This window comes from Lactuca saligna, chromosome 5 (genome assembly GCF_052625555.1).
Source record: "Lactuca saligna cultivar CGN05327 chromosome 5, ASM5262555v1, whole genome shotgun sequence".
Classification (NCBI taxonomy): domain Eukaryota; kingdom Viridiplantae; phylum Streptophyta; class Magnoliopsida; order Asterales; family Asteraceae; genus Lactuca; species Lactuca saligna.
In genome coordinates, this window is record NC_136421.1 from 652,748 (window position 1) to 724,836 (window position 72,089).

Consider the following 72,089-nt stretch of genomic DNA (forward strand, 5'->3'; position numbering starts at 1 on the left):
TTTGTTTATGACTTCTATGTTTTGTGAACACATACATTGTAAACACTTTCTTTCTAAGTGAAATGGTTGTTCATTACTTGCTTACCATATACATATCTCGTGATACTTAACATGATGTCCTCCACCCCCGAACGTTTCTGCCGTTCCGGTTTTGGGGTGTGACAGGCATACCGGGCAAGGAAGATCGAGGTGCGTCATTTAGTACATTGGGCGTACTCAAGTCAGGTTTAAACCCTAATTTAGGGTCTTAGACCCTATTTAAAGGCATTAACTCATTCTCAAACCCTTTTATCTTCAGCCTCCGTCCCATTAAACCCTAAATAAGAAACCTTAGCCTCTCTTGTGTAAATTTCAAGTTTTAGTGTGATTTTTAGTGTGCCATGGAGAAGAATGAGATCTTGTTAAAAGCATTGTTTGGCTTGAAGCTTGCGGATCGAAGCTTTAATCATCTTCATCAACTTCCAGGAGGTATAAAGCTTCTAAGTTGATGACTCTAGGTGTTAGATATAGTCTAAGGCTTGTTTTGGGTTTATTATGTTCTCTTGAGTCATCCTTGTGAGTATGAACTACTCCAGGAGCTTAGAATGTTAGATCTTATCATTTCTAAGGTTGTTAGTGCATAAGAATGTCATCTTGATGGGTTTTGATGAATCATGCTAAAGTTAGTGTTCATATTATGGATTTAGATGGATAAAAACGGGTTTGGGGTCCCATTAAGACATGTAAGGAGTAAAGTTGGCAACTTTATGGATTAAGACCTTATCTAGAGGTTAGATATGAGTTTGGACGTTTTGGTCTTAAGCATTAAGTGCTTAATATGAGTTTTGGCCCTCTAATGAGTGCGTTGGGCGTACATATGTGTACCCTCAGTGTAATGTACGGATTCCCCGTTATTAGGTGTCACACCCTGAAACCGATGGCGGAAACATTCCAGGGCGGAGGACGTCATGTAAAGTATCACAACCAATGTACATAGTAAGCATAGTAAACACAAAACATTACATTACATAGGGATATTACATTTTCTTGAAAGCAAAGTAATACATATTTTATAGATACATTAGTTTGAACAAAATTAAAGACGTGACTTCCATATGCTCCATCTTTTGCAAAAGAACGCGGAATACCTGTCTAATGTGGACCTGAGAATACAAGCAATTTTGAAAATATCAGCATAAAGCTGGTGAGTTCATAAGCGGTTTTTTTTCTGTAAAAGAACAAGTTTTCTTTGGTTTTCTGAAAAAGTTGATATCCAAGAAAATCCCATATTTTCTTATAAGTATAGTTTAGTTATCCATTTGTTACACAGTTTGGTTAAGAATTGTTTGCTATCCGGTTATTACACAATCTGGTTAAGAACAAGTCCAGTTATCCCAGGAAAAACCCTTATTTTCCTTAAAAGTTTGTGGTTGGTTATCGAATCTGAATGAAGTGTACATGAATCTACCATACTTGTAGTGTTTGTGTGAAGTTTCCTGAAAGACTGGTTATCCTTGAAAGGTACGTTAGTTTTAACACGTATATAAAACTATCAATTAAATAGTAAACTAATTTCTAAGGATATTAATTTACTAAGTTCTTTATTACTTAAAAGTAAATCTCTGTGATCTAAGTTTGCGAGTTCTATAACCATACAATAAACTAGATATGGCAAAGGAAGGCCAGTATCATTTATGACTTTTGTCACCCATAGACCTGCCGATCCCACTGTAGCTAGCAGCAAGGTGCGGGGTAGTCAGCCCCGTATAGATCTATACACTCAAGTCACGCTCTCCTACTAAGAGATTCTGGTTAGAGGGGCGGTCCTCCACTCGCGTATCTCTGTGGAGTGTTACAAAGGATGTGTCTCCAACCCTAAGAATAACGAATTTACAAGTAATAATGCGGAAAATCTTGTTTTAAGTTCTAGTTACAAAAAGGGGTCCTCCACTCGCGTATTTCTGTGAAGTGTTACAGAGGACGTCTAAAGTTCTAAGATTAATGATTTTTAACAATAACGAAGTGGAAAATCATTTGTGAAATATACAATATAACACTATATATAAAGATTTGCAATCAGTTTGAAACTAACTCTGCAAGTCAAACGGTTGGTTAATACGGTTTCGATTGTTAAAATCATACGGAATATGAAACAATTAAAATGAAATAATAAGTTTGAGTACAATATATTCTTGTACTTTTGCTTGTATTCCCTCTGAAAACATTGAAAACATGGAAAAAGGTGTAGGGGTATGAACTCACCAGACGAGAAATGTGTCGGCTAGGATGCTAAGTGTCAGTTCGGGGCTTGAACACGTGCGAGGTTCCTATGTAATATGAGGAGATACATAAATGTATCTAATTAGACCTTGAACTACTAATTAAATAAGAATATACACTCCAAGTCACGAAAACACTTCATGTCAAGTGTTAGGAGTGATATGGGTTGCATCTAAGGGTGTGTAAGGCCTAGATATGGAGTTTGCTCTTCAAGAGTAAACTCCTAAAGGAGATTACGGCCAATAGACCATATCCCCATGAGTTTATGGCCGTAAACTCATGGGTGGTGTGTTCTTGGTTGCTTAATGGTCGTATAACACTTGTGGAATTAGGCTAGGTTCATTTCTAAGGCAAGGGAAGTGAATTGATCAACATATGGACCATTTTAAGGAGTTTACGGCTGTAAACTAGGAGTTTATAGCCGTAAACTCACACATGTATCTTCCTTTAGTGTTTTAGTGATCCTAGGTTAAGCATAAGTGGTTCTAGTCCAAAGTACAAGCCATGGAAGGAAGTTAGGGCACCATTTGACCACTAAAGAGGAGTTTACGGCCCAGGAACCATTCCTTGGGGGTTTTACGACTGTAATCTCCTAAGGGGGTGGTTTCTTTCATGTTTAAGGTCCCTAACACAATGGTGGATGGTTCTAAACATTATTCCAAGGCTTAGGAGGTGTTTAAGGGGCATCTTAACACCTTAAAAGGTGTTTACGGCCTTACAAGGGGTGTTTACGGTCCAAGCATGTTCTTGGGCCGTAAACTCATGTTTACTCCCCAAATGTTGAGATTTTGGTGTTCTATGTTCATTCATGTAAGCCCCTAAGTCATATCTAAGCTCCAGAAGTGGTTTGGAAGGGTTTTGGGGCTCCAAAACCCCATTTAAGGGTGTTTACGGTTTGGGATAGTTCATGGGCTGTAAACACAAGTCTTTGGTCCTTTTGGATGATTTAGACACGGATTTGAATGTTAAACAAGTTATACTATGATCTAGGATGGATTACATAACGATTTGGAGCTTGAAATGGGTGATTTTGGATCAAGATTTGGGTTTGAAGAGAGAGAGAGAGTAGAGATAGAGTGAAAAAGCTTCAAATGAAGTCCACTCACCCTTATATAGGGTTTGAGTTTGAGGCTCGGTGAAAATATACCCGATACTGACGTTAAACGAGGCTTATGGTCTGTAACACCCGAAGTCTGGAAGGCCAAGAAAGGAAAGAAAACCCTAATTTTAAAGGGAGACTCGGCGAGTCCAAGGAGGGACTCGGCGAGTCCGAGCGGGATCCGGGTCGAGGAGTAAGTGACCGACTCGGTGAGTAAGCCAAAGGGACTCGGCGAGTGTGGTCTGTGCAAAGAAAACCCTAAATTTAGGACTTGAAGCCTATTTAAGCGCCTCATTCTCCTCCTTAGGGTTCCTTTACTTTCTCTCTAACCCATAACACCAAACCCTAGCCGCCATATCCTCTATTTGAGCCATTTGTTGCCTTGAAGGGTGCATTAAAACTTGGAGAAGGAAGAAGGAACTTGGAGGTGCAAGAAAGGCCTGTAGATCTGGGATTTTGAGTATATTTATGAGCATTTGGAGGTAATAATCTAGTTCTTGGACTCCTTTGCACTTAGATCTATGTGTGGTTGTTGGGGATTTTTAGCCATAATGCTATTCATTTGAGTTAGAAGCCAGATCTGAAGTTGCTACTTCAGATCTAAGCATTTTATGGTCTTGAGAAGCATAAAGTATCAGCCCTTGAGTTGTTTATGGAGCCTCTTTGCCTTAAACCCTAGTTTATGGTGTATTTTGCCTAGATCTCCTTCTCTACATGTAAAGTTTGCAAATTTACGTGAGGAATAGGCTTGGGAAGGGTAGATCTACAGTTTGGAGTCCATGCATGACTCAAAAGTCCTCTGCATGTAACGAGATCTGAATGGACTCGGTGAGTCCTTTGAGTGGACTCGGCGAGTAGCATAAAGGTGAGGATGAACTCGACGAGTGGGATGAACAAGTCGTCGAGTCAGATGAAGATTGCCTTATGCTCGACGAGTCTGTTCTTGGACTCGGCGAGTCAGGTTGCGAAACCCCAAACCTTTTGAGTTGAGACTCGAATCAGTGAGTCGGACGGAGACTCGGTGAGTTGGACAAGTCAGGACTCAGAAATCGGTAGACTCGGCGAGTCATGGACTGACTCAGCGAGTCAAGACGCGAAAGGCAGGATTCTGAATATATGAACTCGGTGAGTCAGTAGGTTGACTCGGCGAGTAGGGTTGACCTTGACCAGGACTTTGAATTTGACCAGGGTTGACTTGGTTGTCTTTCGGGGGCCAGTTAGACTCAGTGTTGCATTGATATTGGTAGTTCAGGGAGCAAGGGGAGCAGGAGTTCAGTGAGTTTTCGGGCAGCAGCTAGTGAGATCATCAGCAAGTTCAGCCAGTGCAAGTGAGTTTCCCTTTGTGTGAATGGATCTAAGGCCACAATGCCGGTCCATGTAGTTATGAGTAGAAGACCCTGTGGTTAGACCCAGGCACAATAGGCTAGTATGATATTCAGGACGAGGTCCATTAATAGCGGGCGGGTGCCAAGGATTTGTTGAAACGACCCAAAAATACGACCCAAAATTTTTCGTTTTTCAATATAACCAAAATCATAATCTGAGTGTCATATCATAAAACCATACGTGATGTATCCCAAACATAATAAAAACACTGTGCGGAAAACTGTATCATACTATGTCAAATCAAAACAAACTAAATCAATTCCCAGGATAAAAGCTAAAGCTGTGGTGTGTGCGATGCTATCACCCCGAGCTCTTCCCCCTGCTTGCGGAAGTACCTGAAACCAAAACTGAAACTGTAAGCACGAAGCTTAGTGAGCTCCCCCAAACTACCACATACCATACAATATATAAATAAGCACATACTAGGCCTTGCCCACTGCATCAGACCGAAGTCTGGAACTAGCTGCATCGAACCGAAGTCCGGAACTGACTGGGACCTTGTCCCCTGCATCAGACCAGAGTCCGGAACTAATTTCATCGGATTGAAATCCGGAACTAACTGCATCGGATTAAAATCCGGAACTAACTGCATCGGACCGAAGTCCGGAACTGACTGCATCGGACCGAAGTCCGGAACTGACTGATCATAGCATAAAACATAACACTATCATAATCACATATACTGCATACTGCATCGAAACAGAGTCCGGAACACATAATACAAACATGCTTGTATCACAAAGACATCAAGCCCTCTAACTACAGGAAGGAAACTCACCTCGTAAACTGGCTGCTGAGTGTATGACTCTGGAATCTAACCGTTGCTGCTCCGGTATCTCCCCGGCTACAAGTCCATAAACACACTCAATCAAATACTAAACACTGCACTTGGGTAAAATGACTCTTTTACCCTTGGTCAAAGTCAACTCTCATTTGACCTAACTCGCCGAGTTGGGCCGCCAACTCGCCGAGTCTCTACTCTCACACCTCAACCCTACTCGCTGCTACTCGTCGAGTATGGCATCGACTCGACGAGTACCCTCTCGATCCAAGAACTCAGACAATCTTCATCCGACTCGCCGAGTCATATGAACAACTCGACGAGTTGTTCTTGAGCTTAAGAAGATTGCCTTGGACTCGCCGAGTTGTATGAACAACTCGCCGAGTCCTTCCATTACTGAGTCTACCCTCAACTCGCTGAGTCCACCCCACTACTCACTGGTCCCACTCGACAGACACCGCTCAAAAGGAAGAAATCGGGGACTCGCGACTCGACTCGCCGAGTCATTCTTCCGACTCGCCGAGTCACCGCCATGCAACTATTCTACACTCGATTCTGCTCGAAACCAAAACATACAAATGCTAGATCTGAGTCCAATAAGCTGGTTTACCACGTAAAGTTTCCAACTTTACGTGTACAAACACATGAACAAGGGAATAAAGGCTAAAAGATGCTTAAAAAGGTAGATCTAGGGCTAATATGCAAAATAGTTCCAAAAAGGCAATAGATCTGGGCTCTACAACTCCTAAATAAACAGATCTAAAGATATCTCGGCATAAAAGGGCTTCCATAACAACATAAGGCTTGAGAAAAGCATCAACTAGATCTAAAAAGGGGTGTTGAAAGCATAAAAGGGAAGGAAATCTGAAGAATACCTCAAAGAGCTCTTGTTTTCCCTTGAATCTCTGCTCTACAATCCTTCTCCTTGCTCCTTCCTTCTTCTCCTTCTTCAATCCTTCACAAATGCACACAAAAATCACTTACAAACACTCAAGAACGAATTAGGGTTTTTCTCACAGCTTCTGAGGGTGAAGGAGGTGAGAATGGGGGCCATAAGGTGGCTTAAATAGTGGGCAACCCGGGGATTTAGGGTTTCTCCCAGACGGACAGACTCGCCGAGTCCCCAGCTAACACGTGCTCGAAATCCCGACCCTACTCGGCGAGTCAGGCTATGAACTCGCCGAGTCCCTCTTGCAAAACTTCAAAACAATTACCAAGGAATTAACATACCGGAAACGGGTCGTTACAATTCTCCCCCACTTATCTCAGACTTCGTCCTCGAAGTCTGCTACGGCTGAATCTGCAAATATCTCTGGGTAGTGCGCTCTCATCTCCTCCTCAGCCTCCCACGTCCACTCAGACCCCTTCCGGTGCTGCCACTGCACCTTCACTAACTGAATTACCTTGTTCCTCAAGGTCTTGGTCTTCCGGTCCAGAATCGCGACCGGCCTCTCAATATAATTCATGCTGCTATCAACCTGAATATCCTCTAGGGGAACGACTGTTGACTCATCTACCAAACACTTCCTCAACTGAGACACATGGAAAGTGTTGTGGATCTGACTAAGCTCCTCAGGAAGATCTAACCGATAAGCAACCCGACCCACCCGGGCCAAAACCATGAAAGGACCAATAAATCTGGGGCCCAACTTGCCCCTCTTCCGGAACCTGATGACACCCTTCCAAGGTGAGACCTTCAGAAGGACCATATCTCCCACTTGGAACTCCAAGTCCGAACGCCTCCTGTCGGCGTAGCTCTTCTGCCGACTCTGCGCAGTCTACAGCCTACTACGGACCTGCTGGATCAACTCAGTCGTCTTGAGCACCACTTCTGTGATCCCGATGACTCGCTGACCGACGTCGCCCCAACAAATCGGGGTCCTACACTTCCTCCCATATAGCATCTCAAAAGGAGGTCGATCAATGGTCGCATGATAACTGTTGTTATACGAGAATTCCGCTAACGGAAGATACGTATCCCAACTGCCACCGAAATCTAGAACACATGCCCTAAGCATGTCCTCAAGAGTCTGAATCGTCCTCTCGCTCTGCCCGTCAGTCTGAGGGTGGAAAGCGGTGCTGAAATGGAGACGAGTACCCATCTCGTCGTCGAACCGCTTCCAGAATCTGGATGTGAAACGGACATCTCGGTCTGACACCACCGATATCGGCACTCCATGACGTGCCACAATCTCTCGCACATAGATATCGGCTAACTTTTCCGCCGATATACTCTCCTGGATCGGAATAAAATGGGTACTCTTCATCAACCGATCCACTACTACCCATATCGAATCCACTCCACGTGCGGTCCTGGGGAGCTTGGTGACAAAATCCATGGTGATGTCCTCCCACTTCCACACGGGAATGTCTAACGGCTGCATCTTGCCGTGAGGTCTCTGGTGCTCCGCCTTGACCTTCCGGCAGGTCAGGCATCTCTCAACATACCAGGCGACGTCTCGCTTCATGCAGGGCCACCAATAATCAGGTCAAAGATCTCGATACATCTTCGTCGCCCCTGGGTGGATAGAAAATCGAGACTTATGAGCCTCGTCCATCAATACCTGCCGTACTCCACCCCAGTACGGTACCCACACCCTCCCGTGAAGCGTCAGCAATCCCCGACTGTCATAATCAAACGAGGCTACTCGGCCCACTATCCTCTCACACTTCTGCCTCTCCTCCTTGAGGCCCTCCATCTGAGCCTCCTTGATCCGCTCCAACAACGGAATGATCACTGTCATCCTCAAACACAGATCTCTGATAGAGGCTGCCGACACTTTGCGGCTTAGAGCATCGGCCACCATGTTGGCCTTCCCTGGATGATAAAGGATCTCACAATCATAATCCTTTAGCATGTCCAACCACCTCCTCTGCCTCATGTTCAGACTCGGCTGGTCCATAAGATACCTCAAACTCTTGTGATCCGTGTAAATAGTACAACGGACCCCATAAAGGTAATGCCTCCAAATCTTGAGGGCAAACACAACTGCCCCCAGCTCCAAATTGTGGGTAGGATAATTAGCCTCGTGAGGCTTCAACTGTCTCGAGGCATATGCTATCACATGGCCTCGCTGCATCAATACTGCTCCCATACCTGTGATCGAAGCATCACAGTAGGCTACGAAGTCCTCTACTCCCTCTGGCAAGGTAAGGATCGGAGCCTCGCACAATCTCTGCCTGAGGGTCTCGAACGCTGCCTGCTGCTCAGGCCCCCAATGAAATACCACCGACTTCTTGGTCAGTCGGGTGAGCGGCACTGCTATCTTGGAGAAGTCCTGAATAAATCTCTGATAATACCTTGCCAACCCTAGGAAGCTCCGAATCTCAGATGGAGACTTCGGGACCTCTTACTGCATCACGGCCTCTATCTTGGCCGGATCTACCAAAATACCCTTCTGGTTGACGAGATGACCAAGAAACTGCACCTCGTGCAACCAGAACTCACATTTGGAGAACTTTGTGAAAAGTCTCTCCCTCCTCAAAGCCTCCAGCACCTCCCGCAGGTGCTCCTCGTGCTGCTCCTGCGTCTTGGAATATACCAAGATATCATCTATGAATACTATCACTGACCGATCCAGCATCGGCTTGCACACGCGGTTCATGAGATCCATGAACGCGGCTGGGGCATTGGTGAGCCCAAATGGCATCACCACAAACTCATAATGACCATACTGGGTCCTGAAAGCAGTCTTCTGTACATCCTCATCTCTAACCCGCATCTGATGATAACCGGAGCGTAGATCGATCTTGGAGAACCAAGACGCTCCCTGAAGCTGATCAAACAAATCATCTATCCTCGGAAGTGGGTAACGGTTCTTCACCGTTACCTTATTCAACTCCCGATAATCAGTACACATACGATGCGACCCATCCTTCTTCCTCACAAACAGGATCGGCGCTCCCTAAGGCGAACTGCTCAGCCGAATGAAACCCTTGTCTAACAGCTCCTGCAGCTGTGTAGACAACTCCTGCATCTCAGGGGGAGCTAGTCGATACGGTGCTTTGGTTATCGGAGCCGCACCAGGAATTAGGTCGATCCTGAACTCAACCTGTCTCTCAGGAGGTATCCCCGGCAAATCCTTGGGAAACACCTTCGGGTAGTCTCGAACAATAGGAACATCATCAACTGTCGTCTTGCCCTTCTCCCGGGCATCCAAGATGTAAGCTACAAAACCGGCGCAACCCTTCTGAACATAGCACCTCGCCCTTGCGGCGGAACAAAAGGTCGGTCCTCGCTGTGGCCTCTCGCCCTGAATCACTAACTCTCCCCCACTGGGAGTGCGAACCCTCACTAGCTGAAGCTCACAATCAATCACCGCCCCATTGGGGCTTAGCCAATCCATGCCCACAATAACCCTATTCCCACGCAGGGGAATAGGTACCAGGTCCACTAAAAACTGCTCATCAAATATCTGAAGGGAACACCCTCTATGCACTCTGCTGACCCTCACGGTCCTATCATCTGCTATCTCAACCTCTAATGGACAATCCAGCTCCCCAGGAGCTCTACTAAATCTCTTGCTAAGCGCAAGCGATACGAATGATCGGGTAGCCCCCGAATCGAACAATACCAAAGCAGAAATTCCATTCACAGAGAACGACCCTAAATAAAACATACCATCATAAGTAATATTCAAACGATAATAAATAGTAAATAAGAGATGAAGGGAAGATACATACCCGTCACCACATCAGGAGTCGCTCGCGCCTCCTCTGCTGTCATCTGAAACGCCCTACTCTTCGCCACTGGCGCATCAGCTCGGCCCTACCAGCCATCTGTAATCCTCAAGGTGGCAGGGGCAGGTGCAACCACCTTCCCTGCTGCGGCTAAGCTTGGACACTGGGACTTTTTATGTCCCCTCTGATTGCACTGAAAGCAAATCAGATCTGATGCTGTAACGGTAGGAGCAAGGGCCGTGCAATCCCTACTCAAATGCCCAATCCGACCGCACTTGTAGCAGCCGGAACTCCCTGCCTTGCACGCCCCCTCGTGCAATCTCCCACACTTGCCACATCGACCGTGGCTCTGCTGACTCCTAGACCTGTGATCTGAAACCTTGGGCTTTTTGCCCAAACTGCCTGAACCCGAAACCGCCTCCGGTTTCCTCTTCTTCTCCATCTCGAGATCAATCTCCCTCTCCCGAGCTCTAGCAATCATGTCATCCAGCGTTTTACAGCTGGACCGGCTCACAAACATGCGGATATCACTCCGCAACATCTCATGATAACGGGCCTTCTTCATCTCCTCATCGGCTGCATACTAAGGAACAAGAAGAGCCCTCTCCCTGAACTTGGCGGTGATCTCCGCCACTGTCTCTGTAGTCTGGGTAAGCTCCTGAAACTCCCTAGCTAACTGTTGCACCTCAATGACCGGTGCAAACTCCGCCCTGAACCTGGTAGAGAAATCAGCCCAGGTCATGGCGTCCAATGCTGCATCATCCCCGATGGCATGTCTGACCTCCTCCCACCAATCCCGTGCCCTGTCCTTCAGAAGACAGGATGCCAATCTGACCTTGTCCCCCTCGGGACACCTGCTAGTGCGGAAAGCATTGGCCACATCCGCCAACCATCTGGTACTCACTATGGGGTCCCGTTGTAACGCCCGGGTTTCAGGGCTAAGCATTTTTGTCAATGTAATAGTCTAGGTCAACTATTGTAACTCTTTTTGAAGTAATAAATATGAAATATTTGAGTATTATGTGAGTTATGTGTGTTTATGTGTTTATTATTTAATTATAAATGTATAATTAATAAAGAATAAAAATGAGCGTCAAAATTAAAGTGTGAGATAATCCCAATATCTCTACATAAAGTTGTAGAATATGTCTCAAGGTTTCCGTACATATAAAGAATGCCGCAATCCGAGCTATAACGAAGAAGTTATGACCCGCCGAAGTTTTACGGCAAAACCGGCACGACACCGGAAGACGTAAATAGTGAATTTACGATAGAAGACTTTTTAGCCTTAGAAATCTAAACAAAAGTCGTAGAATATGTTAAACTAAGAACATCGATAAAAAGAACGCCCAAATCTGACTTCGTATGAAGAAGTTATGATTTTTCTAAGATTCGGCTTAGCAGTGCACGGCCCGAAACTCGAATTTTAGTTCGAGCGGTTTTTGGCTTACGCGACCTAAATGAGAGTTGAAGATCTCATTCATAGGAACTCAACGGTAAAAAGACAGACGAAAACGGAGTCCGTATGAAGGAGTTATGAACTCTTCGCGGTCATTTAACAGTCTAAACGCCTCCTACTGTTAAATTTGAGATCGGTCGAGAATTAGCCAACGGAGTCTAAACGAAAGTTGTAGATCTTGATTTTACCTACGCGTGGATATAAAGAACGTCAAAAACGGAGCTCGTATGCGAAAGTTATGATTTTTCTAAGTTTGAGGGCTGATACGCGATAGGGGCGACGTGGCACCACCAGAATTGGACACGTGGCACCACCAGAAGGCCACCACATGGACCAACTCGACGAGTCATGACTCAGACTCGATGAGTCCATCAGATTCCACCCCTATAAATAGAGGTGCCGGGTTCCCTCATTTCCTCACCCCTCACCCCTCTTTTTTCTCTCTCTAAACTCTCTCTCTAAGCTCCCTAACCCCCCTAAAAGCCTAGGTAAACCACCTAGCACCCGAAGGAAGCCCCGAGGCTCTCGGAGTCCCGAGAAAAGAGCCTTTCGGCTCAGAAACGCTGCTCCAGCGAAGCCCGGTTTTGCGAAAAACCCGCTGTAAGTGAGCTATGCCTACGCTATCTTTAGTATAGCTTATGTTTTAATATAGTAACATTATTAGGAACTTATAATGAGTATTTGGGCTGTTATTATGAGTTATATTGAGTGTTATTTAACGCTTATATAATAATAATAATAGTCAGACTATTAATTAGTCACGGTTATCGTTAGACTAAACCCTAGTGGTATCAATACTAGGTTTTATCGAAGGAATATCATTTTGAGAGTATCGAAGCGCTATCCGAGTGCTGAGTCACCACCTAATCAGGTGAGTGCATATTTACTTTCAACTTACACATAGATATGAAGTATTTAATATAAATTACGTGCTATGTGTGCATATTATCTGAATACTTGCTATCTATGTTGGATGAACGTTTTATACATGTTTTCAAAGATTTAAACTGTATATGTATTTTATATCTACAAAATGTGTTGGGTAAAACATGGGTAGATGTAATAGTTGCTGTGTGACAAAATAAAATAATGAGAGGCCTCGTTATAGATGTTATTGATGATCCAGTCATCTAGCGGAGTATAGATGACGGCCACGGACTATTCTAGACAGTCCAGTGGAACACTAGCAGGCTCGCAACCTGTAGGTGTTTATTTGAACTGTGTGCTCACCAGATGTACTCCATCCCCCACATGGTTGCCTATTAGGACATTTATTGCTGAGGAATCCCCTTAGCAGTAGTGTCCATCCCGATGATGATCCTTAGGCTAGGTCCCTTATGATAGGTGTTTAGGGACGTAAAGTGAGGATAACGGGAATGGGTAATCGGGTTATTGTTGATTGATGAAATTAATAAACTTATTTATTGTGGGTTGAAAACCCTATGTGCTCACCAGGCTCCCAAGCCTGACCCACTCAGTTTTATGTATTACAGGTAGTGGCGCATGAGCATAGGTGTGATGTTTTGGACGAGGGATTACGGATATAGGCCTGTAGATATGAAATAATGTAGTAAGGCTTATATTGTACTGTTTATACTTTTGATCTGTACGAACATGACATCCCGAGTCTTTTAATGAAATACATTTCTATGGAAATGCTTTTGATAAATCTTTATCATATTATTGTTTTGGGACAAATTCCGCAATCCTTTTATTAAAAGATAACTCTGATTTTGAAATAAAGTATAAACAAAAACCTGAACGTAAGTGTGCGTGACCCCATCATGGCCGCCATCTCGGCACGGAAAATACCCAATCTCTCATCCATCAGCTCTAAAATACCCTCCTTGATCGAACCGAAGATCATAGGAGTCTGCTCCAGTATGATGCGGGTAACCTCAGAAGAAAGGAACTCTCTGGTCTGCTCATCAATCTGCCCGACCTCCGGGCCTGATCCTGATCCTGATCCTGATCCCTCTTCGGCATCTGAACTGCCGACTGCTGGTCTCGAACGCAAAACTACCATTCTGAAACATATCATAACAACATCAGAACACTGAAATATCTCAAGGGATCATGATACTACTACTAGCATCCTGGTCTTGTCTTGGCCTTCCTTGATTTGAGTACGGATGTATCCCAAACATAATAAAAACACTGTGCAGAAAACTGTATCATACTATGTCAAATCAAAACAAACTAAATCAATTCCCAGGATAAAAGCTAAAGCTGTGGTGTGTGCGATGCTATCACCCCGAGCTCTTCCCCCTGCTTGCAGAAGTACCTGAAACCAAAACTGAAACTGTAAGCACGAAGCTTAGTGAGCTCCCCCAAACTACCACATACCATACAATATATAAATAAGCACATACTGGGCCTTGCCCACTGCATCAGACCGAAGTCTGGAACTAGCTGCATCGAACCGAAGTCCGGAACTGACTGGGACCTTGTCCCCTGCATCAGACCAGAGTCCGGAACTAATTTCATCGGATTGAAATCCGGAACTAACTGCATCGGATTAAAATCCAGAACTAACTGCATCGGACCGAAGTCCAGAACTGACTGCATCGGACCGAAGTCCGGAACTGACTAATCATAGCATAAAACATAACACTATCATAATCACATATACTGCATACTGCATCGAAACAGAGTCCGGAACACATAATACAAACATGCTTGTATCACAAGGACATCAAGCCCTCTAACTACGGGAAGTAAACTCACCTCGTAAACTGGCTGCTGAGTGTATGACTCTGGAATCTAACTGCTGCTGCTCCAGTATCTCCCCGGCTACAAGTCCATAAACACACTCAATCAAATACTAAACACTGCACTTGGGTAAAATGACTCTTTTACCCTTGGTCAAAGTCAACTCTCATTTGACCTGACTCGCCGAGTTGGGCCGCCAACTCGCCGAGTCTCTACTCTCACACCTCAACCCTACTCTCTGCTACTCGTCGAGTATGGCATCGACTCGACGAGTACCCTCTCGATCCAAGAACTCATACAATCTTCATCCGACTCGCCGAGTCATATGAACAACTCGACGAGTTGTTCTTGAGCTTAAGAAGATTGCCTTGGACTCGCCGAGTTGTATGAACAACTCGCCGAGTCCTTCCATTACTGAGTCTACCCTCAACTCGCTGAGTCCACCCCACTACTCACTGGTCCCACTCGACAGACACCGCTCAAAAGGAAGAAATCGGGGACTCGCGACTCGACTCGCCGAGTCATTCTTCCGACTCGCCGAGTCACCGCCATGCAACTATTCTACACTCGATTCTGCTCGAAACCAAAACATACAAATGCTAGATCTGAGTCCAATAAGCTGGTTTACCACGTAAAGTTTCCAACTTTACGTGTACAAACACATGAACAAGGGAATAAAGGCTAAAAGATGCTTAAAAAGGTAGATCTAGGGCTAATATGCAAAATAGTTCCAAAAAGGCAATAGATCTGGGCTCTACAACTCCTAAATAAACAGATCTAAAGATATCTCGGCATAAAAGGGCTTCCATAACAACATAAGGCTTGAGAAAAGCATCAACTAGATCTAAAAAGGGGTGTTGAAAGCATAAAAGGGAAGGAAATCTGAAGAATACCTCAAAGAGCTCTTGTTTTCCCTTGAATCTCTGCTCTACAATCCTTCTCCTTGCTCCTTCCTTCTTCTCCTTCTTCAATCCTTCACAAATGCACACAAAAATCACTTACAAACACTCAAGAACGAATTAGGGTTTTTCTCACAGCTTCTGAGGGTGAAGGAGGCGAGAATGGGGGCCATAAGGTGGCTTAAATAGTGGGCAACCCGGGGATTTAGGGTTTCTCCCAGACGGACAGACTCGCCGAGTCCGGAATATGGACTCGCCGAGTCCCCAGCTAACACGTGCTCGAAATCCCGACCCTACTCAGCGAGTCAAGCTATGAACTCGCCGAGTCCCTCTTGCAAAACTTCAAAACAATTACCAAGGAATTAACATACCGGAAACGGGTCGTTACATTTGTTTATATGATAGTTTATACTTGTCGTCTGTGTGATACATGTATGTGCCTGGTAGGGAGGTCAGTGTGGGCGAGGTCCCGTATCTCACCAATAACAGAGTATGGATGGGGTTCCGTATCTCATTAGTAGCAGAACAGGGGCGAGGCCCAAGTTAGGGAAGGAGTGAGGGTGGGTTGGGCCCGTATCTCACTACCAGTAGGAGCGTGGACGGGGTTCCATGGCTCATCAGTAGCAGGACAAGGGCGAGGCCCAGGATAAGCGAGGCCTTAGGGCAGGATCAGTCGTATGAGTTTAGCTTATGTGTTGTGATATGTTTATGTGTTATTACTTGTTGGCGGGCGAGGCCTTGTGACAGGCGAGGCCTAAGTGAAACAGATATGTATCCGAGCGGGGCTCGAAGCCAGGCGGGGCCTGGAGCAGCAGGGCCGTTGTAGTGGGCGAGGCTCGAGGTAGGGGGCGAGGCCCAAGATAGCGGGCGTGGCCCAGTATGTGCAGTATGTGATTATGCATGGTATGTGGTAGGGTAGGGAACTCACTAAGCTTTGTGCTTACGATTTTCAGTTTTGGTTTCAGGTACTTCCGGTAGCGGAGGGAAGAGCTCGGGTGATCGCATGGCACACACTATAGATTAGACAGCCTGGGAATGTTTACTCTGATAATGAACATGTGTTTTGAAAATTAATACTCTGATTATGTTTTGGAATGATGACTTTGCTTAAAGTAATGTTTTATTAAAAGAAATTTTTGGTCTTAAATTTTGGGTTGTTACAAGTTGGTATTAGAGCCTTGGTTTGAAGGATTCGGACATGCTCTTGGGTGTGTCTGAACTCAAACTGAGGAATTGGTATAGAAGTTTTCAAAATGAAAAGACAAGTCTATGTTTTGATTATCAGTTAATAGAATAGCATCCTAGATAAGGACTAAGGATCTAGGGATGATGCCTTATGTGCCTATTATATGTGCTTTTGATCTACATGATAGTGTTGAATAGATAGTAGTAGGATAGCTTTTTTAGGTTATGCCTGAGTTTATGAGTTTGTGTTGCATGCTAGTTCAGATTCTTGCTATGTGGATATGATTGCTTGAGTATGTTATGGTTAGATTTTTCCCTTTGTCTGAATGCTGCTTGCATTGTGCATTGTGGGATTCTGAGTGATGGGAGTTAGCCATTAGGTGGATACGACACGTCACATGTGATCAGGGTTGAATAATATCAGAGTGTTGGATTTGGTCCTATTGCGCAGGTCTTGTTTAAGTCTAACCGTTGTAGGAACGAGTCTTTTACTTGAAGGATTATCTAAACCTCGTCACATGTGATGGTATCCAGGTGATGGCTAGTTGGCATCACAAGGAGACCTTCAACAGCTAAGGACTAGTTTGAGTTGAGTCAGAGGTTTCCCTAGGGTAAGCCTAGGATAAGGTAGTGTTAGGAGCAGTAGTAGCAGAAAAGGGACCTGGTGGAGTCGAAGCAGTTCTTGAGGAAAGTACAGATAGATATGGAAGGTAGTATAGGCCCGTACTACTGAAAGCAGAGGATCCGTACTCGATTCGGGAAAGGCCGAGACAAGACCGGGAACCTAGTAGTGAGTATGTTTGGTCTCGCAGCAGTGAGGAGTATTCTGATAGTGGTTATCTTATATGTTTCAGTATGGTGATGTTGCGAGAGAGACCAGCGGGCGGATCAGGCGTTGGAGAGGGATCGGGCTCGGGTTCAGGGGCCGAGCAGCTCGAGGAGCGGATGAGAGAGTTGATATCAGTTGAGGTTACGCGCAGTATTCTAGCTCAGACTCCTGTGATCTTTGGCACGGTCAAGGAGGGTATATTGGAGATTTTGGATGAAAGGCTGGGAGCCTTCCGTACTGAGATGATGGCATTAATAGGAGCGCATACCTTGACATTTCGGGAGTTCAGGGCGTGCGGGGCACCAGATTATCATGGGGCTAGGGACCCCATCGCTAGCAGCAGATGGTTGGCTGATGTTGCCAACGCGTTCCGTACGAGCCGGTATCCTGAGGAGGACAAGGTCAGACTCGCTTCCTGTCTTATGAAGGATAGAGCGAGGGATTAGTGGGAAGAGATTGGTCATGCTTTGGGTAATGATTCCGCGTTGGACGCGATAACTTGGAGCGATTTCTCAGCTAGGTTCAGGGCGGAGTTTTCGCCAATTATTGAGGTGCAGCAGTTGGCCCGGGAGTTTCAGGATTTGACGCAGACCACTGAGACTGTGGCGGAGATCACTGCCAAGTTCAGGGAGAGGGCCCTTCTTGTTCCGCAGTATGTCACGGATGAGGAAATGAAGAAGGCCCGATATCACAAGATGCTGAGGGATGACATCAGGGAGTTCGTGAGCAGGTCCGGTTGTAAGACGCTGGAAGATATGATTTCTCGGGCCAGGGAGAGGGAAATTGATTTGTAGCAGATCCGGAAGAGGAAGCCAGATGAGGTTCAGGTAGCCGCGAGTTCGGGCAAAAGGCCCAAGGGATCAGATTCGAGATCAAGGGATTACCAGGACCGCAGCCGGTGCGGGAAGTGTGGCAGGGTGCACGGGGGCGCGTGCAGGAGTGGTAGCAGTGGTGAGTCTGGCTGCTTCAAGTGCGGTCGGACTGGCCATTTTAGCAGGGATTGTATTGGTACCACCACTCAGGGATCAGACTTGATATGTTTTCACTACAATCAGTGGGGCCACAAGAAGGCCCAGTGCCCCAGTTTGTTTTCAGCAGGACGGGTGATGGCACCTGCCCCTGCAACCTTGAGGATCACAGACGGACGTCAGGGTCGTGCAGAGGCACCTGCGGTAGGAGGCAGGGCTTTTCAGATGGCTACCTTGGGGACACGAGCAGCACCGGACGTTGCAGGTATACGACTTCTGTTTTCAGTTCTTTTATTTATGCATGATTATATTGTTATGGTTCCGCATCATTATCAGTATGAGTATTTTATTTTTGAGCGGTATGATTGTGATCGAGTTATATGCCATCTGCATACCTTGGATATTTGGATAGTAGTTAAGGGATGGGTTCTGTTGGAAAAGGTTACTTAGGGTGCAGTAACTGTAGTATGCCTTGGAGGGACTTGGTATGTCTCGCTAGTTCAGATCCGTATAAGTTTTAGAAATGGACAGGTTAGATCCCTAGCTATGGTAAGCTTGGGATTCCTCAGAAGATTGATTATGGAATGGTAGCAAGGATTGGGACTTCTATTCATTAAGCAGCGAGGTGTAAGCAGGATCGAAGAGGGGGAGAATCCTCCGAGTGTACAAGGGCAAGAGCATGCAAATCCAGAACGAGTACGCGATTTCTGAGAAGGAAAAGAGGTAGTTCAGCATTTGATGATTGAGGAGTTCAGGGTTAGGAGTTTGAGAAACTCCCCCTCAGCCAGTGCATGTATTGGTGATGGTTAGTATGTGGTTGGGAATTCAGGTTGAAGGATCGCCTGTAGGACTCGTGTGAGTCGGAACGAAGATCTTGAGGTCAGATAGCATGAGATGCTTTCGTGTTAGTAGATCGTGACAGAGACAGCATGTAGAACATGGAAGAGCGGCGGGAGAGCCTTAGCTTTCTTCGCTAGCGATCAGTGGTGGAAAGTGTTGTAAGACTATGGGGCAGCCATAGCATTCACTAGCAGTCAGTGGTGGAAAGTGTTGTAAGACTACGGGGCAGCCGTAGCATTCACTAGCAGTTAGTGGTGGAAAGTGTTGTAAGACTACGGGGCATCCGTAGCATTCACTAGCAATCAGTGGTGGAAAGTGTTGTCCGACTACGGGGCAACCGTAGCATTCACTAGCAGACAGCGATAGAGGGTGATGTAGGACTACGGGTAAGCCGTAGCATTCCGTAGTAGCTTCGTTGGCAGAGTCGGGGTGAGACCTTATCTCCTAGCATTCAGATAGGGATCAGGAATGAGTAATGGATGAGAATGATGATAAGTTTGCTTGTACAACCCTGGAGAGGTAAGACCTTGGGAGAGGCCATAGTAGGATATATTTGGGTGAGACCCGCGGGCGAGGCCCATATGAGAATAACAGTATAGGTGAGACCTGAGAGCAGGGTTTCTCAGTAGTATGGTTGGGTGAGACCCGTGGGCGAGGCCCGTGCGAGAGTGGTTAGACAAGTGGGACTAGAAGGATAGGGGCGAGTGAGACCCGTGGGCGAGCCCCGTGAGTTTTAGCAGCACATGTGGGACCTGGTAGGGATCTTATTGTCTAGATAAGGGATCGGGGATCCCAGGAAATTGTAGTGCCATCATGGTAGAATAGATTGAGCAGTATAGGTGGTTGAAGTTTCTTCGAATTTCGTTGGGAGCAACTAGTGGTTGTGTTGGGTCAACAATCGGTGGGAGCCGGTAATCCAGATATTGATAGGTTGGTAGGGACCAAGGTGGTCTCAGTTCATCCAGAAGCCAGATAAGGAATAGCAAAATTTCCAGTCAGTAGCAGTGCGAGTATGCAGCGTATGGTGGAATTCAGTTAGTTGATCGTGGGGTGCTCGACACCAAATGATAAAAGAAAGAATGACCAGTGGATACTGGCGATGATGACCCGTACTGGGAGTAGCGGGAGTAATAGATTGGGTGAAGACAGGGTCTTCACAGTGGCACAGGGGATAGATGGTTATGGAGCGTTGCCTTGGGAAGGCAAGGAAATCGTGCAAGGAAAGAAGTGGTGAACCCCTATGTTGCAGTACTCGGAGAGTATCAGAAGGATTGTCGGTTGAGTAAGTTGTGTTTCCAGAATGTTCAGGGTCAGGATGGACCGGGGATTTTTATCCGTAAGGATTGATGTCAATCTGAATGAGTGAGCGGAAGGCCAGCAAAGTTAGGTAGCTGGTGTTAGACTAATTGGTGGGGTATTGGAGGCAGATCGCAGGCGGTGGATCATAGCAAACTTCGAGGACGAAGTTTAGTATAAGTGGGGGAGAGTTGTAACACCCGAAGTCTGGAAGGCCAAGAAAGGAAAGAAAACCCTAATTTTAAAGGGAGACTCGGCGAGTCCAAGGAGGGACTCGGCGAGTCCGAGCGGGATCCGGGTCGAGGAGTAAGTGACCGACTCGGCGAGTCGGCCAAAGGGACTCGGCGAGTGTGGTCTGTGCGAAGAAAACCCTAAATTCGGGACTTGGAGCCTATTTAAGCGCCTCATTCTCCTCCTTAGGGTTCCTTTACTGTCTCTCTAACCCAGAACACCAAACCCTAGCCGCCATATCCTTTATTTGAGCCATTTGTTGCCTTGAAGGGTGCATTAAAGCTTGGAGAAGGAAGAAGGAACTTGGAGGTGCAAGAAAGGACTGTAGATCTAGGATTTTGAGTATATTTATGAGCATTTGGAGGTAATAATTTAGTTCTTGGACTCTTTTGCACTTAGATCTATGTATGGTTGTTGGGGCTTTTTAGCCATAATGTTATTCATTTGAGTTAGAAGCCAGATCTGAAGTTGCTACTTCAGATCTAAGCATTTTATGGTCTTGAGAAGCATAAAGTATCAACCCTTAAGTTGTTTATGGAGCCTCTTTGCCTTAAACCCTAGTTTATGGTGTATTTTGCCTAGATCTCCTTCTCTACACGTAAAGTTTGCAAATTTATGTGAGGAATAGGCTTGGGAAGGGTAGATCTACAGTTTGGAGTCCATGCATGACTCAAAAGTCCTCTGCATGTAAGGAGATCTGAATGGACTCGGCGAGTCCTTTGAGTGGACTCGGAGAGTAGCACAAAGGTGAGGATGAACTCGACGAGTGGGATGAACAACTCGTTGAGTCAGATGAAGATTGCCTTGTGCTCGACGAGTCTGTTCTTGGACTCGGCGAGTCAGGTTGCGAAACCTCAAACCCTTTGAGTTGAGACTCGAATCAGTGAGTCAGATGGAGACTCGGTGAGTTGGACAGGTCAGGACTCAGGAATCGGTAGACTCGGCGAGTCGATACGCGAAAGGAAGGATTATGAATATATGAACTCGGCGAGTCAGTAGGTTGACTCGGCGAGTAGGGTTGACCTGGGAGGTTGACCTCGACCATGACTTTGACTTTGACCAGGGTTGACTTGGTTGTCTTTCGGGGGTCAGTTAGACTCAGTGTTGCATTGATATTGGTAGTTCGGGGAGCAAGGGGAGCAGGAGTTCAATGAGTTTTCGGGCAGCAGCTAGTGAGATCATCAGCAAGTTCAGCCAGTGCAGGTGAGTTTCCCTTTGTGTGAATGGGTCTAAGGCCACAATGCCGACCCATGTAGTTATGAGTAGAAGACCCGGGGGTTAGACCCAGGCACAGTAGGCTAGTATGATATTCAGGACGAGGTCCATTAATAGCGGGCGGGTGCCCAAGGATTTGTTTATATGATAGTTTATACTTGTTGTCTGTGTGATACATGTATGTGCCTGGTAGGGAGGTGAGTGTGGGCGAGGTCCCGTATCTCACCAATAGCAGAGTGTGGATGGGGTTCCATATCTCATTAGTAGCAGAACAGGGGCGAGGCCCAAGTTAGGGAAGGAGTGAGGGTGGGCTGGGCTCGTATCTCACTACCAGTAGGAGCGTAGACGGGGTTCCATGGCTCATCAGTAGCAGGACAAGGGCGATGCCCAGGATAAGCGAGGCCTTAGGGCAGGATCAGTCGTATGAGTTTAGCTTATGTGTTGTGATATGTTTATGTGTTATTACTTTTTGGCGGGCGAGGCCCTGTGACAGGCGAGGCCTAAGTGAAACAGATATGTATCCGAGCGGTGCTCAAAGCCAGGCGGGGCCTCGAGCGGCGGGGCCGTTGTAGCGGGCGAGGCCCGAGGTAGGGGCGAGGCCCAAGATAGCGAGTGTGGCCCAGTATGTGCAGTATGTGATTATGCATGGTATGTGGTAGGGTAGGGAACTCACTAAGCTTCGTGCTTACGGTTTTCAGTTTTGGTTTCAGGTACTTCCGGTAGCAAAGGGAAGAGCTCGAGGTGATCGCATGGCACACACCATAGATTAGACAGCCTAGGAATGTTTACTCTAATAATGAACATGTGTTTTCAAAATGAATATTCTGATTATGTTTTGGAATGATGAGTTTGCTTAAAGTAATGTTCTATTAAAAGAAATTTTTGGTCTTAAATTTTTTGTCTTAAATTTTGGGTCGTTACATGGTCGTACCCGATTAAGTTGTCGTAACTCGACGTAGTTATAATTAAAAAATTTCCAAATAAAAATTTGGGGCGTTTTCATGTGTTTCTAATGGGTTTGGACACTCATGAGGTCAAAATAAAAGTCTTAATTTAAATGATCTAATCCAAAATTTTAACGGAAAAATTAAAATACAAACGGGTTTTACTAACGGGAATAGGTTATAGTGACGGAAAATTTTTCGGATTGTCACATTAGGCTATGGCGAGTTGTACTATATGCATCAAAAGGTAGTACGCGAGGCGTACACATGAAATCTCCTTTGGAGTTTGGGTCATGGGCTGTTGGATCAGTTATGAGAGGGGTAAAATGGTCTTTTACCTATTGGAAGGATATAATATGGTTTGGACCTTGGATTTTGGGAAATAACCTTAATTATTGATTAGGGATATTTTGATTGTGTTTAGTGTGAGGATTCTAGTAGCAACAGAACGTGTGTTTCGGTTATCTCGGATTTAGGTGAGTCTCCTCAATGTACACGTGGGTCGAAGGAACCAATATCGGCCCATTAGGATCTATTATGCTAGTTGTCTTTGTGGCTCTTGCATGGTATGTTGGGCAAGGCCCATTTGTATGATGAGTTGGGCCTATGGATCAAGAAAGGCTAGGCCTAATATATGTTATGTAGGATGTTACCTGTCTCAGTGACTCTTGCATGAGTATGTTGGGTTGGGCCCATTGATTTGGAAGGGATAGGACCATTATTATGGGTTGGGCCCAATGTGCGGCCTGGGCTCAATGATATGTATGATATGTGGTATTTTGGGGAACTCACTAAGCTTTGTGCTTACAGTTTTATTGTTATGGTTTCAAGTACTTCTGGTTCGAAAAGGAAAGGTCTGGGATGATCGCAGCACATCCACCCATGTTTCTGCAACTATATGATTTTAGGATTGTACTCTGATAACTGTTTTTATTCTGAAATACTTTTGAATGATTGGAAAAAAAGGATAATTGGTGTTTCTGGTTAAATTAAAAATGATATTTTTACCTTATAATTTTTGGGGTGTTACATTAAAGCACTTGTAAATTCTGAGATCGTGATTGACACTTTCAAATAAAAGTATTTGGGTGGTACTCCCATATTCTCAATTAGATAATACTTAGAAGTTTGAGAACAAGAAAGATAATTAGAAGTTTTGTTTTGTCTGTTGAGTGATTCAACGAAATGTGCCATCTATTTTTCTAAGTTTGACCAAAACTTGCTTTTTATATGTTTCTTTGCCAAAAAGAGTTGCAAACAGTTTCCAACATTCAAAACTATATAAAACGGGCATTTAACCAATTGATAATAGCATAACTGACGTGTGTTCCAAAAAAAATTGACATTAAAAGTCAAGCCTAACAAAAAAAAACAATCATTTTAACCATTGGACAAAACATTAAACTGATGGGTAAAGCACCGGACTACACTCATTCATATGCATGCGATTAATGGTTACAAAAACAATTTTGTTGCGATCATTGGGATATGAGTTGTTTCGATGCGATCCTATGTGGGTCCATCTGAGATCGTTTCGATGCAATTGTAATAATCGTTCCGTAGTACATCGTTGCAACGAGTTGTGAACGATCGCAATTGAACAGTAACTTGCTATCCGATGCGATTTAACCCAATGCGATAGTTCCAAAGTATTGTGTTACAACTAGTTGTTATCCATCACAACTAAATAGTAACATACTATCGTTGCGAAAATGCATTTGCATCCAGAAATCATACTATCGTTGCGAAAGTGCATTCACATCCAGGATTCTGAAATCTCATTCGCATCCAATTGCATTCACATCTCATTTGAATTACGAACTCAGTATTGGTCTGAGACCAACTTTATTTTGAAATCGGTTTCGGTCCCACACTTATTATGAAATTGTTTTTGTTCAAATTTCAAACCAATTCCAAAATCAATTTAGTCATTACTTAAAATCTTGAAAAACTTAAACAAGTGTGTACTTCACACATTCTTTACTTATTTAATATTCATCCAGATTAATTTTGGTCAACAAGTCAATCCATTACACTTAAATATACTTAGTGAAACAATTCACCAACACATTGTTCCCGAGTTAGGAGGGAAAAGAACTCGAGAACACAAAAACTTGAAATTTTCAATTCATTTCCTTCGAAATCCAGAACATGGAATAAGGAAAATTTTCCTTTACCTCATTTTCTTTCTGTCAGTATTTTCCTTCATTTTCCTTTATTGAATTAAAAAAAATTAATAAATAAATAAACCCTCATGAACAAGGCATAAGGAGGCTCGTTACCAAGAGCCATTATGGGTGCGACGAGAAGAGAGAGTAGAGAGAATGTGGATGGCGGGTTTTGATTGGTTGATTCTTTTTTTTTCTAAAATAAAAACGCATTAAAATAACATATTACAACTATCTACCCTTATATAACTTGTTCATTCCCATGTGGCTTAAAAAATATGATGTGGCCTCCAAAAATCTTCGGTGAAAGAGATAAATAAATAAAATATATAAATTTAGGAAGTTGTAAGATAAATATAAGGTAAAACCAGGAAATAGTTACAAAAAGGGTAAAACTAGAAAAACTGCACAAAGGATTTTCTTGCAAATATCCGATTTATGGTTACTCGATTTATGTTTCTGGTTGATACTTGATAGCATCCCAGATGCTCTATAGTTATTTCTTTTAGTCCCTCCCGGCAATTGTAGTTTGTAGTGTTATATTACTCTTTGAAAAGACTGTTGAATGATGGTATCCATCAAGGGACAAATTAAAACAAACACCTTTAACAAATAGAATAGTAGAAAATAGACTTTATTCTCCAAATTTTCCCGATAGGCCTCTACTACAACTAGGGTTAAAAATCATCATATTGGTATATTACACGTATAATATAACATCTTGATTAATCCTACGTATTTGGGATATATGAAATCTCATCTCCACCTTCAAAACTGAAAAGTGTGCCATTATGATTAAAACTTTTTTTTTTTTCTTTTTTTTTCTTTTTGCTGTATCAACTCAAAAGCTCATCCACAGTGTTAGCAGGCAGACAGTTAATGGCCATTGGAAGTCTTGTCTTGAATATGAATATGGTCTTCTTCTGACCTTGGCAGATACTCATGCCCCCTGCGATTTATCTCCTCTCTGCTTCAACAATCATAAATTAGTAAATAAATAAAGTTGAACCGCATCCTAAGTCAACCCGCCCACATGGGAGGTCAATCGCTCGACTATCATATTAGACACTTAACTTAGAGTGCACCAAATAAAATCCAATGTTATAAAGACTACGGGTGCGTTTGGTTGTGTTTCAGAAAATGGAGTGGAGTTTTCTGTTTTCAATAGAAAATGTCCAAAACATGTTTGGTTGTTTACATTTTCTATTTTTAGAAAAGTAGAAAACATGTTTGGATGAGCATTTGGTCTATGAATTTTGTTATTTGAAATAATACAACATTTGAAAAAAAATTCCAAGTTCTTTGTAATTTTGGAGAATGGAAAATATGAAAACCCAAACGCATTTTCAGTTTTCTGGAAAAGTAGAGAATTACGCAGGCTGTAGCTAAAAGAGGATGGAATTTAGAAGTAAAAAAGGAGAGAGTATAGTATTGGACCTGAGACAGTTCCAGACAGAATGGTAATAAAGAATAGCAACAATCCGGGGCTTTCTGTGTTGTTGAAGATCAAAAGAAGCAAAGGCACGCTGCTGCACCACAGGCAACTGCTTTATTTCTTTGGCCTCCATTAGCTTTTTAGCCATTGCCAAATCCGTATCAGGATAACACGTTACCAGTCCACGTTTTCTCCCACGGTAGCTTATCCCTCTCGTACACACACCAGAAACAGCACACTCGCTGAACTGCAAAATCATATTACCATATTATTTATTATTATATATATATATATATATATATTTATTTTTGTTAATTACACATACATCTGGAGTTGACGAGCCACCCTCGGAAGCTTCATCATAGTTCCTCATGAGGCCACGTTTGATGTCCCCGTAGGTCAAAATCCCTTCTAAATGCTCTTCTTCAGGGTGGTTGTTGCTGTCTACAACCAGCACACAACTCTGTTGCCCATTGTCCATGCACTGTACAGCCTCTTTAATAGTCGAGGATAACTGGACTTTCAGGTAGTTGCTCGACATAGCCTGCGAAACCTGATTCACACCCCCCACCCACTCGCTCAGTGAACTCACTTGATGAAAATAAATATAAAATAACTAAGAACCAACCAACCTTTAAATCCTCAAGAATGATATCTTCATCGATCGCTTCATGGTTCTCATCAGGCCCCATGATGCAAAGTTCCAAATCATCCGACTCACCAGTCTGTCTCCAATTTTCAAATTTATCAACTGGTGAAAGCATGGCATAACCTCCTCCTCTTTCACCCTCCTTGGACTGGTTTGCCACAGATGGTACCCATATTGCTAACCCAACAGCCCCCTGAACTCAAATTATAAAAATCAACCCACCTACCCATAACATAACTCGAATGAAAAACTGAAGAAGAGACCAGAGAGAGACATGTATTATTTGTTTGACAAAGTACAAAAAGATGTTAGGGCATCTAGAAGGAACTTATGATGTCTGTAAAACAAGAAGAAAGGCATGACAGCGACCAACTAACAAGTAATAACAACAGTTGAGATTCAGGCAAAGCAATAGTTAGTTGATCAAGACATATATTACCATGAGCGGAAGCAAGATTCTATAATCCTTTGTGAGCTCAAAGAGAAGTAAAACCGAAGTCAAAGGCACAGAACAAACTGAAGCCAAGGTTGCAGCCATTCCAACCTAGACAATTTATCAAGAATCAATCTGTTATGAACTGGGTTATAACAATAACATAAAAAAGGCAACCAACAGCTTCAAATGCTAATTGATAACCACAAATATACCCAAAAGATTACAAGAACAAATGATAGGTTAGCTGATTCATTCGAGATAGCTACTCTCCCAAGGAATAAATTCCAGATTTCACCAAAAGATTGATACCTCACTCCCCATACTCTTATACTAACTGACCTAACAAACTAAATAAAATATAAAATACCTAAATTGCCCCTGAAGTTGAACTAATGAGATTCTCTTTATTGATTTGCATTTCCCATATTGCCCTTATCTAGCCTATGTGACATAAGTTGATGCATAACACAATCAGTTTTAAGCTTAAGCATAAAGAAGAAAGCAAAAGAAAACGAACCAGCGCATATGCCTGTGGCTCGGCAATGGCAGTGTTCCCTGGAATGGCGGAATTGATCAATTCTCCTGCTGAGCCGCCAAACACAGCACCCACGGCTGCTCCTATCATCAAACTTGGAGCATACAAGCCACCAACAAGCCCTGAACCTTTGCATAGAGCTGTGGCCACAACTTTTGCTGCAGCCAACTGTGCTAGCAGCCATATTCCAGGGGCTGAAGCAATCTTCCCGGTATGTAAAATTTCATCAACATTGGTGAAGCCCCAGTAAAGGACTCCTGGATACTTGAGTGCTATTATCCCTGCTCCTAAACCACCTAAAGCCGGAGACACAATAGCCGGGAGCCCAAACCTTTCTTGGATATATTCAAATGCCTTGTTGAACCAAGCCACCAAACGGGTAAACAGCACACTAACCACTCCACAGAGCATGCCTAGAATCAAGTACAGAGGCAGCTCTGCAGCAGATTTCAAATCATACGTGGGCACCGTGAAGGCCTGCTTCTCTCCAAGCACAGCATTTGAAACCGTGGAAGAGATGACAGAGGCGAGGATGATCATTGCAGTTGTGAATGGAGGAGAGTTTTCAGCGCGAAGAGGCCTTAAAACAGTCTCGATGGCAAAGAAAGAACCCGCAACCGCTGCATTGAAACCTGCAGCTATGCCAGCAGCCGCACCAGCTGCAACAAGAGCTATCCTGCGTTCCTTGTTGCTTTCCATCATTAGAGAGCATCCATTGGCACATGATTTTCCAATATCCACACTTGGGCCTTCAGGCCCCAAAGAACACCCCGTCCCTAAGGTTACAGCCGCTTGGATAGCCTTCACTATTGGAAAGAATCCAGATAGGAAATTCAAACCGTTTATTCCAGGACTTGACTGCTTTTTTATCTGCTCCAGTATCTCAAGCAAACCATGCAGCATCCCAACAATCACTCCTCCCGTCACTGGTATCAGAAGTATCCTATGCCACGTGTCCGCCAGCCTCTGTAACCGCAGCCAAGCAGCACCTTCGTTTGGAGTCCCAGCCCAAGCCCATCCATGTATTACATGTACCTATCAACCAATATTTTTTTTTATTCCTAGCTTAGAGTTAGCAGCTGCCTATCAGCACTTCAATATTTATCGTATCTATCAAACACAATTTCATAACTAGTTAAAAACTAAATAGTTGGAAATTACCCCACGATTAAAGCCGGCCACACAGAGACCGGTCGCAAGCCCAAGCAGACATCCAATAAGCAGTAATGCCCATTCAGGAGGAGCACCGTCTCCAAGAATCTCATCATCAACACCACCACCACCATTTTCCCCGCCTCTTCTCGGGGAAATATGATCTCTAACCGACCGTCGTGCCCTAGGTGACCGCCGCTTGATACTAAGACGTCGACCGGAAAACGCTCGATCCAGTCTATTCCATAGATCTTTGATGCTTTTTGTACTTCTTCCAGATGACACCTGCCCTTCCAAATCTTTGTCTGAAGACGACGAATTCGACCGCAACAGGATAGCGTGATCACTGTGATCGCCTCCAGACATATTCTTTCACGCCCTAACTTGCACATACACTAAAATACGAATCATTCTCCGATGCCTGCTTCGACAACACCTCTAAATCGACCCGATCAAGATTTGGATCTTGTTGATCAATTCAATTGCGTTATATTTCAACTTCTCACAGCAAAATTATAATTAGTTTTCCCGTTAGATACCGGCAACAAAGATTTACCCTCTAAATTGTAAAGGACAGCTGTAGGATTATGGATCCGGTAAACCCAATGATGGTAGCCGGAAACAGATAAAAAAAAAGGGGGGGCCGGGAAGAAAAAAAATAAAATACGGAAAAAGACGGTGACGATGAATCGCTGATGCTTAATAATGGCGCTTTTGATGCAATCAAAATTTTGATTCAACAAAACAAATCCATACCATAATTCACAGGCTAACTAAAATATCAAAGTGGAAGTGGCATACACCAGTTTTATATTTGTAAAATGGAATAAATTCATTAAATTTATTGAAAATCTTTGATTTTGGGTCAGTGATTTTTTTTAATAATTATATTATTACATTTATAATGTGATTGCGATGTCAATCAGTTGGCCAGTTTTTCATGTTATCTTGATAACCCATTTTCACATAGCCACATTGACTATTATTTACCAATGTCAAGTTTGTGTATAATAAATATTATAAACCATGTTTGTCCTAATTCCTATATACTTCGATAATCGACGAAGAGAAACCTCACAATCAAAGTGGAACATGGATGAGCCAACACCATCAGATGAAACACATGTTGATCCAAGGTAAATACTTCTAATTTCGTTGTTGTTATATTTCTTCTCGTCCAGAGATATGGTCCCATTTTTGATGTTTTTAACATTCTTTGTATAAAGTTTGCAATTCCCCATAAAACTCTTTCTTTTATGTTGTTTACACATCTTCAGTCTTCACCGTTAGAATAGACTTAGTACTTCCTTTTTGTGGGTGATTGATGGACCCTTGAATTGATAAGTTTCATATTAAATTTTTATTCTAAAAAGTTTGCAAAAATGGTCCTTGAGCTAGTATGCGGGGCGTACTGAGTGGTATGCTTAGCGTATTAGCCTATTATGGTCGCGCAACTCATCCATGTACGATGGGCGTACGTGGAGTACGCATGGCATACGTGAGCAAGTATCAAACCCTAATTTTAGGGCTTGCACCCTATATAAACCATATGATAGCCTCATTTGGTCATTTTTACCTAGCCTCCATATCTTCAAAACCCTAATTTTGTCCTTTAGCCTTTGTGTGGTGCTTTTCAGCTATTGTAAAGATTTTTGGTGTGTTTTGTGCATCTTGAAGTGGTAGAATGAGAAGATTAAAGACTCATCCTTTGGAGAAGAGCTTAGAGATCCAGATTTAGCTTCTCCATGTAACATCCATAAAAATGCAAGCCAATTTAAACTTTTCAAAAACCATCCAATTTCATTAAGTTATTACAAAAAGGTTTTCAATACATTTATTATCAAAGTATTCCCATAACCATATCATAAGACAAGAACATGAGGAGCGGTACGATCACGCCTTCGTCTTGCCACGGTCTCTTGAAGTACCTGAAAACATTTAAACCACAATTGTAAGCCCGAAAGCTTATTGAGATACCCCCAAAATACCAACCATATATACCCTACACATAACATATCATAACAGAACATAACAGCCATGCACTTCGGGTCTACTGTGTGACAAGTTCGCCGCACCGGGCCTTCAGTCCACCTGGTCCACCCTTCGAGTCTAGCCATATACATTGAGTCTACAGTGTGATTGGTCCGCCCGCACCGGGCCTTCAATCCACCTGGTCCACTCTTTGAGTCTACAGTATGACTGGTCCGCCCGCACCGAGCCTTCAGTCGACCTAGTCCACTCTCCGAGCCTCGGCACGTCTGGTTCGCCCTCGTGGGGCCTACAGCCTATCCGGACAGCTCGTTGGTCCTTCAGAATATTCGGTCTGCCCTGGGTATGTTGGCCTACAGCATAAAGCAGGACCCGCCTCAACCCAACCCCAGTCAACCAACCATGTGCACATAAACATATAACCATATAACAATTAATCATCAATCAACCGATCTAGCAGATCACATACATAGCATACTCTAAACAGGATACCGACCTAACCGGTCACTAATATAGCATCATCCTACGTACCAGGATACCGACCTTAACCAGGTCTCTAACATATACCATCGTAACTACCAAGATGCAAACATAGCAGAGCAATAACATAACAACAATACCCAGATTACAATCCGATAAAGGGCCGACATTGGTGCCTTAGACCCTGTCGATATAGTGAGGATAACTCACCTCGCAACTGCTGACTGAAAAGATAAGATCACGCTGCTCCAATCTCCTACACGAACTCCACCACTGATAATACCAAAAGACTGAACTCAATAAATACCAATAATTACCAAATTACCCCTGGAAGTCAACTGGTCAACTCTTGGTCAAAGTCAAAGTCAAACTTCCCGACTGACTCTACTCACCGAGTTAGCCCACTGACTCATCGAGTCCCTATGCTCTGAAAACTCCCATATCGCGACCCAACTTGCCGAGTCGCCCCAAGACTCGTCGAGTCCCACGAACTTTGAGTCACCTCCTGCTTAACTCACCGAGTCGTCCCTCGACTCACCGATTCACAGCTCAACCAAAACGGTTAGGACTTCACGACTAGACTCGCCGAGTCCAAGAACAGACTCGCCGAGTCCAAGGCAATCTTCAACAGACTTGCCGAGTTATTCTTCCAACTCATCGAGTTCCTGCCTTTCTTCATCCAACTCACCGAGTACACCCATGTGACTCGCCGAGTACCTCTAGTTCTTAATCCATACAGTGGCTTTCAAGCCATGCAGTGACTCCAATCCATAGATCTACTCTCCTACAACCCATTCATCACATAAAGTGACAAACTTTACGTGAATCCAAAGAGATCTAAGCATAAAACATTCTTGGGCTAGGGTTTGCGACAAGAAGGCTTCACCAACAATTCAAAGACAGGAACTTTATGATCTTCTGGACCATCTTAAGTCCAGATCTAAGGTAGCAACCTTAGATCCAATCTCCAAACCCGAAATAACTCTAGAAATGCCACAAAACTCAAGCAACAAAGGATCTAGATGCAAAGGACCCTAAGCAACCGATTATTACCTCAAATGAAAGCTCCAACTGAAGGATGAACCAAATCTATGCAAAGCCCCTTGCTCCAACCTTCTTAATCTTCAAAGATCTCTTCACCAAGCACTTATCAAGGCTCCAAATGCTCTCCAATGCTCTTACAAACGGATTTAGGGTTTTTGGACTTCAAAAGGGGCGAAGGGGACTGAGGGGAGGACATTAAGTCCTTTAAATAGGGTGCAACCCCAAAGATTAGGGTTTTTCTCTCTTCAGTACCAACTCGTCGAGTCCAGCCTCCGACTCGTCGAGTTGGTCACTTAGCGTGTGACCAGAATCGCGACTCGACTCGCTGAGTCTATCCATCGACTCGCCGAATTGGACTTCCATATTTACACTTTGCACCCTAAACTTGCACTCCTGAACTCGGGATGTTACACTCCATTTCTTGACTTTTGAGGTACAAAGTCCATAACTTCTTAACTCATTGTATAGATCTTCTTTTGGTTCTTTTGAGCTAAGGCCGTTTCAGAAGCTTAACCTTTTAGATTTGGACATTTTAGGGATCCTTTAAGCTTAAAATGCAAACTTTATGGTGTATATGGACTCATGCATGTGTTAAGACCATTAGTTAAGCTCTTTTGAGCTCTAGAGCCCCCATTAAGCCATGTATGCACATGAAGTTACCAACTTTTCGTGATAAATCATCTTTAGGGACTAGATCTTAGAGTATGGAGTAGGGATGAATGGATTAATTGCTTTTGACTTTGGGTGGCCAACTAGGGAGTACGTTGGGGGTACAAGCTGGTACGTTGCGCATACTAGCCCCAGAGCGTGTACGCTAAGCGTATGGGATGATTACGCCCAACGTACTCAGCAGATGGGCTTCAATTTTAGGCGTCTCGATTTTGGGCCATGTGTGGACCTTAGGAGTTTGGAGCTTTGTTGGGCTATCAAATTTCTAGTTTTGTCTCGTTTGGTTAGAGGCCTACAAAGAGATTTGGGCCTAATTTGGAAAATAAGCTATATTTGCGCCTTGGGTGGTCATTTTGGGAGTTTGGTCCTTTTAGACAGTTGGTTTGGGCCTTGGCCTTGGGCCAAGTTAGGAAAAGGGTAAAAAGGTCTTTTACCCTAGTTTGGACTCTTAGTGTGAGTCGGAATCCAATTATTAATTGGATGTGATTTTATGTTGATAGCACGATGATTTTAGCAGGCCAGCAGCCAGAGATTTATTTATGAGATTCAACGGTCTGAGGTGAGTCTTCCTCACTATGTTTAGGGGGTCGAAGGCACAAATGCCGACCCATGGTTTATTATGTTAGGGTGTTAGGTTTCTGCATGACTCTTGCATGTGTATGTATGCTTAGTGGGCGGGGCCTAATAGGTAATCTGTATGCCATTACTTGTTATACTTATATGTTGTATGTTTGGCGGGGCCCGTTGTGAGAGTTAGGGTGAGGCCCGTTATACTCAGTGGGGAGTGTTATGTGAGTTAGGGCGATGCTCATTTATACTCAGTGGGCGGGGCCCATTATGCGAGTTAGGGCGGGGGCCATTACACTCATCAAGCGGCGGCCATTATATATTGATATGTGTGGTATGTGTGTGACATCCCCATTTTCACGACCATAAAAGACCGATTTTGTTTATGCTTTATAAAAATCAGAGTACCTCTTTTAATAAGAATGTTGCGGAGTTTATTCCTAGTAAAACATGATAAATACGTTATCAAAGCATTTCCGAAGAAAAGTATTTTTATTCATTTTAAAACATTTGGAATGTCATCGCCAATACAGAAACATAAGCATAAACAGAACTTACATTCATTATCACTAGTGATTTATATCTCCTTAATCTCTCAGTGTAATGTGACCTCATATCAACACATGTGATATAAATGAACTGAGTGGGTTAGGTTGGGAAACCTGGTGAGTACATAGGGTTTTCAACCCACAATAAATAAGTTTATTAACTTTATCAAACCAAACAAACCCGATTACCCGTTCCCGTTATCCTCACTTTACATCCCTAAAACATCTAACACAAGGGACCTAGTCTAAGAACTTCCATCGGGGTGACAACACATGCTTCGGGGGTTCCTCAGCAATTCATGTCAAATAAGGCAACTATGTGGGGGATGGAGTACTGCTGGTGAGTACACAGTTCAAATAAACACCTATAGGTTGTGATCTTGGTAGCGTTCCACTGGACTGTGTAGAATAGTCTGTGGTCGTCATCTATACTCCGCTAGATGACTGGATCATCAATAACATCTATATCAAGGCCTCTCATTATTTTATTTGGTCACACAGCAACTATTACATCTACCCATGTTTTACCCAACACGTTTTGTAGATATAAAATACATATACAATTTAAATCATTCAAAACGTGTATAAAAATATTTCACCCAGCATAGACAACAAGTATTCAGACAATATGCACACATAACATGTAATTTATATTAAATATTTCATATCTATGTGTAAGATGAAAGAGATCATTCACTCACCTGAAAAGGTGGTGATTCCGAACTCAGACAGCGCTTCGCTTCTAAAAAAATAATTTCCTTCGACGAAACCTAGTATTATTACCACTAGAATTTAGTTTATTATTCACCGAGACTAATTAATAGTCTAGCTATTATTACTATTATATAAGCGTTAAACAATACTTATATAACCCATAATAATAGCCCAAGTACTTATTATAAGTTCCTAATAATGTTACTATAATTAAATAAAAGCTATATTAAAAATAGCGTAGGCGTAGCTCACTTACAGGGGGTTTATAGAAAACCGGGCTTTGCTTGGAGCAGTGTTCCTGTGCTGAAAAGCTCTTCTTCTTGGAGTCGTCGAGCACTCCGGGGCTTCCGCCTCGTGCTAGGGAGGTTCCCTAGGCTTTTCGGGGCTAGAGAGAGGTTCTAGAGAGGAAATAGAGAGTAAAGAGAAGAAAAAATGGGAAATGTGTAAAGAAAATGAGGGTAGGAGAGGTTCTATTTATAGGGTGAAAAATGGCTGAACTTGGTGCCACATGTCACCATCTAGTGGCAAGACTTGGGGAGAAAGCAAAGGTAGAGATTGTGTCACATCACCCATTTTCACACAGTACACTTCTGACTTCTAAAATCCGTAACTTTCACATACAAGCTCCGTTTTTTATGTTCTTTATATTCACATGTAGGTAAAAATAAGATCTATAACTTTCATTTTGACTCTGTCGGCTAGTTCTCGACCGATCTTAAATTTAATAGTATGAGGAGGTTATAGTGTTAAATGTCCACATAAAATTCATAACATCTACATACAGACTCTATTTTCATCTATCTTTTTACCGTTGAGTTCCTATTAATGAGATCTTCAATTATCATTTAGGTCGTGTAGGCCAAAAACCGCTCGATCTAAAATTCGAGTTTCGGGTTGTGCACTGCTAAGCCAAATCTTAGAAAATTCATAACTTCCTCATACGAAGTCAGATTTGGATGTTTTTTTTGTATCTTCTCAATTTAACGTATTCTACGACTTTTGGTTAGATCTCTAAGGCTAAAAGTCGATCTACCGTAAATTCACTATTTACGCTTCCCGGTATCGTGTCGGTTCCGTCGCGAAACTTCAACGGGTCATAACTTCTTTATTATAACTCGGATTCCGGCGTTCTTTATATGTACGGAATCCTTGAGACATATTCTACAACTTGGTTAAGATTATTTATTCCAAATAATCTTTTGTTGAAAAGTGGTTTTCGACTCCTATTATCTCTAAATTGACTAACCCGGATCTACGGGCGTTACAATGTGGTATTTGGGGGACACTTACTAAGATTTGTGCTTAGAGTTTTCAGTTTATGTTTCAGGTACTACTGGTGCAGAAGGGAAGACTTCCGGGTGATTGCAATGCACACACGATTTAGTTCCACGTTTTCATGATAACTCTACTAACTTGTGATGTTATGATACATTTGATCCTTTTGAGATTTACGATGATGCGTTGGGATAATGTTTCTATTAATTGAAAAATGAATTTTTTGGGTCTTATTTTTGGGACATTACAAGTTGGTATCAAAGCCTTAGTTTGAGGGATTCGGACATATTCTCGGGCGTGACTGAACCGCATGCTAGTTAGGGCTAAGGATATGCTCAGTATTTGAATTATAGAATGATAGGAGAGATTCCTTTGTATGCCTATTCTATGAGCTTGTAGAATCACATGCTAGTGCTAATCGGTTAGTGAAAGGATGGCCTGATTAGGTTATGCTTAATTCTGATTACTTGATGCTCGAATGCTGCTTTGTAACAACCCAAATTTTCAAAAGGAGTTTTTGATTTTTAAATGGCCAAAAACATTTACCACAAGCCATAAAATCTCAATACATTTGTTTTCATATTCATAAAAATAACAATCTTATTTCAAATCATTATAGTGTCCCATAAAAACACCTGAGAGAGTGCATGTCGCGCCATCAAGCCTTGCCCTTGCCCTTGGGCTCAGATGTACCTGAAACAATTCAACAAACTGTAAGCTAATGCTTAGTAAGTTCCCCAGAGCATACCCCACACTCAATCCACATAAACGCATATCATATTAGCTATCAAAGCTACATATACCACATAACATAAGCCATGCATACAAACATATAAGGATGCGGTGGGCTCCTCCTAAGGTCTTATTACAGGATGCCATGGGCTCCCCCACATGGTCTTACACCTTAGTGTCATGGGCTCCCCCATGGTATTTAGCTGGAAAGTCATGGGCTCCCCCACATGGTCTTACATCCAAGTGTCATGGCTCCCCCCCCCCCCCCCCCATGGTCTTTCTTGCAAGTATCACATGTATAGCTAGCATAACACTTAGCATAACTAACTATCATACCATGTATCTCTATAATCATAAAAATTTACCACATATCACAAAATGGACCGGCCTTGGTGCCTTCGACCCATTGGTATGGTGAGGAGACTCACATCTCGTAAATGCTGAACTGACAGGCTAAGATCAGAAAAATCCCACATGTTGCTCCAACTCAACTGCCTATAATCATAATGTGATTAACTTGTCACAAACCTGAAGTACCATAAATATCCTCAAATTCAACCCTGGTCAAAAGTCAAGGTCAACAGTCAATGTCAAAAGTCTGTGTTGACCTCAACTCGTCAAGTGCATCAAACAACTTGTCAAGTTACCTGTGTAACTCGTCGAGTTCCTCAATGTCAAGAAGACCGAAAACCCATGCAGACTGAAAACTCCAATCCTTCACAGAATTCACTCGGGATATCAAAAACGGGTAAACCCTACCCGACTCGTCGAATTAGCTAAGGGACTCGATGAGTTCAGTCAGTCATTTTTGTGTTCGAACCTTTTTAAGCTACCTCAAAGCTCTAAATTGCAGATCTAGCCTCCTAAGGCATAGTTTCCATGTAAAGTTGCAAACTTTATGTGCATGCAAGCTCTTAAGTGCCAAAACCAAGCTAACGGAGGGGTTTTAGCCAAATAAAAGTGTCAATGCTTGATAAATTTAGTAACTTTATAACTCTAAGGACTTAGAAGAGTCCAAATTAGAAGTTGCAACCCCAGATCTTACCCAACACCCGAAATGCTTCACAAGTATACTAAAAATGGCCTAAAACCCAAGAAAAAGAGGATCTAATGCTAGAATGATCAAGGTGATAGCTTGTTACCTTTAAATGAGTGCCCAAACATTGTATATGTTGGATCTACAATCTCCTTCCTGTTCCAAGCTTCTTAACCCTTAAACACATTCAACAAAATGCACCAAAAACCCTCTATTAGCCTCTTAAGCACAAGTAACAACAAAGAAGGACTTATGTTCTCTTCTCTGGGTAGTGAAGTGGTAAGGGAGGCCACAAGAGGCGGATTAAGTCCTTTATATAGGGTGCAAACTCTAAAAATTAGGGTTTTCCTTTACAGTGCCTACTCGTTGAGTCAGAGCCTTCTGACTCGTCGAGTAGGATTTAAATCGTCCTCATAAATGACTATACTCAACGAGTTGGAGCTCCCAACTCGTCGAGTCCTAGTATAAAACCCTAAGCTTAATAAAATTTAAATGATACTTAGAACAAGTGTTACAAATCCTCCTCCCCCCCACTTGAACTAGCCTTCATCCTCGAAGTCTACTGACGCGAATACGTCCGAATAGTGATCTCGCATCTCCTCTTCCGGCTCCCATGTCCACTCGAGCCGAAATCCTGAACGCTCAAATATATATCGGGGCCCTAGCTTGCCCCTCTTTCGGAACCTAATGACTCCCTTCAATAGGAACACCTTCAGTAACACAAAGTCCCCCACCTGGTCATCATAGCTTTTCTAACATTTTTGTGTGACCCGTAGCCAATCGCGCACCTATTGAATCAATCTGGTAGTCTTGAGCACTACTTCGGTGCTCCCCATGACTTGGTGTCCCATCTCGCCCTAACAAACGGGATCCTACATCTCCGACCATACAACATCTCAAACAAAGGTCGGTCGATACTGGCATGGAAATTATTGTTATATGAAAATTCTGCCAATGGGAGGTATGTATCCCTACTACCTCCGAAATCCAACACACATAGTCGAAGCATGTCCTTGAGTGATTAGATGTGACATCCCCAAAATCACGGCCAGAAAAGACCGGTTTCATTTATGCTTTTAAAATAATTTCAGAGTAAATCCATTGATTTAAAAGAGTTGTGGAATTTGTTCCCAAAACAAAGTATGATAAAATAAAGTTTATCAAAGCATCTCATCAAGAGATGCATCTTCATTATATAACAATATTTGGGATGTCCTGTTCTGATACATACCAAAAAGCATAAACGACATATTACAAGCCATACAATAGTTATATACATATACAGGCTCATAAACAAAACAACTTGATGATTCATCCATCTTATGCCCTCGCGCCACTTCCTGTAATACAAATAAGACTGAGTGGGTCAGGCTTGGGAGCCTAGTGAGCATATAGGGTTTTCAACCCACAATAAATAATTATATTTAATTTTACCAACCAACAATAACCCGATTACCCATTCCCGTTATCCTCACTTTACGTCCCTAAAACAACATCTATTACCAGGGACCTAATCTAGGATTTTCATCGGGACGAACATTACTGCAAAGGGGTTTCCTCAACAATAGATGTCCTAAAGGGAACCATGAGGGTGATAGAGTACACCGGTGAACACATCGCTCACAACACCTACAGGTTATGAACCTGCTAGCGTTCCACTGGACTGTCAAGAAAGAGTCTGTGGTCGTCATCCCTACTCCGCTAGATGACTAGGTCAACAACAACATCGAGCCTCTCATCTCTTTATCACACATCAACTATCTACCCATGTTCTACCCAACATATTAGTAGATAAAAATATATATTTTTATACATAGTTTAAAACCTGTATAACATTCTCATTCAATACATATTCCAAACAACAGATAAGACACATACGCATAACACGTATTTCATAGAGAATAAATCATATCTATGAGATAGAAGAAAGTGAATATACATTAACACATATAACAACAAAATACACACACAACACGTATTTCGTATAAAATACTTCATTATTATGCGTTAGAAGAAAGTAACTACACACTTACTTGATCAGAAGATGATTGGACAGCACTACGACTTGTAGAAGTAGTATTCTTCGGTAGATCTGGAAGATCTTCACAAAAATCAGGCTTCTCGTAGGCAGAGTTTCGGCTCAGGAATTTCACTTCTCGGGATCTTTGGGGCTTCGGGACTTGGTTCGGGGCTCGGGAATGATATCGGGGCTTCGGTGTAATGACCCCAGTGCTGGTATGTTATTTAATGGTTATTTTTCTAAGTATTCAAGAGGGACTCGACGAGTCTGTTACCCGACTCATCGAGTAGAGACGGGATTTCCAGCACGTGTAAGTGGGCGACTCGACGAGTCCATATCCTGGACTCGGCGAGTCCATCAGCCTGGTAGAAACCCTAGATCCACGGGTTTTGCACCCTATATAATCCCCCTTATGCACCCAATCTGGCCTCCCTCACCCTCAGAATGTTTCATAACCATATCCTAATCTATCTTGAGTGTTTTTGGGCATTTTTGTGTAAGAAGTGAAGATTGGAAGAAAGGAGGAAGGCTTGATCCAAAAGAGAAGAAAGGGAACAAGATCTTGCATCCATTTCAGAGTCATTTGAGGTATTAATCGGACCCTTTCTGTTCTTTGCTTGTTTTTCTTCAAGAATCTCATTTAGGTTACCTCTTTGCCCATTTGTGAGCTTAATCTAGTATGGGAGCTTGTGTAAGTGTTATAGCTTTCAGATCTAATCATATTTCTGTCCCAAAACCCAGATCCAATACCTTTATTGAACCTTTATGCAAATAAACCCTAGATCTAGCCTTATTCATGCATTTTAAGCCTATAAACCTTTTTAGGAGTGTATGTGCACGAAAAAAATGGAACCTTTACGTGCAAACCAGGACTTAAGAGCCCAGATCTATCAGTTGGATGCATTGTTTTGAGCAGAATCGTCTGAATAGTAATTGCATGCATGCGACTCGGCGAGTCATTCTTTGGACTCGGCGAGTCGAGTCGCGAGTCCAAGACAATCTTCATACCTCTAGATCACACTCGACGAGTTGTTCATACAACTCGGCGAGTCACAGCCAGAGTGTTCATACGTTGAAGGAGGACTCGACGAGTTGTTCATACAACTCGACGAGTCGGATGCAGATCGACTAGGTGATAGCATAGAAGGGGAACTCGTCGAGTCTATGCCAAACTCGATGAGTAGTAGCGATCCGAAGCAAAGAAGTGAGGGTGAGGACTCGACGAGTTGGTGACCCAACTCGACGAGTCAGGTCAACTGTATGTTGACTTTGACCAATAGGGTTGACTTTGACCAGGGGTAAAATAATCATTTTACCCTCAATATAGTTATCAATATTTGATTCAGTGTGTTATGGAAATTATAGCCGGGGAGATACCAGAGTAGCAGCAGACAGTTTCCAGAGCCGTTCATTTACCAACCAGTTTACGAGGTGAGTTTTCTTCTAGTAGGAACGGATCTAAGGCCACAATGTCGGCCCGTTTAGCTAGTAGTAGTTTCAGAACTTCGATCCGATGCAGTTTTTAGTATGTTTGATGCCTTCGTGGCTCTGACAAGATTTATGTGTTATGTGTTCCAGGCTACGGCCCGATGCAATGTGCAGTTTATGTGTTCATGTTAGTTAATATGTTTAGGCCATGCTATGTTATACTCAGTCAGTTCCGGAGTTCGATCCGATTCAGTTAGTTCCGGACTTCGGTCCGATGCAATCAGTTCCGGACTTCGGTCCGATGCAGTTTCCGGACTTCTATTCGATGCAGAGGGCAAGGCCCTGGTTAGTTCCAGACTTTGGTCCGATGCAGTTTCCGGACTTCGGTCTGATGCAGTGGGCAAGGCCTAGTATGTGTTTATATGTTGTTGTATGGTATGTGGTAGTTTGGGGGAGCTCACTAAGCTTTGTGCTTACAGTTTCAGTTTTGGTTTCAGGTACTTCCGCAAGTAAAGGGAAGGGCTCGTGTTGATGGCATCGCACACACCACAACTTCAGCTTTATTCCTGGGAGTTTTGTTCAGATACTTAGATATGATTTGATACAGTTCTTGATATGACATTTTTATTATGGCTTTGAGATACCCAACGTATGGTTTTATTATATAACATTCAGTGTTATGACTTTTATTATTATTTAAAAACAAAAATTTTGGGTCGTATTTCTGGGAGTTTCAAGTTGGTATCAGAGCCTTGGTTTGAGGGATTCAGGCACACTTCTGGGTGTGTCTGAACTCAAACTAAGGAAATGGTAAATGTTTTTCTAAAGAGAAGAGTTTTAGAAAAAGTAAAAAGAATTTTAGAAAGATAAGAACTTTGAAAAGAGAAAAGGGTGTGGTGCATGCGATCAGCCGAGCTCAAGTAAGTACTCCCAAATTACCCATACAAGTTTATGATTATCAGTTTTAGTTCCAGTTTCAGTCTCAGTTTCAGTTTCAGTAGAACAACATGCTAGTATAGGACTAAGGATCTAGGAGGGTGCCTTATGTGTCTGGTTATGTGTTTCAGCCTTATGAGAATTGCATGCTAGTATTGAGTACACAACAGTAGGATAACCTGTTTAGGTTATGCCTGATAGTATGAGTTCAACATTGTATGCTAGTACAGTTTTCCATTATGAGGATATAATTTCTTGAGGAGTCTCCTATGTATGGATGTTGCTTGCTTTGTGCTTTGTGGGACTCTAAGTGATGGGAGTTAGCCATTAGGTGAATGCATCACATCACATGTGAACATGGTTGAATAATCTCAAAGTGCTAGACTTAGCCCTATTGCGCAGCTCTTATCTGAGTCTAACCGTTGTAGGGATGAGTCTTTTACTTGAAGGATTATCTGAGCCTCGCCGCATGTGATGGTATTCAGGTGATGGCTAATTGGCATCACAAGGAGGCCTTCAGCAGCTGAGGACTGTATCGGGTATAGTCAGAGAATTCCCTAGGGCAAGCCTACGATGGGAGTAGTAGAGATTATTAGCAGTATTAGTAACTTGGTGGAGTCAAGGCAGTACTTGAGGAAAGTACGGATAGATGTGGAAGGTAGTATGGGCCCGTACTGCTGGAAGCAGAGGATCCGTACTTGAATCAAGGAAAGCTGAGATGAGACCAGGAAACTTGTGGTAGTAGTGATTCCTTGAGATATATCAGTGTTCCTGACATTTATTATGTTGTATTTCAGAATGGTGGTATTACGCCCTAGACCAACAGTCGGTAGTTCAGGTGCCGGAGGGGGATCAGGATCAGGCCCAAAGGCCGGGCAGTTGGATGAGCAGACTAGGGAGTTTTTCTCTTCAGAGATTACTCGCACCATACTTGAGCAGACTCCTGTGATCTTCGGTTCGATCAAGGAGGGTATCTTAGAGATGATGGACGAGAGGTTGAGCACCTTCCGTGCCACACCCCAAAACCAAGAACGGAAGAAACGTTCTGGGGCGGAGGACGTCATGTAAAGTATCACAACACAGTATAACAACAAATAAGCAAACAACATCATACATTGCATTAAATATATAATTTTAATACAAGTGTGTTCCGTACAGTTATAGACACCAAAAAGTAAATCAAAATAATAAGATAAGTCTTGAATGCACTCCATCTTCTCAAAAGCTGGCCTCGATACCTGTCTACTGACGACCTGAGAATACAAGTTATTTTGAAAGCGAGTATCAACATTAAGCTGGTGAATTCATAAGTATTTTAGTGTCGGCGTTTGTGTCAAAACATTTTAACGTAGTTATAAACACGATTTTGTAAATATTTGTGATATAAGTATGTGAATGTTTGTAAATGTTTGTAAAAGTTTGAATCCCTTAGAAAAACCTATATTTTCTATTAAAAGTAGCCTTCTACCAAAGCGTAACTGTTTTGTATGTTCGTTTACTGTAAAAGTGTGTAATTTTCCCAAGTGTAACTATCATTGTCAAAATATAGTTTGTACATTAATGTTTAAGTGAAAAGATCACTAAATATGTGAAGGGTAAATTAATGTAGTATTGTAGCATTGTATTATAGGAACTACTGCTGTACTAACTACCTTAAACCGGATTTATATTAAGGTATCATGTGATTAATTGTACCATACTATCGACTAGGCAACAACGACAAATGTAGGTCGTAAAAATGTATGACGTTTGGCACCCGCAGACCTGCAGGTCCGGCTGTAGCTAGCAACAAGGTGTAGGATATTCAATCCAGTATAGATCTATACGCAAACTCACGCTCTCCCTCCAAGAGACTTTGGCTACAACTCAGGCCATGACATTGAAGGAATGCTCCGATACAGTGGATCACAATTTGTTAACGTATTCATGTATATGTAATGTATTGTTACTCGTTCTAGTATCATTGTATATGTTCTCTTTCTAGTATAGTTGTATATGTTCTTCTTCTAGTATAGTTGTATATGTTCTTCTTCTAGTATAGTTGTATATGTTCTTCTTGTAATGTAATGTATATGTTCTCATAGTAATAAGTACTGACTCATGAATGAACTGACTCATTGAACATCTCATTGATCTAGCAATTGTATAAGTATTATCATGTGCTACTCATATGGTAACACACTAATGAAGTAACTGGTACGTATGAATCTGGAAGAACTTTTATGACTATATATGTACACATGATATATAATTAATATTGAAACGACCTTCGGACGGCTATCTGGTATCCCACCAGACCACATCCCAAGCCAGAAAAGGAAATAGGGCGGACGACCTTCCTAAGCCTTTTAAACATTTCTTATATAACTATACATATACGGGTATGAAATTTATAATAAGAATAAGAAAGTTTAAGTAAAAGTATTTGATAAGTAAAAGCGTTTGTAAAACAGTTTGAAGTAAAACAACTTTGATAAACAGTTTGAACAGTAGTAAAATCATTGGTTTTGTAGTTATTAATCACATGTGATTGATGTAATAATTATAAGTATTCAACTTGTACCCCCCACCCATAAAGCATTTAAAACATTTAAAAGTATTTCAAAGGTTATTTAAAGGGGTATGAACTCACTTGTGGTGAGTGGATTGGATTGAAGTTTCGGTTACGGTGCTAGGTGACAAATGAAGACTTGTACACATGCACGAGCCTAGTTATCATATAATGAGCATATATGTAACTAATTAGCCAATTTATAACTAATAAATTAAGTTGGAACACTCTATAACATGATAACACTTTGTTTCAAGTGTTAAAGATCACAAGGATTGCATCCAAGTGTTGGTAGGGCAAAGCTAGGGTGTTTGGAGTTCAAGGGTAAGTTTACAGTTTTGATGACCTTAACCCATGGAGGTTACGGCAGTAAACTCAAGGGTTTATGGTCGTAAACTCTACTCCTTGTAACCATGTGTTGTTTTGAAGTTCTACATGTCTTTTGAAGTACTTATACTTGGTGGTTTGGCCTTTGGAAGGGACTAGGGAAACAAAAACACTCCTTGGAGGAGTTTACGGCCTCATGGCCATTTCCCCTTGGGTTTACTACTGTAAACCCTTATGGAAAAGGGTATTGCCATGTTTTCAAGTCCTTAACACAACAAGGTAATTGTCTAGGTTGGTTTTTAAGCCTAAGGAAGGATTTTGACCCATTTAAACACACTTTAAGGTGTTCACGGTTTTGGGAGATCCCTAAACCATAAACACCTAAAAATGGTAGTCTTTGGTGTTTTTCAAGGCTTAAACACATCCATGAAAGATTTTAACATGTAAAGGTAAGTCTTAAACATCAAACTAGCGCTAAACAAGGACTTAGGCACACTTTGGTGTCATTTATGGTGTTTACAGCCCAAGAACCTTCTTGGACTGGGAACACCTCTAACCTTGTGTTCTTGGCATAATTTCTTGATGTTTAAATGTAATACTAGCTTAATAACACTCAAGGATTGAAGTACTTACTATTAGGAGGCTTGATTTGAGCTAAAATGACAAGAACACTTAGTGTGTGTTCTTGGTGTTTTTGGAAATCTAGACAAAATACATAAATGAATGGATGAATAGATGTACAAACACTAGATTAAGTGTTTTACTAACTTGAAATGGTTAGAACACTTACAAGTTTGAAGATCTAGAACAAAAACTAGGATGATACTTGAAAGGATATTTTTGGAGTTTACGCTTTTGGGATCTTGGGGAGTAAACATATAATAGCTAGTCTTGGGGAATAAACTGTGACATCCCCAAAAATCTCGGCCAGAAAAGCCGATTTTCATTTATGCTTTTAAAATAAATTCAGAGTAAATCCTTTTGATTTGAAAGAGTTGCGGAATTCGTTCCCAAAAACAAAACATGATAAAACAATGTTTACCAAAGCATTTCATAAAAGAAATGTATTTTTCATTATATAATCAAAACTCGGGGTGTCATGTTCCGATATAGACCAATAAGCATAAACGATAACATTACAAGTCATTCAACAAATATTTACATATACAGACTTGTAAACAAAACAACTTGATGGTTCATCCATCTTACGCCCTTGCGCCACTTCCTGTAATACAAATAAAACTGAGTGGGTCAGGCTTGGGAGCCTGGTGAGCATATAGGGTTTTCAACCCACAATAAATAATTAAATTAATTATTATCAACCAACAATAACCCAGTTACCCATTCCCGTTATTCTCACTTTATTTCCCTAAAATAACTAACACAAGAGACCTAATCTAAGAATATTTTCATCGGGGTGACAACACATGCTGCGGGGTTTCCTCAGCAATATAAGTCAAATAAGGCAACCATGAGGGGGATGGAATACAGCGAATGAACACCCAAGTTCATTAACACCTACAGGTTATGAGCCTGCTAGCGTTCCACTGGACTATCTAGAAAAGTCCGTGGTCGTCATCTAAATTCCGCTAGATGACTGGATCAAACAACAACGAGGCCTCTCATCTGTTTATTACACACCAACTATCTACCCATGTTCTACCCAACATATCAGTAGATAAAAACATACATTTTTATACATATTTTCAAAACCTATATAGCATGCTTGATCAATACATTTTCCATATAACAGATGAGGCACACACACATAACACGTATTTCATATAGAAATAATCAGATCTGTAAGACAGAATAAAGTGAATATACATTCACACACATAACAACAAAATATACACATAACACGTATCTCGTATAAAATACTTCATAATTATACGTTAGAAGAAAGTAACAACTCATTCACACGTATAAACGACAATAAACTTAATACCCGCGAACCATACTTGTATTATTATTGCGTTTATGAAAGGTAGTATACACTCACTTGATCAGAAGATGATCGGACAACACTACGGCTTGCAGAAGTAGTAATCCTCCGCAGATCTGGAAGATCTCTACAAAAATCGAACTTCTCGCGGGCAGAGCTTCGGCTCGGAAACCGCACTTCTCGGGATCTTCGGGATCTCGGGACTCGCTTCGGGACTCGGGAATATTACCGGGGCTTCGGGATGGCTTCGGGGGTAAAACCGCAGAGCTTCGGCACAAAAACGAGAGGAAATTAGAAATTTGGCCGGCTGCCCTCGCATCCTATTTATAGGAGGCTGGAAGCCTCTCGTACGCGGGGCGTACTGGTCCGAGAAACGTCATCGCTTACGTCATCCAAATCCACTTGCTGCGATGTCGACACTTTTGGAGTACGTGGGGCGTACTCACTTACGCGGCGCGTAAGTCGGATCGGATCGATGACTCGCCTTCAGATAAGGCTTCCGAATTTTGATTTAAAAATAAATACAAATTATTTATCAAACTTCGGAAATTCATATCTTCTTCATACGAACTCCGTTTTCGACGTTCTTTATATCCACGAAAAGGTGAGACTACGCTCTACAACTTTCGTTTAGACTCCGTCGGCTAATTTTGAATTTATTTTTATTATTTATTTTTAATAGACCGGGACAGAAATTTTCGTTATAAATTCATAACTTCTTCGTTTGACGTCCGTTCTCGCCTAACTTTTTATCGCTTTGATACTAACAACGATATCTTCAATTCTCGTTTAGATCACTAAGGCTAAATATCGCTTTAACGTAAATTTCACTTTTTACATTATTCAACGTTGCCGGTTCTGTCGCGAAACTTCGACAGGTCATAACTTCCTCGTTATAACTCGGATTTCGGCATTCTTTATATCTTCGGAAACCTTGTTTCAAATACTACAACATTATCTAAAGATATCAAGTTTATTTTACACTTAAATTTTGATGCTTATTTTTATTCTTAATTAATCAAACCACATAATTAAGCAATTAAGCACAAAACACATAATACTCAAATAATACAATCTTATTATTTCAAAACGGGTTACAAAGGTTAACCTAGACCATTACATTGCTAAAAATGGCAAGCCTGGAAACACAGGTGTTACAATTCTCTCCACCTTAGAATGATTCCGTCCCCGGAATCACACATCAACAAACAAATGCGGATAGCGACTCGTCATGTCATTCTCCGTCTCCCAGGTGAGATTCGGCCCATTCGTGTGTTTCCATCGGAGAAGCACTAACTCGACCATCTTGTGTCGCAACTTCTTAGTCTTTCGGTCAACGATTGCCTCTGGTTCTTCAATCAACCTTTTGTTCTCATCAATTCTCAATTCAGAAATTGGAATTATATCGGGAACTTCTCCCGTGAACTTTCTCAAATAACACACATGAAAAGTGTTGTGAATTCCATTCAGTTCTTTGGGTAATTCGAGCTTGTAAGCTTGGTTCCCAATCCTCTGAAGAACTTTAAACGGTCCAATAAACCTTGGACTCAACTTTCCCCTTTTACCAAATCTTATAAGTCCCTTCCACGGCGAGACTTTAAGCAAAACCGAATCCCCAACTTCAAAAGTTATCGGTCTTCGCTTTTTGTCAGCATAGCTCTTTTGACGATCCTGAGCCGCTAACATTCTTTCCCTAATTATTTTCAACTTTTTAGCAGTTTGATGAACCATCTCCGGTCCCATAAACTGCTTTTCCCCAGCCTCAAGCCAACAAGACGGCGTACGACACTTTTGTCCATACAAATCTTGGTAAGGTGCCATCTTAATGCTCGAGTGAAAACTATTGTTATAGGAAAATTCTACCAAAGGTAAATGTTCATCCCAATTACCTAGGAATTCCAAGGTACATGCTCTCAGCATATCTTCAAGTGTTTGTATCGTTCTTTCACTCTGACCATCAGTCTGCGGATGGTAAGTTGTACTTAAACATAACTTGGTACCCATTTCCTCTTGTAGACTTTTCCAAAACCTTGAGGTGAAACGACTATCACGATCCGACACAATTGTTAGCGGAACACCATGAAGTCTCACAATTTCCTTCACATAAGAATTCGCAAGCTTTTCCATAGACCATTTCTCCCTGGCTGCTATGAAATGCGCACTCTTAGTGAATCGATCAACGACCACCCAAATCATGTCGTGACCATTCTTTGTTCTGGGTAGTTTAGTGACAAAATCCATAGCAATGTCTTCCCACTTACCCATAGGCACAGGTAAAGGTTCTAAACTCCCATACGGTTTCTGATGTTGTGTCTTGACTCTCTCACAAGTCACACACTCGGCCACATACTTTGCAACATCAAGCTTCATCGTCGGCCACCAGTAGTAGGGTTTCAGGTCCCTATACATTTTAGTGCTACCAGGATGAATCGAGTACATGGTCTTGTGAGCTTCTTCCATCAGAAGATCTCTAATTCCTCCTGACTTAGGTATCCAAATCCGATCTTGGAACACCTTCAGTCCATGACTATTTACACCGAACACCAACGTTTTGCCCAAACGTTCCTCCTTTCGGTCATTCTTTTCAGAAGCTTCCCCTTGAGATTTCTTTATACTTTCCACAATGGTCGAGACAACTTCAATTCTCAACGCTCTTGGCCTTTTCCTTTCAAGATTGACTTTCCGACTGAGAGCATCAGCAACAACATTAGCTTTACCGGGATGGTAAAGTATCTCACAGTCGTAGTCCTTGAGTAATTCTAGCCAGCGTCGTTGCCTCATATTCAATTCCTTCTGATTAAAGAGATATTGGAGACTCTTATGATCAGTGAAAAGTTTGCACTTCGTGCCATAGAGGTAATGCCTCCATATTTTCAGAGCAAAAACTACCGCTGCCAACTCCAAATCATGAGTCGGGTAATTCTTTTCATGCTCCTTCAGCTATCGAGACGCATATGCTATCACCTTTTCTCTTTGGGTCAAAACACAACCCAATCCAACCCCAGACGCATCGCTATAAACAGCGAAGTCTTCAACTCCATCGGGTAGAGAAAGTATTGGTGTCTCGCATAGCTTCTTCTTTAACTTCTCGAATGCTTCTTTATGCTTCTCACTCCAAGCATAAGTAGCTCCTTTGTGGGTCAAAGATGTCAATGGAGTAGCAATCGAAGAAAAGCCTTGGATAAACCTTCGGTAATATCCGGCTAATCCTAAAAAGCTTCGGATCTCCGTGGGACTTTTCGGTTGTTCCCACTTCATCACAACTTCGATCTTTGCTGGATCAACCATTATCTCTTCTTGGTTGACCATGTGACCCAAGAATTGGACTTCACGAATCGAAAAATCACATTTGGAGAACTTAGCATACAGCTTCTCCTTCTTCAAGACTTCTAACACTTCTCGCAAGTGTCTGCCATGCTCCTCCTGGCTTTTTGAGTAAATCAGAATGTCGTCGATGAACACTATCACAGATTTATCAAGGAACAGATTGCAAACCCTATTCATTAAATCCATGAATGCTGCCGGAGCATTGGTTAGTCCAAACGACATAACCAAGAACTCGTAGTGTCCATATCTAGTTCTGAATGCAGTCTTCTCTATATCCTGCTCTCTTACTTTCAGCTGATGATATCCTGACCTAAGATCGATCTTCGAGAAATAGCTCGAACCTTGCAATTGATCAAATAGGTCATCAATCCTTGGCAACGGATATCTATTCTTTATTGTTGCCTTGTTCAGCTCTCTGTAATCAATGCACATTCTCATACTTCCATCTTTCTTCTTCACGAATAACACCGGAGCTCCCCAGGGTGATGAACTAGGTCTAATGAAACCTTTGTCCAATAACTCCTGAAGTTGCATCATTAGCTCCTTCATCTCCGTCGGTGCTAATCGATAAGGTGCTTTTGCTATTGGCGTTGTTCCTGGTAACAAGTCAATACGGAATTCCACTTGTCGATCAGGTGGTAATCCAGGAAGATCTTCGGGAAATACTTCCGGATAATCACACACCACAGGAATACTCTGCATCACCTTCTTTTCCTTCTTAGCATCAATCACGAATGCTAAATATGATGTACATCCCTTGGTCAAACACTTTCTGGCTTTCATTAGGGAAATGATTCCAGCGTTCACTCGGCGTTTGTCCCCATACACCATAAATGAATCTTTTCCAGGCGGGTTTACTTTAACTATCTTCTTCTTGAATAAAATTTCGGCATCATTGACGCTGAGCCAATCCATTCCCAACACGATGTCGAAACCATTAAGTTCGATAGGCAATAATTCCTCGCAGAACTTATTCCCATTCAAGTCGATTAAGATGTTTTTCATACGATGGCTAACAGGTACAAACTTGCCACTAGCAACTTCGACTAATAAAGCATTATCTAGTCTATCAACAGGCAAAGCTAGTTTTCTACCAAATTCATGCGATATAAAGGAGTAGTTGGCTCCAGAATCAAATAAAATTTGGGCAGACAAATTGTTAACGAGAAAGGTACCTGAAGCGACATCAGCTTCATCCTTAGCAGCTTCCAGTGTCATCTGGAATGCTCTCGCCTTCGGCTTTGGTGGAATGTTGGGCTTAGCTGCCTCCTTCTTCTTCGGACAGTCTTTCAAAATATGCCCCTCTTCATTACAACCAAAACACATCCTTTTGTTGTTCGGACATTCATTGGCAAAATGTCCAACCTTTCCACACTTGTAGCAAGTTACATCCTCGCTACATTTCCCAAAGTGCTTTTTCTTACACTTTTTACACCACTTTGCTTCCCCTTCTTTTCCCCCACTAAACCTTTTCGAATCAGATTTCGAAAATTTGCTTTTCTTACCGGAACCAGATGTTCCCTCAAACTTCCTCTTCTCACCAACCTCAACCTTGTTGGTGGTTCTCCCTTTTATCATGTTTTCAACAGACTTGGCAGCCCAGATAGCTGCCTCTAGAGTAAGTGTCTGGCGTACTGGCACCTCATACTCCCATGGGAGTCCCTTCGCATACCGGTCCACCTTCGTCAGCTCGTCTGGAACGATACGCAAGGCAAACTCCATCTTATCGGTGAAGTTGTTGGTGTATTCATCAACTGACATGCTGCCTTTTGTTAGAGTCAGAAACTTGTTCTCTAGCTCCAATAGATTTTGAGCCGAACAGAACTTGCGCTTGAACTGCACCAAGAATTCTGCCCATGACAATTGCAGTGGCTCATTAGGGCTCAAAGTCTTCCCTAGAGTGTTCCACCAACGAACGGCTCCACCTCGGAATTGACGCACGACATAGATAGTTTGCAACTTACCTCTGCAGCCACACGTCATGAAGGCTAGCTCCATTTCGGAGATCCAATCCATAACCCCAATCGGATCCTCCTTTCCATTGAAGGTCGATGGTTTGCAAGTTAGAAAGTCCTTGTACTTGCATCCCATTCCATCATTCCTTCCATCACGGTTGTCTTGTCTAACTATCGGTGGGTTGGCTTGACCAACAGATCCACTGAAGTTTCCACCTTCCGAGTGCCCTTCATTTAATTCAGGCTCTTCCACACGAATCGACAGTTCTTCACGATTTTGTTGAAGCAACCGTCTAGTTTCCTCCATCTGACGATCCAACATCGTCTGAATCATCAATTGCACACCAACCATGGTTATTGGCTCAGGTGCTGCTGCTACAACAGGTCTTTGTTCAATCACTGGTGGTTGATTCCTATTTTCATCAACATTTCCAACTCCACTTCTTGTTCTCACCATTTTTGATCTACACACCGAATAAGGTGAAATTAGATCCTTATTCACGATAGATATTCAAATCATCCTTATCACTTCGAAACGTTTACATGCTAGTTCTAATATCGTAGACGTTCGCTTAGAATCCTACACACATAAAGTTTCTAGATCCGGTCGGCAACAGACCATAGATCCGAACAAATAATATCATATATGGCAACATATAACATTTAGCACATAAACGCATTTTAGGCAACTTTCCCAAAATAAACTAGTGCTCGTGTCTAAAACATAACAGACACTCATCTCAAAATTCCACTTTGATACCAACTGTGACATCCCCAAAAATCTCGGCCAGAAAAGACCGATTTTCATTTATGCTTTTAAAATAAATTCAGAGTAAATCCTTTTGATTTGAAAGAGTTGCGGAATTCGTTCCCAAAAACAAAACATGATAAAACAATGTTTACCAAAGCATTTCATAAAAGAAATGTATTTTTCATTATATAATCAAAACTCGGGGTGTCATGTTCCGATATAGACCAATAAACATAAACGATAACATTACAAGTCATTCAACAAATATTTACATATACAGACTTGTAAACAAAACAACTTGATGGTTCATCCATCTTACGCCCTTGCGCCACTTCCTGTAATACAAATAAAACTGAGTGGGTCAGGCTTGGGAGCCTGGTGAGCATATAGGGTTTTCAACCCACAATAAATAATTAAATTAATTATTATCAACCAACAATAACCCAGTTACCCATTCCCGTTATTCTCACTTTATTTCCCTAAAATAACTAACACAAGAGACCTAATCTAAGAATATTTTCATCGGGGTGACAACACATGCTGCGGGGTTTCCTCAGCAATATAAGTCAAATAAGGCAACCATGAGGGGGATGGAATACAGCGAATGAACACCCAAGTTCATTAACACCTACAGGTTATGAGCCTGCTAGCGTTCCACTGGACTATCTAGAAAAGTCCGTGGTCGTCATCTAAATTCCGCTAGATGACTGGATCAAACAACAACGAGGCCTCTCATCTGTTTATTACACACCAACTATCTACCCATGTTCTACCCAACATATCAGTAGATAAAAACATACATTTTTATACATATTTTCAAAACCTGTATAGCATGCTTGATCAATACATTTTCCATATAACAGACGAGGCACACACACATAACACGTATTTCATATAGAAATAATCAGATCTGTAAGACAGAATAAAGTGAATATACATTCACACACATAACAACAAAATATACACATAACACGTATCTCGTATAAAATACTTCATAATTATACGTTAGAAGAAAGTAACAACTCATTCACACGTATAAACGACAATAAACTTAATACCCGCGAACCATACTTGTATTATTATTTCGTTTATGAAAGGTAGTATACACTCACTTGATCAGAAGATGATCGGACAACACTACGGCTTGCAGAAGTAGTAATCCTCCGCAGATCTGGAAGATCTCTACAAAAATCGAACTTCTCGCGGGCAGAGCTTCGGCTCGGAAACCGCACTTCTCGGGATCTTCGGGATCTCGGGACTCGCTTCGGGACTCGGGAATATTACCGGGGCTTCGGGATGACTTCGGGGGTAAAACCGCAGAGCTTCGGCACAAAAACGAGAGGAAATTAGCAATTTGGCCGGCTGCCCTCGCATCCTATTTGTAGGAGGCTGGAAGCCTCTCGTACGCGGGGCGTACTGGTCCGAGAAACGTCATCGCTTACGTCATCCGAATCCACTTGCTGCGATGTCGACACTTTTGGAGTACGCGGGGCGTACTCACTTACGCGGCGCGTAAGTTGGATCGGATCGATGACTCGCCTTCGGATAAGGCTTCCGAATTTTGATTTAAAAATAAATACAAATTATTTATCAAACTTCGGAAATTCATATCTTCTTCATACGAACTCCGTTTTCGACGTTCTTTATATCCACGGAAAGGTGAGACTACGCTCTACAACTTTCGTTTAGACTCCGTCGGCTAATTTTGAATTTATTTTTATTATTTATTTTTAATAGGCCGGGACATAAATTTTCGTTATAAATTCATAACTTCTTCGTTTGACGTCCGTTCTCGCCTAACTTTTTATCGCTTTGATACTAACAACGATATCTTCAATTCTCGTTTAGATCACTAAGGCTAAATATCGCTTTAACGTAAATTTCACTTTTTACATTATTCAGCGTTGCCGGTTCTGTCGCGAAACTTCGACAGGTCATAACTTCCTCGCTATAACTCGGATTTCGGCATTCTTTATATCTTCGGAAACCTTGTTTCAACTACTACAACATTATCTAAAGATATCAAGTTTATTTTACACTTAAATTTTGATGCTTATTTTTATTCTTAATTAATCAAACCACATAATTAAGCAATTAAGCACAAAACACATAATACTCAAATAATACAATCTTATTATTTCAAAACGGGTTTCAAAGGTTAACCTAGACCATTACATTGCTAAAAATGGCAAGCCTGGAAACACAGGCGTTACATAAACTCATACATAGGCATGAGTTCATGGTTTTTGGGGGATTTTTCAACCCAAATGTAATAGTTTGGCCGTGAACTTCTAAGACACGAGGTGTTTGCGGTTTTTAAATTTCAAAACCCGAGACGACACTTTCTTTCACCCGTTCACTTAAAAATAATAATAACATAATCAAAAGAACTTTAAATTTCTTAAAATTAAGAAATAATTACATTAACTTATGATAAGAAAGGGTTGACTTTTAGGGTTTGACCAAATGGAAATTTCGGGTTGTCACATTCTGTGCTGAGGTGGCGTCCATGATGGGGTCGCGCACGCTTACTTTTAGGGAGTTCCAGGCATGCGGGGCTCCAGATTATCACGGGGCATGGGACCCCATAGCGAGCACCAGATGGTTGGCAGACGTGGCCAACGCCTTCCGCACTAGCAGATGTCCCGAGGGGGACAAGGTCAGATTGGTGTCCTGTCTTCTGAAGGACAGGGCACGGGATTGGTGGGAGGAGATTGGTCACGCCCTCGGGGATGATGCAGCTTTGGATGCCATGACCTGGGTAGACTTTACTACCAGATTCAGAGTCGAGTTCGCACCGGTTATTGAGGTGCAGCAGTTAGCACGCGAGTTTCAGGATCTTACCCAGATTACAGAGACAGTGGCGGAGATTACCGCCAGGTTTAGGGAGAGGGCTCTTCTTGTTCCTCAGTACGCGGGTGATGAGGAAATGAAGAAGGCTCGTTATCATGAGATGCTGTGTAGTGATATCCGCCAGTTTGTGAGCCGGTCCAGCTGTAAAACGCTGGATGACATGATTGTTAGGGCTCGAGAGAGACAGAGAGAGAGAGAGAGAGAGAGAGAGAGAGATTGACCTTGAGATGGAGAGAAAGAGGAAGCCGGAGGCGGCTCCAGGTATAGGGAGTGTGGGTAAAAATCCCAAGGGTTCAGATCACAGATCTAGGAGTCAGCAGAGCCACACTCGGTGTGGCAAGTGTGGGAGATTGCACGATGGGGCGTGCAAGGCAGGGAGTGCCAACTACTACAAGTGCGGTTGGACTGGGCATATAAGCAGAGATTGTACAACCACTACTGCCACCGTTGCAGCATCAGATCTGATTTGCTTCCATTGCAATCAGAGGGGACATAAAAAAATCCCAGTGTCTGAGTTTAGCTGCTGCTGGAAAGGTGTTAGCACCTGCTTCTGCTACTTTGAGGATTACAGATGGCCGTCAGGGCCAAGTTGAGACGCCGGTGGCAAAGAGTAGGGCTTTTCAGCTGACAGCAGAGGAGGCACGAGCGACTCCTGACGTGGTGACGGGTATGTATTTTTCCCTTATCTCTGTATTTATTATTGATTGTTTCTTATGGTTATATGTTTGGTATAGGGTCGTTCTCAGTGAACGGTATTTCAGCTATAGTATTGTTTGATTCGGGGGCTACCCGATCATTCGTCTCTCTTGCGCTTAGCAAGAGGTTCAACAGAGCTCCTGGAGAGTTAGATTGTCCACTTGAGGTTGAGATACCAACTGATAGGACCATTAGGGTCGCAAGGGTACATAGAGGATGTTCTCTACAGTTATTCGATGAGCGATTTTTGGTGGACTTGGTCCCTATTCCCCTACGAAGGAATAAGGTTATAGTAGGCATGGATTGGCTGAGCCCCAATGGGGCGGTGATAGATTGTGAGCTGCAGTTAGTGCGAGTTCGCACTCCCAGTGGAGGAGAGTTGGTGATTCAGGGAGAGAGGCCACAACACATACTGGTTCTGTGTTCAGTGGTGAGAGCGAGGCGTTATTTTCAGCAGGGTTGTGTTGGTTATGTTGTCTATGTTCTAGATGCCCGGGAGAAGGGTAAGACGACAGTTGATGATGTTCCGGTGGTACAGGACTACCTGGATGTATTTCCTGAGGATTTTCCGAGAATACCTCCTGAGAGGCATGTTGAGTTCGCGATTGACCTAATCCCTGGTGCGGCTCGGATAGCCAAGGCACCGTATCGGTTGGCTCCCCCTGAGATGCAGGAGTTATCTACGCAGCTATAAGAGCTGCTAGACAAGGGTTTCATCAGGCCGAGCAGTTCGCCCTGGGGTGCATCGATTTTGTTTGTAAAGAAAAAGGACGGGTCGCACCGTATGTGTATAGATTACCGGGAGCTGAATAAGGTAACGGTGAAGAACCGTTACCCACTTCCGAGGATAGATGATTTGTTTGATCAGCTGCAGGGAGCATCTTGGTTTTCTAAGATCGATTTACACTCTGGGTATCATCAGATGCGAGTTAGAGGCGAGGATATGCAGAAGACTGCTTTCAGGACCCGGTATGGTTATTATGAGTTCGTGGTGATGCCGTTTGGGCTCACCAATGCTCCAACAACGTTCATGGATCTCATAAACCGCGTGTGCAGGCCGATGTTGGATCGGTCTGTAATAGTATTCATAGATGATATCTTGGTGTATTCCAAGACTCAGGAGCAGCACGAGGAGCATTTAAGAGAGGTGATAGAGATTTTGAGGAGGGAGAGACTTTTCGCAAAGTTCTCCAAGTGCGAGGTGCAATTCCTTGGACATCTCGTCAACCAGAAGGGTATTTTGGTAGATCCGGCCAAGATAGAGGCCGTGATGCAGTGGGAGGTCCCAAGATCTCCATCCGAGATTCGGAGCTTCGTAGGTTTGGAAGGATATTACAGGAGATTCATCCAGGATTTCTCCAAGATAGCAGTACCGCTCACCCGACTGACCAAGAAGTCGGTGGCGTTTTGTTGGGGGCCTGAGCAACAGGTGGCATTTGAGACTCTCAGGTAGAGATTGTGCGAGGCACCGATTCTTACCCTGCCAGAAGGAGTAGAGGATTTCGTAATATATTGTGATGCCTCGATCACAGGTATGGGAGCAATGTTGATGCAACGAGGCCGTGTGATAGCCTATGCCTCGAGACAGTTGAAGCCTCACGAGGCTAACTGTCCTACGCATGATTTGGAGTTGGGGGCAGTGGTGTTTGCCCTAAATATTTGGAGGCATTACCTCTATGGGATCCGATGTACCATTTACATGGATCACAAAAGCTTGAGGTACCTCATGGACCAGCCGAATCTAAACATGAGGCAGAGGCGATGGTTAGATGTGTTGAAGGATTATGATTGTGAGATCCTTTATCACCCAGGAAAGGCCAACGTGGTGGCCGACGCTCTGCGCCGCAAGGCAGTAGCGGCCCCGATCAGAGACATTTGTTTGAGGATGACGGTGATTACCTCATTATTGGAGCAAATCAAAGAGGCGCAGGCCGAGGGCCTTAAGGAGGAGAGGCAGAAGTGTGAGAGGATTGTGGGCCGAGTAGCTTCTTTTGACTATGATAGCCGAGGATTGTTGACCCTTCATGGGAGGGTATGGGTACCGTACTAGGGCGGAGTACGGCAAGTGTTGATGGATGAGGCCCATGAGTCTCGATTTTCCATCCATCCAGGGGCAACGAAGATGTATAGGGATCTTCAACCCAACTATTTGTGGCCCTGCATGAATAGGGATGTTGCCTGGTATGTGGAAAGATGCCTCGCCTGCAGGAAGGTTAAGGCGGGGCACCATAGGCCTCACGGCAAGATGCAGCCGTTGGACATACTAGTGTGGAAATGGGAGGATATCACTACGGATTTCATCACTAAGCTTCCCAGGACCACACGTGGAGTGGATTCGATTTGGGTTATAGTGGATCGGTTGACGAAGAGTGAACATTTTATACCGATCCAGGAGAGCATATCGGCTGAGAAGCTAGCCGATATATATGTGCGAGTGGTGGTGGCACGACATGAAGTGCCTGTTTCAGTGGTGCAAGACCGAGATATCCGTTTACTTCCAGATTCTGGAAGCGGTTTCAGGACGAGATGGGTACTCATCTCCATTTTAGCACTGCTTTTCATCCTTAGACGGACGGACAAAGCGAGAGAATGATTCAGACTCTCGAGGACATGCTACGGGCATGTGTTCTAGACTTTGGTGGCAGTTGGGATATGTATCTTCCATTAGCATAATTTTCGTATAACAATAGTTACCATGCGAATATTGATCGACTTGCTTTCGAGATGTTCTATGGGAGGAAGTGTAGGACCCCGATTTGTTGGGGCAAGGTCGGTCATCAAGTCATTGGGAGCACCGAAGTGGTGATCAAGATGACAGAGTTGATCCAGCAGGTTCGTAGCAGACTGCGTAGATGTCACACCCCGAAACCGATGTTAAGCGAGGCTTTATGGTCGCACCCGATTAAGTTGTGGTAACCCAATATGATTGAAACTAAAAATTTTCTAATTACTAGATTGGGGAGTTTTCATGAGTTTCTAACGTGTTTGGATACCAATTAAGTCATAATGGCAAACTCAAAATTAATGACTTAATTTATAAACGAAACGGAAACAATTCAAAACGACGAATTCTTAATGACGGAACGGGTTACGATGATGGAACGAACTTCGGGTTGTCACATTATCCCCCCGTTAGAGGGAATTTCGTCCCGAAATTCAAACTTTAAATACGATTCAAGGATATGGAAAGAGATATGGATACTTCTGTTTCACCGGATCTTCACGCTCCCAAATGAATTCGGATCATTCACTTATCGGGATACGACTTTGTTTTGTATGTTTAAATCTCTCGATCTATGATTTCGATTGGTTCTAACATGACGTTCAGACTTTCATTGATTTCGGTCTCATTAAAGGGATTACTAGGGTTTCATCGGGTAGGCATTTCTTAAGGACAAAGATGTGGAATACCGGATGAATGCTGCTAAGTTCTAAAGGTAGTCAGAGTTTGTAGGCCATGAAATTGATCCTAATGAGGATTTCGAAAAGTTCTATGTACCTCGGGTTTAGTTTTACGCGTTTCAAAATGTAACACGCCTTCTTCGCTTATTACGTGACTAAAGAAAATGGTTAGACTGAAGGGTATCACTACATCCTCGTAGTGACCATATTGAATCCTGAATGCTGTTTTGGAACATCATTCTGGAACTCGAAGCTGACTGGGTAACTTCTGCATTTCTGCTGGAGCCTATCGATGTGGAGATTTAGCTATAGGGGTTGCTTCGGGAATTGGGTCGATACAAAACTCTACTTGGCGTCCGAAGGGAATTCCCGTGAGCTCTTTGGAAAAGACATCAGGAAAAATTGCAAACTTCAGGGATGCTCTCGAGGTCTTTAACTTTCTGTTTCTCGTTGATCCCATAGGCTGGGAACTAAGTTTATCGCTAATGCTCTCTTTCTCACCATTAGCTAACTTGACGGTAAACGTTTCGGTTACTAGTTGAGGACTATGCTTATGAAGATGTTCGAATGAATAGCTAACAAATTTCCTTTCAGCACTAGAATTGAAAAAGGATTACAGGCATAAGGTTTATCAAGAAGGAATATACCTGTGGCAACGGTGGGATCAGAGGCTACCTCATCTTGTCAAATAGCTAGGACTCTCCCGGTGTTGCCAGCTGTTATTGCCTTGGGGTAGTTTCTCTTGTAATGTCCGACTTCACCGCAACCATAGCAGGCCTGACTAATACCTGCTCCAGAAGCTTGGCTGGTTAGTGTTCTGCAGCTTCGCGCAAGGTGACCCTCTTGGCCACAGTTTTTGCAAAACTTCTCACAACATGGACTTGGAATACGATGGTGGTAACTGCATCGGTTACACCACAGGAGAATACCGACATATCTGGTGATGGGTGCTTGGGCTGAGGAACCGACGACGGAATCAGCAGCAGGGGTAGTGGTAGCGTGGACTGCCACTATGTATTGTTTCTTCGAGAACTCCTGTGAAGGCTGAATTTTCTCCTTCGTCTCCCAAAACTTTCTTTTCTCACCACTTCTCTCTGTCGGCTCAGAAGTGATGGCTACTTCTTCTATGTCCTCACTATGGTCGATCAAGATTTGCGCTAGGAATTTGGTGTTGTCATATGTATCCGGCTTCGCAGCTAAAACGTTCCCTTTGGTTGGCTGGGTCAACCCCCAGATGAACCTCTCAATCTTCTTACTCTCCGGGGTAACCATCCCCAGACAAAGAAGCGCCAAATCGTCAAACCTTGAAGTGTAAGCAGTGTTATCGGAACCTTTCATCCTCAGGTTCCAGAGTTCATGCTCTAACTTCTGTATTTCACCCCGAGGGTAGTACTCTGCGCGTAGAAGTTCCTTCATGACTTCCCAACCCATAGCATTGGCTACATGTAGGGTTAGAGATTTGACTCGGCCGTTCCACCAAGTCAGAGCTTTATCGGTGAACGTGCAGGTGGTGAATTTCACCGTGTCGGATTCTGAACAAGCACAGATCTCAAAGATAGATTCGATTTTCTCTAACCACCTAGTTAGGGAAATGACACCTCCTGTGCCATCGAAGAATGTGGGTTTCGCGTTCATAAAGTCCTTATAGGAAAACTCCTTCCGGTGTCCCTGGCTACCTTCCTGGTTTTGGGTTTGGGTACCACCCCCTGAATCACCAGGGTTTATGTGAGACATGGTGGCTGCCACTGCGGCAGCAACAGCTGCCTGGAACATGACAAGATCAAATTGAGGAGGAGGTGGTGGTGGAGGGTTATTGTTGTTCTTTGAATTGGGTCTCTTTCTTGGAGGTATCTTGATCTAAAAAGATCAGGAAAGAGAGGATGGTAAGTCCTCTGAATTGAATCAAGAGATATGATACAAGGGTATCTCATTATGACAGATATAGAATTCTATTAAGCGATAAAGCAGGAAAGAGTTATCAAAGCAGATAAACTATCGCTAAAGGAATGATTAAGGAGCAACGCTGGAATGAGGATTTCTATAACGGATTTGGCTCGAGAAATACTCCCGTAGTATTTAATGTCTCGCTGCAACGACAACTCGTTGTTTGGGTATTGGGTAAGTTTTAAGCATGTCGAACACCACAGTCACTCCCAAGCACATGTTGGCCGTGTCTCGAATGAATATAGTTGGCCAGGCTATATTGATGCTAGACACGACTACATAACCGCCCAGGTTTAACCGCAGCGTACAACACCCATTTACTTATGTTTCATTCTACTTGTAGTTACGGATTTCGACGGTTAGGTATACTTTGTATACTTTTGAAAATACTTATACTTTGAGGTATACTTTTAGTTCAGCGCACTTACGCCCCTTAGTGTTTATAGTCTTATACCATGTAAGGTTTGGTATACTAGTTTACTATAAACAAGGGCTCTGATACCAATCTGTCACACCTCGAAACCGATGTTAAGCGAGGCTTTTTGGCCGCACCCAATTAAGTTGTCGTAACCTGATATGATTGAAACTAAAATTTTTCTAATTATTAGATTGGGGCGTTTTCATGAGCTTCTAACGTGTTTGGATACCAATTAAGTCATAATCACAAACTCAAAATTAATGACTTAATTTAGAAACGAAACGGAAACAATTCAAAACGACGAATTTTTAATGACGGAACGGGTTACGATGACGAAACGAACTTTGGGTTGTCACAACAGAGTCGACAGAAGAGTTACGCCGATAGGAGGCGTTCAGACTTGGAGTTCCAGGTAGGCGATATGGTCCTCCTGAAGGTATCACCCTGGAAGGGTGTTATCATGTTTCGGAAGAGAGGCAAGTTGGGCCCCAGGTTCATCGGTCCTTTTAGGGTTTTGGCCCGGGTGGGACGGGTTACTTATCAGTTGGATCTTCCGGCAGAGCTCAGTTAGATCCACAACACTTTCCATGTTTCTCAGTTGAGGAAGTGCTTGGTGGATGAGACAACAGTAGTACCCTTGGAGGACATTCAGGTTGATAACAACCTGAATTATATTGAGAAACCCATAGCGATCATGGATCGGAAGACGAAAACCTTGAGGAACAAGGTGGTTCGGTTAGTAAAGGTGCAGTGGCAGCACCAGAAGGGATCTGAGTGGACGTGGGAGACAGAGGAAGAAATGAGGGAGCACTATCTAGAGTTTTTCGCAGATGCCGCAGTAGCAGCAGACTTCGAGGATGAAGTATGAGATAAGTGGGGGAGAATTGTAACGACCCCAATTCTGGTATGTTATTTAATGGTTATTTTCTAGGTATTCAATAGGGACTCGGCGAGTCTGTTGCCCGACTCGTTGAGTAGAGACGGGATTTCTAGCACGTGTAAGTGGGCGACTCAACGAGTCCATATCCTGGACTCGGCGAGTCCGTCAGCCTGGAAGAAACCCTAGATCCACGAGTTTTGCACCCTATATAATCCCCCTTATGCACCCAATCTGGCCTCCCTCACCCTCAGAACGTTTCATAGCCATACTCTAATCTATCTTGAGTGTTTTTGGCATTTTTGTGTAAGAAGTGAAGATTGGAAGAGAGGAGGAAGGCTAGATCTAAAGGAGAAGAAGGGGAACAAGATCTTGCATCCATTTCAGAGTCATTTGAGGTATTAATTGGACCCTTTCTGTTCTTTGGTTGTTTTTCTTCAAGAATCTCATTTAGGTTACCTTTTTGCCCATTTGTGAGCTTAATCTAGTATGGGAGCTTGTGTAAGTGTTATAGCTTTCAGATCTAATCATATTTCTGTCCCAAAACCCATATCTAATACCTTTATTGAACCTTGATGCATATAAACCCTAGATATAGCCTTATTCATGCATTTTAAGCCTATAAACATTTTTAGGAGTGTATGTGCACGTAAAAATGTGTCACACCCCCAAACCAAGGATGGCGGAAACGTCCGGGGGTAGAGGACTTCATGTACAGTACCACAACAACGTGTATAATTGTGCTCAAAGTAAATACAACCATCATAAATATAATTGAAAAGGTTACACCAAAGTATATGTTTACATGTTTCAAAATCAATTACATTATGATGACAAAAATAAATTGTTGACGGTTTAACGTCCCATCCTCAAAGCGCTAAAGTTTTCCTGTTTCACTGATTTCCTGAGAATACAAGTAGTTTTGAAAAAGTGTCAACAATTAAGTTGGTAAGTTCATAAGAGTTTTGTTTGAAGTAGAAAACGTTTCCTTGTAAAATCGATAGAGTTTGATTTCCAGAAAATCCAATATTTTCTTAGTTAAGTGCGAACAGAATATTCCTATATGATGTGTTAATGAACCCTAGAATGACCCGTAGATTTCTCCTATAATTGTCCAACGTATATAAGTTATATAAAATTTAAGTTAAATAAAACGTTGAATATAGTGGGTCTGCCCTAGATCCACAACCAAACAAGGAACATGAGATGAGGCGGCACCACCAATTCTAAGCCAATCAAGACTAAATTCATATCTGACTCAAGCATATACGCTCAGCAATTATGGTTGAAGTCTAACAATTCTAGATGAAATATAGTTTTAATATCATAACAACTATTTTATGTGAACCTGGTACTTTGGAATGTACCCCATTCGTATAAAAACCCGGTACTTTGTATCTGTACCCCTTTTTGTATAAAAACACGGTACTTTGTATTTGTACCCCTTTTTGTATAAAAACCCGGTACTTTGTATCTGTACCTATTTTTGTATAAAAATACCTCGTACTTTGGAATGTACTCCGTTTATATGAAAACCCGGTACTTTGAAATGTACCCCATTCGTGTGAAAACCTTTTGTAATGTAAATGATCATAAACTATACCTATTATAGTTTATCAAAATGTTTGAAATGTATATGCAACGTAACTATACTCATTATAGTTTAGTATGTTTATTTGTGGTGTACAAAAACCCTTTCCATGTAAGTCAAATGTATTGTACAATATAGCTATGTTTAACTTGCTTTGTTTTGTACTAATGATTATGATGGAGGATTTGTAACGCCTGTGTTTCTGGGCTTGCCATTTTTAGCAATGTGATAGTCTAGGTTAACCTTTGTAACCCGTTTTGAAATAATAGAAGTGTATTATTTGAGTATTATGTGTTTTGTGCTTAATTGCTTAATTATGTGGTTTGATTAATTAAGAATAAAAATAAGCGTCAAAATTTAAGTGTATAATAAACTTTATATCTTTATATAATATTGTAGTAGTTGAAACAAGGTTTCCGAAGATATAAAGAATGCCAAAATCCGAGTTGTAACGAAGAAGTTATGACCTGTCGAAGTTTCGCGACAAAACCGACATCGCTGAATAACGTAAAAAGTGAAATTTACGTTAGAGCGATATTTAGCCTTAGCGACCTAAACGAGAATCGAAGATCTCGTTGTTAGTATCAAAGCGATAAAAAGTTAGGCGAAAAAACGGACGTCAAACGAAGAAGTTATGAATTTATAACGAAATTTTCTGTCCCGGCCTATTAAAAATAAATAATAAAAATAAAGTCAAAATTAACCGACGAAGTCTAAACGAAAGTTGTAGAGCGTAGTCTCACCTTCGCGTAGATATAGAGAACGTCGAAAACGGAGTTCGTATGAAGGAGATATGAATTTTCGAAGTTTAGTAAATAATTAATAATTAAATTTAATTATAAAATTTGGCCTTATCCGAAGACGAGTCACCGGACTCATCCGGAGTACGCCCAGCGTACTCGAGTACGCCCCGCGTACGGCAAGAAGTGTCGACACTTCGGATGACGCATGTAGTGACGATTTCGGAGCCCCGTACGCCCCGCGTACAGGCGTACGTCCCGCGTACGAGGAGGTTCCAGCCTCCTATAAATAGGATGCGAGGGGTCCGGGTTTAATTGCTAATTTCCTCTCGTTTTTGTGCCGAAGCTCTGCGCGTAAACCCCCGAAGCCACCCCGAAGCCCCAGTAATATTCCCGAGTCCCGAAGCAAGTCCCGAGATCCCGAAGATCCCGAGAAGTGGGGTTTCCGAGCCGAAGCTCTGCCCGCGAGAAGTACAATTTTTGTAGAGATCTTCCAGATCTGCTGAGGATTTCTACTTTTGCAAGTCGTAGTGCTGTCCGATCAACTTCTGATCAAGTGAGTGTATACTACTTTTCATAAACGCAATAATGATACATGTATGGTTTGAGTGTATTAAGTTTATTGTCGTTTATACGTGTGAGTGTGTAGTTACTTTCTTCTAACGCATAGTTATGAAGTATTTTATACGAAATACGTGTTATGTGTATAATTTTGTTGTTATGTGCGTGAATGTATATTCACTCTCTTTAATCTCATAGATCTGATTTGTTTTCTATGAAATATGTGTTATGTGGGTGTGCCTCATCTGTTATGTGGAATATATATTGAATGAAAATGATATACAGGTTTTAAACTATGTATAAAAATGTATATTTTTATCTACTAATATGTTGGGTAGAACATGGGTAGATAGTTGGTGTGTAAAAATAACAGATGAGAGGCCTCGATGTTGTTGTTGTTGACCTAGTTATTCAGCGGAGTATGGATAACGACCACAAAATCCTTCTAGACAGTCTCGTGGAACGCTAGCAGGTTCATAACCTGTAGGTGCTGTGAACGATGTGTTCACCGGTGTACTCTATCCCCCTCATGGTTGCCTTTAGGATATCTATTGTTTAGGAAACCCCTTAGCAGTAATGTCCGTCCCGATGAAAATCCTAGATTAGGTCCCTTGAGATAGATGTTGTTTTAGGGACGTAAAGTGAGGATAACGGGAATGGGTAATCGGGATAGAGATTGGTTGGTGAAATTAAATATAATTTATTTATTGTGGGTTGAAAACCCTATATGCTCACCAGGCTCCCAAGCCTGACCCACTCAGTTTTATGTATTACAGGAAGTGGCGCAAGGGCATAAGATGGATGAACCATCAAGTTGTTTTGTTTACAAGTCTGTATATGTATATATTTGTTGAAATGACTTGTAATGTTATTGTTTATGCTTAATGGTCTGTATCGGAACATGACACCCCGAGTTTTAATTATATACTGAAAATGCATCTCTTGATGAAATGCTTTGATAAATATTATTTTATCATGTTTTGTTTTGGGAACAAATTCCGCAACTCTTTCAAATCAAAAGGATTTACTCTGAAATTATTTTAAAAAGCATAAATGAAAATCGGTCTTTTCTGACCATGATTTTGGGGATGTCACAGGATTCTTATAAATTCAGTAAGTAATTTCCTATTATATAAATATATCATAACAATAAATACATGTAATATATGAAGTCATCAAAGACTTAACACTTTGCTCAACATGTTACATAGTGTTTTGATAGTTAGAAGCTGTTAACTAATTCTTAACCTTTCTGCACTGTTTTAGAAAAATCATACGAAGTCGAAAACTAGATCCGTAAATTCTGAGAGTTCCTAAAATGAGTCTAGTTTACTAATAATTTTTATCATGATTTTTGTAAGCTTTTAACTTGTATTAATATACTCATATTCACAGATTGGTTCGGATTTGTGTTTGAAAAGACAGGCTGTTTTGTAAAAATCATCATAAATTGTAGAAAAATCGTGTGGAGATGTGCAAGTAGTTATTTTAAATCTAAGAAGTGGAACTACTTGCAACTAAAACAGTTTTGAAAAATAAAATGTTTAAGTTGTCCAAAACAGTCCGTGAATGGAGTTGAACTTTTCTGATGAAGGCTGTTAGAAAAGTTTAGTTATGTTCTTGGTGTTTTAACTTGTATTCCCCCCCTAAAAACTTGAGAAAACATGAAAATGTAGGGGTATGAACTCACCTTATGTGATTTCAGTAGATAAGTGTTGAAGAAGAGAAGTGTTCAACCCAAGAACACTTGAAGAATCACTTGAAGATTCGAAGCTCTAACACAAATATGATAGAGTTTGTGTAAGATATCCATGATTTGAGTAGAAAGAAGTGAGATATTCATAAGGAGAATGAATTATGCTTACCAAATGTGGAGGAAAACCCAAAATCAGCCCTTGAATCTCGAATTTCTAGAGAGAGAGGAAGTGAGAGAGGAAAGAGTTTGATCGTCTTGGTGAAATGAGAGAAAATGGGAGAAGTGAGGAGAGAGGATGAATGTCCAACTCTCAAAAACGTGGGAAAGGGTGATAAGTGAGTGGAAAGGACATTGATGTGACCTAGGTAAGGTGGGGAGGTGTGGCTGGTCATAGAGTAGGTGTGGGAGTGGTTGCTTGTGTCATAAGGTAAAGCAAAGTCAATACTCCACCTCTTTGTACTTTACCCACTAGATTTTATTATTTAAATAAAGATTTTCATGAAAATATGATTAAATTGTGAATATTTAGGGTTCATTATGTTAAAATATGATTTTGGGTGAAAATCCCGCATTAAAATAATTAAAAACGGGCTTAAAACGCAAAACTAGTCGAAAACCGGGAGAAAAGGAGTTTCCAGTGAGACCTCTCGGTCCTAGGCCGAGGTTCGGTCCTTGCTAATGCCGAGTCGGAAGCAAAATGGGAGCAGGAAGCGAAGGGCTCAGTCCAAGGCATTAGAAGCGAAATAGCCCGAAATGAACAGTACCTTCGGGTTCGGGTGGTGCGCGAGGTTCGGTCCTGAAAGGACCCTTCGGGTTCGGGTGGATGTATTCGTGGTTCGGCCTTGAGAGGACCCCTCGGGTTCGGTTCTTCCTAGGCGAGGTTTGGCCCTGAGAGGACCTTCGGCTCAGGAGGGTTCGGGTCTTCTTGGTTTCGGTCCCTAAGAGGACTTTCGGGTCCTACGAGGCTTCGACCCTAATAAGAGGGTTTCGGGTCCTTAAGCCTATTTTACTTGTTTTTACCCCGTTTTAAGCCGTTTTTGACCCGGTTAAGGGTCGGGATGGCTCGAAAGACTGTAAAAAGTTTAAGGAACTTTTGAGAGAGATTTGGGAGAGATTTCACATTCTTGGAGAGATTTGGGAGAGATTTGACATACTTAGAGGGGTTTCTCATACAAAGAGAGATTTGGGAGAGATTTCACATTCTTAGAGAGATTTCTCATACAAAGAGAGATTTGGGAGAGATTTGACATGCTTGGAGAGATTTGGGAGAGATTCTCGATTAAAGTGAGATAGAGTGAAAACGATTGAGAGAGGTTTCGTGTGTAACAAATGTGAGTGTCCGGCTTCGCAATGCAAGGTCCGTAAACCTTGTTAAACCTTGTTTAAGGATCTTACACACTCCTAATAAGTATGCAACATTGTTTTATCGGTTTGGCTCGCCACGTACCACAGTTTTAGGTTAAGGAGATCTAGATGTTCGCACTTTTTGATTTATGATCTCTCATCAGAATAACGAGTTGTTTAGTAAATACATAACGTAAGCCCTAGTACACAAGGGTTAGTTAAGTTGTCCGGTTTGACTTGTTGACTTTATTTGAATTTGAATTGACCAGAATTTGACGGTTGTCACAAAATGGAACCTTTACGTGCAAACCAGGCCTTAAGAGCCCAGATCTATCAGTTGGATGCATTGGTTTTGAGCAGAATCGTCTAAATAGTAATTGCATGCATGCGACTTGACGAGTCATTCTTTGGACTCGGCGAGTCGAGTCGTGAGTCCAAGACAGTCTTCATACCTCTAGATCAGACTCGACGAGTTGTTCATACAACTCGGTGAGTCACAGCCAGAGTGTTCATACGTTGAAGGAGGACTCGACGAGTTGTTCATACAACTCGGCAAGTCGGATGCAGATCGACTAGGTGATAGCATAGAAGGGGAACTCATCGAGTCTATGCCAAACTCGACGAGTAGTAGCGATAAGAAGCAAAGAAGTGAGGGTGAGGACTCGATGAGTCGGTGACCCAACTCGACGAGTCAGGTCAACTGTATGTTGACTTTGACCAATAGGGTTAACTTTGGCTAGGGGTAAAATAGTCATTTTACTCTCAGTATAGTTATCAGTATTTGATTCAGTGTGTTATGGAAATTGTAGCCGGGGAGATACCGGAGCAGCAGCAGACAGTTTCCAGAGCCGTTCATTTACCAGCCAGTTTACGAGGTGAGTTTTCTTCCAGTAGGAACGAGTCTAAGGCCACAATGCCGACCCATTTAGCTAGTAGTAGTTTTCGGACTTCGGTCCGATGCAGTTTTTAGTATGTTTGATGCCTTCGTGGCTCAGACAGGATTTATGTGTTATGTGTTCCGGGCTACGGCCCGATGCAGTGTGTAGTTTATGTGTTCATGCTAGTTAATATGTTTATGCCATGCTATGTTATACTCAGTCAGTTCCAGACTTCAATCCGATGCAGTTAGTTCCGGACTTCGGTCCGATGCAGTCAGTTCCGGACTTCGGTCCGATGCAGTTTCCAGACTTATGTCCGATGCAGAGGGCAAGGCCCTGGTTAGTTCCGGACTTCGGTCCGATGCAGTTTCCGGACTTCGGTCTGATGCAGTGGGCAAGGCCCAGTATGTGTTTATATGTTGTTGTATGGTATGTGGTAGTTTGGGGAGCTCACTAAGCTTTGTGCTTACAGTTTCAGTTTTTGTTTCAGGTACTTCCGCAAGTAAAGGGAAGGGCTCGGGTTGATGGCATCGCACACACCAGAACTTCAGCTTTATTCCTGGGAGTTTTGTTCAGATACTTAGATATGATTTGATACAGTTCTTGATATGACATTTTTATTATGGCTTTGAGATACCCGACGTATGGTTTTATTATATAACATTCAGTTTTATGACTTTTATTATTATTTAAAAACAAAATTTTTGGTTCGTATTTCTGGGATGTTTCATTCGGGGTATAAGTTGCACGCAAAACGAGGTAAAACAGGAGAGAGAGGGAAGAGAAATTGAGCAAAATAATCGACTGCCCTCCACTTCCTTTTATACGGGTTGGAAATCTCGATTACACTGGGTGTAATCTTGGTTACGTTGGGCGTACTTCAACGTCATGGCGTGCGTATGGCTCGAGTGACGTCACTGTATGCATAGATGAGGCGGTTCCGGGTACGCTGGGTGTACTCCATTACGCTTAGCGTAACCCGATGAATCAAACTTCAAAATTGCGTAACTTTCGCATCCAAGCTCCGATTTCGACGTTCTTTATATCCACGCGTAGGTGAGACTACGCTCTACAACTTTCATTTAGACTACGTCGGCTAATTTTGAATTTATTTTAATTATTTATTTTTAGTAGGCCGGGACAGGAAAAATCCGTTATAAATTCATAACTTCTTCATCTGACGTCCGTTTTCTTTTGTCTTTTTACCATTGCACTACCATTGATGAGATCATCGATTCTCGTTTAGATTGTTCCGGCTAAATACCGCTCTAATGTAAATTTCACTTTTTACGTCATTCAGCATTGTCGGTTCTGTCGCGAAACTTCGACAGGTCATAACTTCTTCGTTATAACTCGGATTTCGGCATTCTTTAAATATTCGGAAACCTTGTTTCAACTACTACAACATTATCTATATATCGGATTTATCTAACATTTTATTTTGACGCTTATTTTCATTCTTAATTTAATTAAGACACACAATTAAGCACAAAACACATAATACTCAAATAATACACATCTATTATTTCAAGACGGGTTACAAAGGTTAACCTAGACATTTACATCGCTATTAATGACAAGCCCAGAAACACGAGCATTACATTAGATCATCCTCTCGCTTTGGCCATAGGTCTGGG

General features: G+C 42.4%; 1 protein-coding gene across 1 annotated transcript; it reads right to left on the minus strand.

Annotated features, from left to right (window-relative positions):
- Positions 1-25,569: 25,569 nt before the first annotated feature.
- Positions 25,570-29,938, minus strand: CLC-F (chloride channel F). The gene is made up of 7 exons (XM_078996711.1): positions 29,168-29,938; positions 27,989-29,041; positions 27,475-27,579; positions 27,019-27,228; positions 26,712-26,939; positions 26,389-26,633; positions 25,570-25,918 (listed from the first exon to the last, which is right to left on the minus strand). Exons 1-7 carry the CDS (start codon positions 29,522-29,524, stop codon positions 25,828-25,830), a joined length of 2,289 nt encoding a protein of 762 aa, XP_078852837.1. The 5' UTR covers positions 29,525-29,938; the 3' UTR covers positions 25,570-25,827.
- Positions 29,939-72,089: the final 42,151 nt, after the last annotated feature.

Bases quoted from the DNA above. Each gene is read 5' to 3' on its own strand.
- CLC-F (XM_078996711.1), bottom strand. From the start codon at position 29,524: ATGTCTGGAGGCGATCACAGTGATCACGCTATCCTGTTGCGGTCGAAT. The intron at 26,634-26,711 runs GTATGTGTAATT...ATGATTTTGCAG, and splicing joins GTGGCTCGTCAACTCCAGAT to TTCAGCGAGTGTGCTGTTTC. The intron at 25,919-26,388 runs GTCCAATACTAT...TTGTTGAAGCAG, and splicing joins TCTGTCTGGAACTGTCTCAG to AGAGGAGATAAATCGCAGGG.